Source organism: Colius striatus, chromosome 4 (assembly GCF_028858725.1).
Source record: "Colius striatus isolate bColStr4 chromosome 4, bColStr4.1.hap1, whole genome shotgun sequence".
Classification (NCBI taxonomy): domain Eukaryota; kingdom Metazoa; phylum Chordata; class Aves; order Coliiformes; family Coliidae; genus Colius; species Colius striatus.
The window spans coordinates 54,083,212-54,155,300 of record NC_084762.1 but is presented as its reverse complement, the minus strand read 5'-3'; positions in this window follow the sequence as shown (position 1 = coordinate 54,155,300).

Sequence of the window (72,089 nt, the reverse complement as noted above, 5' to 3'; positions counted from 1 at the left end):
CCTTGTGACATGCTTCAAAGTTTGACAAAACATAGAATTAATTGGTTAGATTAATTAATGCTGGAAAGGCTCCTTTCAGTAAAGGAGCCTCATGTTGATTTTAACCCAATGCAAATAGACCTTTTTACTGATAACCTTTGAGTTGGCAACAGGAATGCATGACTCCTGAGGGTCACAAGGGCCACTGAATTCTGCCCTCTGTAGTCCAAGGTGTTTCATTTAGAAAAGTCCACAGAATGGTGATACTATATCCCCTTCCCCTTACTCTACAGGCCATAAAATAACTTAATTGCCCTCTAACAAACTTAAAACCAATTGTAAAGAAGAAAAAACAATTTCTAGAATGTTTCCTGCTGTCTAGGGCCCCACAAGAGCAATGAATTTGGTAGACAAAACACTTAAGAGCTGATGGAACACACCCACCATCCAGAGGAAAGCAAAAAGAAAAAAACAGAAGCTTACCCCCACAGTTTTACCTTTATCTGGTCCATAATATTAATTAAAAAAAAAAAAAAAAAACACAAAAAAGCAAAAGCCAGACCATTCCTTAGTTTTAGCAGTCATTTTAAATAGTTTAACAACTAATTCTCTTTTAAGCAAAATTTTTAACATTGCTTGTTTACAGGTTTTTTCCAATCTCTCCTCAATAACATTCACACAGTTGTCCCTAATGCATTCATTTTAATGGTTTTCTCTTTGGCCTCTCTGCTGATCCCTTAAGAAAGCTGAAAACTAAGATCAGACTTTCAACTGTTTTGCATGAGATTTAGACACTTTGAAACAATTTTATTTCTACTTGCTTGTTACGCATGTGATAATTTTCTTATACAAGCTAGCACGAATTATACTTCACAGAAAAAGCTTATGACCTAGTGTACTGAATGCTTTAATAATAGGTGAATTTGTAACTCGTAGAGTCTTTTCATCTGTTAATAGACAGATCCGTTCTCTCTTGTGAGAACTTAAAGAGAAGAACCAGGTATTTGCTTTCTGCCGCAGACTTCCCTCCAGTGGAAACCATTCATTTGGTGGCCCTGGTCAAGTTGAAGAGACCTGATCACAGAGATTTCTTCAGATCCAAGAAAGAAAATGTCTCTCATATAGTATAGCATCTGGAAAGGGCAGGACAAAGTGCTGAGGAGACAGTGGCTTCTCTAAAGCTGGATGTGTTTCTGAGGACTAATTCTGCCCTGCAAATCAGCCACTTAAGCGGTCTTTCTTTCTCCCACAATCCCACTGATGACAGATGGTGCTCTGCAGAGAAACAAAAGGGTCTACTACATGCACTTTTGTTCTTTTTCAACTATACAAGGTGTTTGTCTCTTCCCAATTGCTCATCAAAAGCCATTTTCTAAGGAGTATTTCAAGAGCATATGCTATTTCACGTTTCTACTGCTCCAGCAGCAATGGCAATATATATACACATATGTACATATGTATAAAAATGTATTTATATATATGCACATATTTTTATGTAGCCTTCAACACTAAGATATCTTATTCAATAAAAAAAGATGTCACAGAGTTTTGCCCATGATAATAGGAATGAGACTGATAGTTCCAAAGGGTAGGCCAGAAATAAAGTCTTTGCTTGGGGCCACTGCCAGCCCCTTGAGACGCCTTCACTAGCATCATGTGTTTGAACTTTGACCAAAGAATTAAAATATTTGTAGTTGGGTCTGGTGCTAAAGATCATGTTCTTTTTCTTTGTAAAAATAATGTTTAAAATCAATAAATCAATTAACTCATGTCTTGGGGGAAAATCATATCTGCAAAGTAAAAAATCTAATTTAATTAAATAAAAATTGTTTAGAGGTAGTCCTGGGAACTGTTCCATCTTTCAGTAAAAAATATCACTGGAAAGAAATTATTTGGGGTCTTTGATTATTTTATTTGTGGTCTTGTAAAGCAGTTATAACTAAAAAAAATCAGATTCCTGATTGTGCATGTTTTCATACTCCACTAATAACGTTCCCTAAACTGACAAAGCTGTTATGACACACAAACTAAACTCATTAATTATTTCTTAAGTCATTAATTTAGACTCCCTCTGCATGCTTCACACTAACGTACATGCAGAAAATCAGTTTTGTGTTTAGAAAATGGAGCATTCAGAAGATTGTATGGTCACAAGAAATGAAAGAGCTATAATACGTTAACGTCTCCATAGGAAAAGGGGAAAAAAATAGCAATTTCTACAGCTTTCAGTTTCAGAGCAAAAAAAATCACAGCAGAGTCAAAGCTTTATCAGACATTTAGACATTCATATTTTCTGTCATCAGTTCTGTTTTCTAAGCTGTGATTAGCATATATTTTTTAACTTGTTTAAAAATGGAATATGCACTGCTACCAGTGAGAACTGCAATGTAATAGTCAGTAACAGTGTAACAAAAAATAAATTCTAGTGTTTGCAGCATTGTATAGCTGATCATATGCCTAAATGGGATATTTTTCCTCCTCTAAAGTGTACACATTTCAGGCAAAACATGCAAACACTTTCAGGAAACAATCAAGGTTTTGTGCTCTATACTGAACTTATTAAAAGTATTTCAGGTAAAAAGTTAATACTTTATAGTAATCATAAAAGATAAAAGATGTCAGTCATAAGATTGGCTTCAGTCATTCTCAGCTATACCAGCTAAATACAGATAAAAAACGAGAAATGAAACATGATTTGACTGACTATGTTGCTCTCCAAACCTCAAATGGAGATAAAAGTGCAACATTCATATGTTCAACATAGGAAGAAGAGAAAAATTCTTGATGCCCAAATGCCAACTCTCCAGCGGCAATAATGTAGTATTAAGCTAAACTACAAGATTCTTGTGCCTTGGCACATAAGTTAAACACAGGTTTCTGTCAATAGTAGTAGTCAATAGTCTAACAGGTAAAAAATACACATTTCTGCAGGTATATGCAGTGCTACTGTCCTGAGAGGCATCTAGACTGGAATGTAGCTTCAGGATGGCAATTCCTGCAATTACAATTCAAATTAAGGTGAAAAAAATTAAACCAGATATCATACAAATGATATTTTTCTTGGAAAAGAGGTATGATAAACCACAGATCTTTCCTTACACTGGAGCTGAACATAAGCTTGTGCTATATTACAGCAATAATAGCGATGGTGTGATGTGATGTGATGTGATGTGATGTGATGTGATGTGATGTGATGTGATGTGATGTGATGTGATGTGCATAATAGTAGTAACTGATTTTCCTTAGTAAATCTTAAGATATTGTTATTATCTCTAAAAGGCAAGTGTTGTTGCATCAGATTGCAATGCAGAAGAGCAAAGACAGAAAGAGTTAATTGGGAAGTACCTCCTGTGCCCATAGGTACTGTCCACTCTGATGGCAAAGGCTTTGCAGTGAAAGCCAGAGTAATCTACTGGAGCAGGAAGAGACTGGTAGCAATTAATGGGGAAGTTTGTTTCTGCTCTGCAGAAGGGCAATTGTCTAGTTAATCCCTTTCCTGCAGGGACTAACAATGACCTGCACCCAGCAACACTGGGCTGTTGTGTGATACTTTGTTTTCTGTGGATTGAGAGCCAGTGAAGAATCTTGTACAGCTCAGCTCACAACCATACTATTTTAAGGCTTCTTTCTCCATGGAATTCTTTTGGTCCTGCTCATTAGATGTCCACTTAAAATATATTTAGGGCAAAGGCAGTTTCACATTTGTTACTATATACTATAGCTTTCCCTTCTCCTATTAGAAAAAATGCAGTGCTGCCACTGCACTGGATCAGGGCAAGGGCTTAATTTCTACCTTTATTAAATAAGCAACAGGTACTAGAAACACTGTTTTGTTACACAATAAAGAATACTGACTACAAACTACAGGGGAGACTGAAAAGTCACTTTTGATTTTGTAGCTCAACAAGTACTTGGGCTTCTTTTGACAGTTTTCTTGATTTCATAGTTAGCCATTCATGCCACCAACTTTAAATTATATGAATTAAAAACTGCTTGGCAATCTTCCATTTTGTGGAACTCTGTGGCAGGGCATCATTTAAGAAGCTTACAGTCGGACCAGTGCCATGATATGCAGACATGCCTGAGAGCTCAATTCAGGCTTTTTCATGTTGTGGCTTATATTTTAATTACTTTGAAGAGTACTGTACTAAAAAGGAAATGCCAGACAGACTGTATCATGGAAGCCAGGGGAATATTGCAAATCATCAGAACCTTCTGAGGTGAAACAACAATTAATGAGGGGAATGTTGGGTGGAGGAAAGATTCAGGGATTATAACAAATTCGACAATAAAAAAAAGTGTAAACAAACCCTACTGCATGATCATTACCTAAGAAAATATTGTTTTACTTGAAATCCAAAGGCAAAACTTATATCTTAATTTCCCAAGCATAGATGGATGGAAAATTATTAGTAATTTCCTCAAAGATCAAAAGTTTAAAATTCATCATAAAATATTAAAATCTTTATGACTGTCCTTTCTTAAATGCTAACATGTCAGGAATACAATGGAACTAATCTATTTTGTTAAAAATCTGTATTTTTTTACACTTTCCAAAACACTGAGTATTTTTATTTTTTTTTATTTCTTTTTTTAAAGCAGTGAGGAAAAACTTGATCCACCCTGTGTAGTGAAAAACATGAAGAAAGAATGAAGAACTGACTGTATGTTTCATGGTGAAAACAGATGATACAGGAAGCCACCAATGTTTAGAAAGCTGAAAGCAAGCAAGAATAATCATGACATTTTTACTCAGCTAATACCTGCACAAATGAACCATGTCTGGTCCTCTACCAGATGCTTTGCTCCGAGCTAGAATGGGAATAATACTCTATTATTTCCACCACTTATACAAGCCAACATCATACAAAATACAATTGAGTATGAGTTTCACAAGCTATGAGCTATTCACTGCCCTTGATCTGTGTGAGGAACTCCCATTGATCTCAGGGAGAAATGTGAGTACTAGAAAGCCCTCAAAAATAAACTGCAGACCAATCCTGCAGCAACAGGAAACGGACTAGATGAATGAATATGTCTGTTCCATCTCTAATTTCTATGATTAAAGTGTGTGATCAAAGGCAACACAAGACTCTAAGTATTACCACATTCAAAGAAGGAACCACGTCCAAAGACTAACACATTTCAGCAAGTGAGAGGCAAATGCCTTAGAAATTCCTCCATTCAGTGGCGGCATTTCCCTTGAATTTTGCCCCGTTATTGCTCTACATAGAGGAAATCAAAGTTTATATAGAACTTATAATACTAGACTGAGTCTATATCAGGTCTGCCTCCACCAATACTCTTCTTAGAAAAGGAGAATGTAATTTGTATCTCTTTGAAAAGAATTATATTAAATGCAGACAAAGGTACTGTTCCAATTACATCTTGGAAAAAAACAAATCTGATATAATGAAAGCTCAAAGAAAACTAAAGGGTCTTACAGAACAGAAGGAGATACGCTATTGGTGTAAGAAACACATATGATTAGATCCTGGTCATCCAGTGAGAACTGTGAATCAACGAGCAATGTGGGAATCACTATCCAACTGCATCTTCTCCAACAACTTTTCAAAACCTCTGAAGATCAAGGCCTGGCTTGACCTCTTAGGCAACAAACAGTGGTCTCTTTGGTATCACGTGCACAGAATTGAGAAAGCAAAGAGTGATTCAGACCACCTGCTTCCAGGTCTTCCATCCCTGTGCAATTCCTGAAGAGAAGGTTGTATGCAAGCCACATTGCAGAGGAATAGAATTTTGTTGGTGCACTTATCTATCTCATTTTTGGAGATGGATTCTAAGTAATGGATTTTCTTCAAGACTGAACATGGTCTTGAAACCAGATGCCAGAATGGACATTTAAGTCCATTCAGGGATATTAGTAGGTCTGAAGACATCTTTGAAGACTGTAGTTTTGACTCTGTGGAATTTGCAGGTAGTTTGTGTTCCTAGTGGTTCCTCATACTGCCACAGATTATCACTTGGAGTGTTCAAAGAAAGGGAAAGGATCAGTGAAAGGAAGGGTTGGTGTTGTTTGGATGTCTTCCTTCTTCTTTCAGAAGTAACTGTAAAGTTTACCTCCCCAGTAGCCCACCAAATATTTGTTCTTTCTTGTCTCAAGGATCTAAATGCCTATTTAAATCCACGGGTTTCTCTCAGTGCATGCAGCAATATAGAATTGCTGACATTAAAATCTCACTCATGCTGGGAGAAGAATAAATTCCTACAAGGATGTACATTTTTTCCATGCCTAGAATTTTTGTCTGTGTTTCCAAGAGTGCACAATTTCTTTTACCTTTCTAAGTCTTTAAGTTTGAAGAGAACATGTGGTACAGTCTACTCTTTTGCGAGGAAGAGGGAAACAATAGTATATGCAGTACTGCTGTTAAGAAAAAGTTAAAGTCCGCTAATGACATGAATATGTTACCAATTTTTGATCTGATGTCCAGAAGATTAAGCATATAGTAATGAAATTTCTGCTTTGGGACTCATTCTACAACTATTAAGACGTATAAATGATTATTTCTATAGAAAATTGGTGGAAGAATAAATGTCTCCATTCCATTAACCATTTGCAAAAGGTAGGGTCATTGTTGGGCTCTTGTTTAAGGGTCTTGGCTGTTGGCTATCAAAACAGTGTCTGTGATAGAATTCATGTAAACTTTGTACAAAAATCCTGCCTCCTTGTAAAGTCTGAGATCATCACCCAACTAGCTAACATAAATTATGCAAAAGCCACACTCAAACTGAATGAATAGCAAGATAGCTCACTGCTTCCCATTTTTTCTCTGCTCCCCTTCCTTTTCTCCCTCCCTCTCCTCCCATCTTCCAGTCTCCACACACTTTTCTGCAAATCACTGAATTGTCTCCACTGGCTTTCCTACTACCACGGGTTTATGCTTACAACCTTTTGGTGTTCTAGTGCTTGATTAGACACAGACACTCAGATTAAATCCATTGATAACCATCACCCTTGAAGGTATAACTAGGCACAAAGCAAATTGTTTTTTCATGCACATTTTAATAGTTTCTTCATTTTGTGTGGCACATTCTTGGCTCCAGAAAGCTATCAGAAAAGAGCTCTTTCACTGAGGAGGGAGCACATACTGTAGCATTATGCAGCACACTTCAGTAGGTGAACAAGTTCTAACAATAGCACTGCAGAGAGAGAGCTGTTAAAAAAGACTTCTAATTTTACTCAACTGGAACAATACTGTTCTGATCTTTATTTTTATCCTTCTTTACTCTGGGGACAAGGTGTTAACTCATTGGAAGGGTATGGCCCTTCAAGTCCACACTGCAAAACAACCACAAGACAATTGTTCTTTGTGTTTGCCTCCATGAGTTACTAAAATCTTCAATTAACTAAACAGAGAAGCAGCAATCACATCGCTGTGAGACGCTGGACACTCACAGTCAATAATCCCCAGGAGGCAGCTAGGCAACTTGGGACAATTAAAAGCCTAACACAAGATTGTATGTAATTTTCGAAACATATTTCAGATTCTTCAGGACACTGTTTCTGGATATATTTTGGCTTTAACTTCATTCATTTTTCCCAGTCTTCATAGTTTCTATTCACTTACCTTTATTTATTTTCACTTTAATTTCACTTCCATTTGTTCTAACAGATACTGACTGATCCTTTTCAAATGTATTGTGCAGACTCAGAGTGAGCATTTTGATCTATTTATAAAGAAAGTAATTAGAAATTCTAGAAATGTAGGAGTACACTCTCTACAAAATACGACAATTTACAAAACCAAGAATTATCCTGCAAGAGAAGAATATTTCTCTAACCTCTGCTGTCAGTTCTATGGCAAGGCTTGTGATAGAAAAGCATTGATGATACAGAAAGACATAATGATAGACAGTAAAGAAACCCTGCAGTTCAACTATGGAAAGAATTGTGACAAAGAAAGTGAAAGTAACTTCATGGTGAAGACATTTTTAGAGAAGCAAATTTTAGTTAATTGAATTTTTATTTTTAAATTAATTTTATAATTTAATTTTAAATTTAAAATTTAGTTGGAAAATTTTGAAATTATGACAAATTTTTATTAAAAATAATTAAAATACTAAAACTGAGCACTTCTTTTATGCAAACATTTTTCTAATTGTCAGCTCTGACATTTCTAAAATTTCAAGTTTTTGGCCTTAGGTCATCTGGGAAGTAATCCCTTTTTCCTAAAGAAATTTACTAACTGAAATAGCTATTCAGAAAATAAATGTTAGAAAAAAATAATTATGAGAACTTTTGAAAAATTTATTTTTATTCCCTTTTCCAACCCTTTCCACATGAATATCATAGTCTCATTTTAATGCTTTAAAATTTACCAATATCTACCAGTATAAAAGAGAATTGGAGAAAAGGTTGAATTTTAAGAATAATAAAAACCTTCAGTGGATGAATACTCAAGTTCATCTTTTGCAGGCAAAAGGTATGAGACTGACTAGAAATGATTGAATGACATTCTGATGAAGAGCACAAGTCATGCAATATGTACTGAATGGCATCACAGCTACTTGCTGTAATGATTTTCCAACTACGACAAGTCAAAGTTCAGAAGAGGAAAAGCATTTACTACCAGCATCCAGAATAATGGAAAGCTCATACTTATCTGTCTCCATTTTCCTAAGCCAATATCACCCCTGTGCTTCTGCTTTCTCAGTTAAGATAACTGTCATGAGATGAAAGTATTTCATGTATTGGTGATGTAAATCAGTAGGACTGCAATCAGCAGAGGGGTGAAGAGATAAGATGGTTACTAGTTTTGAGCTACTTTTGAGATAGTTTGATGAAGTCCATTTACAAGGTCAGCACAGTGGATTATGGGGGAATATGTTTTTTAAATCAGTGCAATATGCTTGCTTTTAATTTCTAAGACTAACTGAAAACTTATACTCTGAGTTAATTCATAAAATCCCAGACTTATTGACTTCTGAGCATCTCCAAAGGTACACTTCCCTAACAAGAGATTTTAAATATTGTAGAATTGAGGGACAGACAGATGAACTCCAAGAGTCTGATTTTTTTTATCCACTAGTGTTTTTTATTCTATGGTTGTTTTTCTTAACCCAGTAATTCAAATAGTCTAAGGATTTATCTTTATATTATTATTTATTTATGAGAAGACGGTATTTGATGGCTAACGTTTTAGTCACAAAAAACAACAAAATCTCACAGAGCAGAACCAGGTTCTGCTCATTTTTCATAAGTCGATTCTCTCCGTAAGCATATTTTTTTCTCTTTTTTCTCTCAATATAATTTTTACTTTTCACACCCAGGCAGATTACTTTCCATGGCCCAGAATGACATTACTTCTTCCAGGAAAATGTCGTCTTGGAAAACGATACATTGTCATTAGAAAATTATCAAGAACTATGTTCCAGGGAGCATCTGCAAATTTGATACAGGGTAAAATGGTAATTTCCTCTCATAAACAGAGAAGAAATGGCAATACCTTTAATATGTTCTCCTGCGAAAATTCACTCCTTTTTCACTGGTGTTTTCTAGGTACTAAAATTAGATCTCATTTTGCAAAAGTCAGGATGTATCATTGCATCTGTCAATGGCATTATAAGGCAATAAGAATATCCAGAACAGTCAGTAGAAAAGAATATGAAACTCAATAGCAGAAGCACAACAAAAAATGAGGAATCGTGTCCAGACTCAAAAAACATTATTAGTAAAATCCCAGTTGTCTCCATTAGACATCTTGTATTTTCTCCTTTCTACTTTACACTTCGCTTTGAAGCAGTAGTTACTCCAACAAATGCAGTAAAACAATACTGGTCTCAAAGTCAGTCTGAGAGGAGAATCAGACTTTAGTCTCCAAAGTAGGTCAAGGACTCTGTTTGTAAATACAGGAAAATGTTAGAGCTGGCAGATCAGAAGCAGTAAATGGACACAACCAGCCAATGATACCAGACAGTGGCATACAGCCATTTGGCAAAAGAAAAGTACTTTCAAAGTCTGGGCCCCATAAGAGAAAATTAGCAGTCATATCTCTGGACACTCAAAATAAATCTTCTTCATTAGATTGCACTTAAATGCACTTGATTGTTCACTAGAGTTAATTTTCCATTACCTTTTCTCCTTGAAGGCCAAGGAAGAAAATACAAATTGAGTATTTTGGCACTTTAGGAGAAAAAGTAGTGAATATACAGCCTGGAGGGGCTGAGGAGTTTGGTTCCTGCTCCCTTCCACAGATATAAGAAAAAAAAAAATAATGGAAGCTTGACTCAAGTAAGTGAACAAATGAATTTACAAGGGATAATCTAATTTGTGCCTTGGACTGCCTGCAATTATGAATGTTTATTGAACTGGCTGGCTGGCTGGCTTTTGGAGGGAAAGAGTACAGGAATCTCTGAAGCAATTATCAGTCAAAATTTAAAAAAAAAAAAAAACTAACTAAAAAAAAAAGTCCAAACAGAATGCTAAACAGTATGAAACTTCCAGTGTTACTGGTGGGCTTAACATGGTCTGAATTGAGCAAGCCTTATGTACACAATGGTCCTATTGACTGCTCAGGAACCCCTAGCAGGAGTAAGGGAATATCAGTACTGACTGGATGCTCTATCCTACTGAGATAAAAAACAGGTGGCCAAAGCCCTATCCGCAGCAGACGAAAGCATGTGAGTACACTTACTGACTTCAAAGGCACAGCCCACATGTTTAATGTTAAGGATGTGCTAAAGTTTTTTGCTGAAATGGAGCCCATGAGATTTTTGAGGTCTTCCCTCCCAATGACTTTGAGGTTAGTTGAAGTAGCACGTTCAGTCTGTATTTCCCCAAAGGACAGCATCAAGATTTTCTCCTGCTGTCTTGTTAAAAAAATGACAATAACTTAGAAAATGTTTCCTTTTAAAAAATCATGCATTCAGTCTTAGGAGACGACTTTTAAAAGACAAAATTTTAAAACTCTAAACAAACAAAAAGAAAATCACTGAAGTTTGGGAGGTTTTTTGGTGCCTTTATGTTACAAATAGGTTCATTAATGCCCATATCTCACATGATAATGCTTAGAGATGCTGGATTCAGCAATGACACAAATAGATATAGCAGGCACAGCTTTTTAATCTATTCACTGCAAGATATTTTCAAGTAGCTAGCAACTCAAATAGACACCATACACGCAGCACTGTCTATGTTTATTTAAGTGAACAATCACTTCTGTATGTGCAAGCTGCCTGGTTGAAGAAACCAGAAGACAGCTCTGCAAGTGGTCATTTGTACATATAAATATCCCAATTACAGGCCAGTCTTGGCAGGAATACCTACAACTGTAGATAGTTACAATTAGTATATTTGAATGTAGACCTTGGACTTCCCTTTGTTGAAAATATAGTAATGTAGGATGAGAAGGGAACTCCTGGAGCTGTAAATCTATCTCCTGTGATAGGAGATCTTAGATGATGTAGTCCCTTCCTGAGTTCACTGAGCTTCTTACTGAACTACACTAGGCCCCTTTTCTGACCACTGCTTTTCTTTGTTATTGGGAAATTCCAGTTTCTTATTTCTGGTTTGGATGTATTCATGTCCAGTTTACAAACAATTACTCCCATGACAGTATTGTCCTTTACATTAACCTGCTCTTCTGTCTTCTAGGGCTTCCCTCTTTCGTGTATATATATCCTGAGAAAAATTCATTCATCTCCCTTTTCAATCTTTTTCTCTTTATGAAATAGTTGGATTCATCTTTCTTCATCTGTGCAGGCACAGCCCTTAGACAGGTGTGGTGCTCAGACTGCATCACCCAAGGAACAATTTCAGGCTGGCAGAGTGATTTCGTGACACATCTGTGAGTCAACATTTCTACCCAGCTTTCCCTGTGCTGAAAGTCAGTAGTCATCTGTCTCATGCTCTTTCCAGCAGTCACTGGCTCCTGGCTGTTTAAAATACTACATTGTAACTACTGCGAAAAAAAATAGCCCTTTCAAGACAAAGATTTACTCTAAAAAGAGAATCTATCTTTTAGAAATTGGATTATAATTTATTCTAACAATGAAATTTCTGCTCTTCAGTATGAACAGAGCACTTCACAGTCTTCACCTGGGATGTTGTTAGTCAGCAGTTAGTTAGACTATCCTAAGTCCAGCAACATGATTGCTTGGGCCCATGCACTCAAGAACGTGTGTTGTGCACCAAAGTCACTACTTGCCAGACACTAAGAAGTAACATCCTGTAGTCTTTTATTATGAAGCAATTAATGCTGGAGTATGAGTCATTTCACTGTTTCTAGCACATTCATTTCGGCTGCCTGAGTGTCTCATGAGGGATGGAAAGGTACTGTAACGTCCTCAGGGATTTTATCTCCCATTCCAGAGTCCCAGTTGATTTATATACACAATAGGATATACTGCATATGTGTATGTCAGCTCCAGAAATGCTTGTAAACATTACTATTTCCTTCATGATCAATGCAGTTTTAACTATATAGGTTAGTTATTTTGATGTATTTAGTATCAACTTATTCATAGTGTTTTCTGATGGACTGTGGTGAGATCACATGTTCATGTTTGTCTCAAAGGTGCAGGAATTTCAAAGAATCATAGAATGGTAGGGATTGGAAGGACCTTTAGAGATCATCTAGTCCAATCATCCTGCCAAAGCAGGTCCACCTAGATCAGATCACACAGGAAGGCATCTAGGCAGGTTTTGAAGACCTCCAGAGAAGGAGACTTGACAACATCCCTGGGTAGTCTGTGCCTGGGCTCCCTCACCCTCACAATAAAATAGTTTTCCCTTATGTTTAAATGGAACTATTTGTGTTTGAGCTTCATCCCATTACCCCTTGTCCTGTCACCAGATACAACAGAAAAAAAGTGATGTCCCAATATCCTGACAGCCACCATTTAGATATTTGTAAATATTAATGAGATCCTCTCTTGACTAAACAGCCCCAGTTCCCGCAGCCTTTCTTCGTAAGGAAGATGCTCCAGTCCCCTGATCATCTTGGTGGCCCTGCGCTGGACTCTCTCCAGAGGTTCTCTGTTCCTCTTGAGCTGGGGAGCCCAGAACTGGACACAGTACTCTGGATGAGGCCTCATCAGGGCAGAGTAGAGGGAGAGCAGAACCTCACGAGGTTCCTCTCTGCCCAACTCTCAAGTCAGTCAAGATCCCGCTCAATGGCAGCACAGACTTCTTGGGAACCAGCCAGTCCTCCCAGTTTGGTGTCACGGGGGAACCTGCTGAGAGTACACTCTGTCCTGTCATCCAGGTCGTTGATGAAGATGTTGAACAAGACTGGCCCCAGAACTGACCCCCATGGAACCCCAGTATTTCCATATTCCAAAATCTCAGCCATTTCATCTTTTCCAGTACAAATATACCTCTTTCTCTGTGTATCAGATCTTGGGTCATGATTGCTGTGGCCTACTGCCTTCACTTTTTCTCATAGCTCATCTTCTAAGACCCCACATGAGCCGTGTCCAGACAATACTTTACCTTGTTTTTCAATTTCAAAATGTGTCTAAATTCATCCTATGTCCACATACACAAAGACCCTTGTTTCTGCAGTGTTAGAGAGAAGCATTTGAAAATCTAGCCTTTGAGGAATACTCTGCAGCCTGCAATAACAGAGTCCAAACCTTCCCTCCCTCTAGTGCTAGATACACTTAAATAATAACCAAGATATGTATCTTGAAAAAGGGCATCACCATGCCTCATGTGAAAGACAGTCGGATATATCTGTTTTTCACTTACACCTGCCCAGTCTACCTTATCCCCAGTCTGGGCTGGCATAGAATTTAAAAAACAAACAAAAAAAAATCAGCTTCACATTAGCTGAAAAATCTTGTTGACTCTATTTTTTTCCTAAAGACTTGTTATTTTTATGGGCTTGTGATATATACTTGATCTTCCCTAAACTTCAAAAGCAGGGGACATAGTAATTTACTGCATTCATTTAAGTAGAGGGAAGCAGACTGCTGACACTAGACTATCACTTCTGCTTTCGGCATACATTTGTGGTGTTTGGTCCCAAGGAACAATCTCAGTTGTTTAAAGGTGTGTCTATGTAGACATAGTCACCATAGTTCCAGGGCTGCTCTGCTTGATAGTACTTAAAGTCTGATATATCATTTACATTTTTCTTTACTCCTTCAAATGCCTGTTTGTTGGTATCTCACCATACGCCCAGTATGTGTTAACTGTCTCAAGAGTTCACAGGCTTCTGATAAGCATGTGCAGAATCTAGAAAGATAAGCTAGGCATCCCTATAAATCACTGAACTTCTTCCCACCCTTTAGTTCCTAAACACTCTACATTTTTAGGAGTGCAGCTGGAGTCTCTCAAAAGTCAACAGATGTCTAGCATAAGAAGCACAAGCATCAGTTCTCTGTGCTTGTTTCAACAGGTGTATTGTTACCTCTTCCGTGCAGGACTGACAGTTCTTTCTGACTAGTCTTCAATGTAATTAAAGAAATTCTGTATTCTCACTGTCTACATGTCCAGTATGTTTATTTCTTCAGTTCATGGTGAAGCATCCTCCTCAACCTCCTCTAATGCATGCTTTCCTTGGATTTATGTATTGGGTGAAAGCCAGGGTTGCTGTTGTCCTTCCTTTTTCATATTGAGGATATTTTCGTGCTGGACTGGAACGCAGTCCAACAAAGTCCACAAAGACTGGCAATTCCCTAGCTTTCTATAGGCAAAGGCACACATGTCATTCTTGTGTGACAGCTAATTGAAACTATTTTTCTAATTGTGATTATTGCCTAAGATCAAGTCACAAGCATTCGCACATGCAAAGTACTAGAGAATAATGCCCCAAGAATCCTTTTTCTTAGAGAAAGAGGTAAGAAAGACAAACACATTCAGTTCAACATCACAGAGAACAGGAAGTACCAGCAGTTCCAGTTCCTTTCTTTTTCTCAGAATAAAAGTCCACACTACCTGGTCACATCTTTACCACCTGACAGTGGTCTTTCACACTGCTGCTCAGTGAGGCTATGCTGACTGAAAAGATAAGAGATGAGTAAGAAGAATAGAGCAAGACTATCCTTGTGAAGCTCAGATGAAGAAGTTGGAGAAAGGAGAACAGAAAAGTTTTGACCTAACAGCCTCTTTGTACAGAGAGGAATCCAGTCAAAAGTTCATTCATCTGCAATTATTTGGTGACATCTTGGCATGTTTTTTTTTTTTTCCATTGCCACATGATCAACAGTGAGGAGAGGACCCAGACTAATAGCAATGTTCACAAGTGGAAAGGTAGGAGCAAGAGGATTTTTTTTCCAATTGTTATTGTGAAGCAAGCGCTGAAGAATGTTTTTACAGCCAGATTCCATCATTTCTTTTAGCACAGAGTCCCTGTTCTAGCTCAGTGCTTATAACAGCTTCAGACTCTTGTTTCACGAGTTTCTTATTGATAGCCTATGCTTGCCGTTGGACTCATGGTATTTTTATCGTGCGCCACTTGCACTTGATCACATTTCCCCAATATAATATGGCCATTTACCATAGCCATTGGAATTATATTGAGTCTGGCTATATGATATAGATGAAAACAAAAAATATTTCTATTCATCCAAGGAAAAAGAGAAGAATCTATATAGTATTAGACCAGGCATCAATGAAATTAGGAGCAGGATCACATGTAGTTGTCAGCAGTATTAGGGGTCTCAGGATATGGTCTGAGTTGGATATTAGTCTAACAGTATGGTTGCAAGACTCATTTTTCCCAATGAAGCAGGGTGTCTGCCTCCAGACTACTTATTCAGAAAGATCCCTGCTTTTGCTGTCCTGTAACTCATATGCAGAGACTATCTGGAAAACATTTGTTGATACTGCTAGAGCAATAGCAGAGACCATGCAAACACCTGAACAGTGAACAATCATCAGACACTGGCCAAGACTTGACCTTGTTTTGGTTGCTGATATAGATGTAGACAACACCACCCAGAGAATTCTGTTCATTTTGTCATGTAGCCCTGTTCTCAGAATAAGCACTTGTCTTTTTCACATATTACTTTTTTGTTGTTGTGGTTCAGGTTGCAGCTAGGTTTCTCTCCATCTCACCAAGTTTGAGGACACAGTGTTTTTCATCCATCACTTTAAGGTGGCTCTGAATTCTGGGTATCAATTATAGCATCTATGTGTGACATTTTATTCCACTGTTTGATTTTTAACTCCTCTCCTTGACTCTTTACAGAGACTATGAAACTCTTCCATTGATGCAAAGGAAAGTTTTATTAGGAAACTCATCAGTCTCAACCTCTGTCTTCCTGATATGTTTTCTATAAGTAGGTGCTTCTTTGTTTGATTTCCAGATCTCTTGTCTTCTTTCTTACCAACCTCAAGACACTACAGTAAGCAAAATTACAAAAAAAGTCCATGCTCTTTAATTGTCTCTTTATCAACAGAGCTAGTTTCTGAGATTCTGTATTTGCAGCTCACCAGTTGCGCAAAGGCTGGCTTGCTTATGTTTCTCTCAAAGTCTTCTTCTTTATAACCTGTATCCCACAGACTTGATAGTAGGAAGCATTTCTTTGCAGAGAGAGTGGTCAAACACTGGAACAGGCTTCCTTGAGAAGTGTTCAATGCCTCAAGCCACTCAGTGTTTAAGAGGCATTTGGACAGTGATCTTAATAATATGCTTTAACTTTTTGTTGTCCCCAACTGTTGTAGGTTCTTTCCAATGGAAATATTCTATTCTATTCTATTCTATTCTATTCTATTCTATTCTATTCTATTCTATTCTATTCTATTCTATTCTATTCTATTCTATTCTATTCTATTCTATTCTATTCTTCCTTCAGGTTCTGTGTAGGATGTTGCAGGAACAAAGCCACCACTTAAGATATTCTCCATCCACTTCCCTTTGGTGTAGGAGTAATCAGGAACAAAGTCCTAGCTATTCTTTCACTCCAGGACCAAAGCTGCCTCAAGTAATGTGCAAAGAGGAAAGAGATCCTTGCTCCACTCCTCTCAGGCATGCATAGTCCAGGTCATAACCTACAGAAAGTTCCTTAGGTACCATCCTTTAAAGAATATCGCAGAACATCTGTTGCTGAAGAAAGACATCTGTATCCTCTGGATTATGTAAAACAAACATCTGGCAGCCATGGCTTCCTCTTAGCTTTGCTGTTGTATGTAGTAAATGGAAGTCCCAGCTCCCACAACTGTCATTTGGCTCCAACAAGCACCATGACTCCCTTTTTGTGAGAAATGAAGAATAATCTGGCTAAATCCCAGTTTCAGAACTAGCAAACACCAAAGGTTCAGTCCCTCCTGCTGTTGTTAAAAGCTGGCTCCCCACTTCCAGGGATTAGCAAACTATGTGGACATTCTTAGGAACTGAAAAATCAGCAGACTTCTGCTTTTCAAGCTTCCCAGAAGAAGTGAGTAGAGCTGCTCTCTATTTCACTGCCATTACCAGCAATTTTCAAAGCCCTGGAGCAAAAATTATATCAATAACAAACAAACTTTTTGAATGTCATGAATCTTGCTGCATCTCAAGTGAACACATGGAATCTTCAGCAAACTCTGGATTAAATTATTTCTAGGCAAATAAATACACAAACATCCTATAATAACAAGCTAAATCCACAGACCTAACACCCAATAAAAGCAATGAAAAAAGGCATCAGTGTCTACAATAGCTTTCTGGAGTCCAAGAGAAGGATAAGGCCCTGCCTCACTGTGTATCCCGATAATCAGTCCCATACAAGATGTCCCCACTGAGCCTATGACAATGCCAACTGCATATACTGCTCTTCTATTGTCTCTTTTGTCTTTGCCTAGGGAAAATACATTGATTATATTGACAGTCAAGGCTCTGTAGCTGCAGCATTGAAAACTAGATTTTTCTCTAACTCAAACAAAACTAGTTGAAAAGGAAAGAAAATTTACAGGGAAATTGTGTGTATATCAGCAGAGCTGTATCCTTTCTGAACCTAACTGCACTCAGCAAGATGAAAACAGGAGTAACACAGGCAATTACTTCAGAGTCCCTTCTAAAATGGGGGCTACGGAGTCCCTCTGAAAGTTTCTTTCCTGCTCTATGTGTAAATCTCCCAAATAAAACATGTGTCTTGAATTTCCAAAAGAGAAATAAAGTCTTGCCTACCTTATTACCTCAGGTTCTCTCAAACCTCAGGAGGAAATGTTGTTTTCTCCTGTTAATTTTCAGATATAGTACTATTCAGGCCAAAAGAGCACATGCTACACATCTGAGTGTGTACACACGGACTGCTACACATGGAGTGACACGTGGTTCACATGCAGTCATTTTTACCAATAATTCTCTCAATAATTGGGTTTTGTTTTCAATAACTCATCTTCTACTATCTACTATCTTCTATTACCGGCTATCACTGCCGATATCTCAATTTTATATCTAAAATCAGTCTGTCTGTATCTTTCCTGTAAATCCAGGTACCCATTGGAAGTAGTTTATAAGAGGCTACACAGATGAAGCTTACAGCAAAAGGAAGAATAACAAGATTTGGGGTTTTTACCTTTCTCAGTGTACATATCTACATTCCCTCAATACACTTCTTGAAAATTTTAATCATGTTCACTATTTGGTCACATTTATATGTATACAGGGTTAATGATACTAGTAGAATGAACAGAAATGCATCAGTGATATCTGTTATTAACAAAGAGCAGATAAAGTCAAATGCACTAGCTGGGGTAGTTAATAGAGTGATCAGTGGAGACAGAGTTAGTTTTGCTTGTTCTGCTAATTTGCTTTTGACATTTCTTAGTGCACAGTCTGTCTTTTAAGATCAAATTCCATGATTTACTGCAACAATGACAATAAAGACCTTGTTACCACTGTTAAATCAATGGGTTTTGCACTGTACATGCAGTACAAAATACATGCGTAAGTCTGGCAGCTGCTAAACTCATTGATACATAACACTAGTCCCAAAATACTGATATTTCACTTCTGGAGCTTTATAAATTGTTAAAGAAATAAAATCTGCCTTTGGGAAATAATGTTTCTTTATGTATCATCATACCTATTCCTTTCTTCCTCCTCTCCCTTCAAGATTAAAACAAATAGTGTTGAAGCTATAAATCATATCTATTGGCACGGGAAAGTCCTCAGAGATCTTTCTGTGCCATTTCAGTAGACAGAAAGTCTAATGTACAGAGAGGTGGTGTTGCTTTTGATTTTTTTAAATAGAGTCAGAAAAACATGTCCGTCCTTGATCTCTTCAATGTACATCAATATTTCTTCAGTCATATTAAAGTCATTGCACTTGCTCCAAGTGGTTTCAAGAAAAGTCACTGGAAAATTAAGCATGCCTGAGAATTTTAGCTATCATTGTCTTATGTGGAGAGGCACATCTTGAAACACCATTTAAACACTGTAGGCAATGCCAGTAATAGGACTGGACTAGTCACTTTGCCCTGAAATGTATGAGATCTTGAAAGGACATTTGCAGAAATTCAACCTTCATTGCTTTCTTTTTTTTTTCACTGAGCACAGAGATGCCCAATCTAGAACTGGATAAGTGATAATTCAAGAATTTGTTTTGCACCATGAAAATTGAAGGCGACAATTTCAGTAGTTCATTTTAAATTGTTTTTCTGCTATTATTCCTGAGATTAAACTTCTTTCCTAGAAATTGCTCCTGTTTCTTGTAAACATTGATCAAGCATTTCAGAAACATCCACCCACTTTCATTTTTCAGTAAAATGAACTGTCTCTTTTTCACCCACCCACCCATCATTTCTTAGCCTCATTTCCTTTACCTTCACTCCAAAAATACTGGGAAAAAAATAAAGGTCTTCTCAGAGCTTCTGAGCTTGTTAAACATTAGCTTTACATTAAAATTTCCATCAGTTACAAAAAATTCATAACCAAAAAGAGACAACTTTCTCTCTTCTCTCTTTTTTTTCCTTATTACACGGGGAAAAAAACTAACCAAAACCAAACCCCGAAACAAAAAACCCTAAGACAGAGCTAACACTTTCTAATAAGAGATCAGGAAGGTACTCTACTCATAAAAGCAAATAAGTAAATAATGGTTTATAAGCTGCATTTTTTTTTTCACTTGTAATGCTGCACAGTACAATCAAAGTAGACTTATTCCCAGCTATGCTGTCTTCCTTTCCACTACAACTGCTCTCCTCCATGAAGGGTCACTGTTAGAGGAAACACTAAAGCACAAATGGTACAAAGCCACCTCACTGTCCGTCACTGCAGCATTTGAAACATACCTAGGCAGTCCAAGGTACAGATATAAGCTCATAGGAGTCTGAGTCCTTGGATCTTACTTGCTTAACTGAGCTCGTCAGTACCTATGACATTACTGAATGTGTGTATTTAAAAGCATGGAAGTAGTTTTGCAGCATTGAGACTTATGAGGGGAAAAGATATCCTGCTTTGTAATAGCAAATTATAGCTCTTTGATCTTAGGCATACTTAGGCAATTTGTAGGCTTTCTCTAGTAATCTCCAGTTTAATAGGAATGAGCTGGATTCCCATTCCTTGATCAGCTAGGGCAAGCACAGTTTCTGCAGAGTGAAACTGAGAGCCTGTGGGACCCCAGGAAGGGGTTTGAGAGCACTGCTGTTGAATACACGTTTTAGTCTCCAATTGAGCATCTTTCGAAAGTGCTCAATTCACATACAGATACCTCACAAGCCTGTTCTGCCTCTTAACAACATCTTTCCCATCTGCTGACACAGGTATCTGTAAATAATTTTTGCTGGACCATTTGAGCTCTAGTTTACTCTATACTTGCCCCCATATTGAATCAGCATCTGCTGCCATCATATAATACAGGTACAGACCTCATCCAAACAAGGCTGATTGTATCACATTGTCTGGCCTGGCATTTGTCTGTCACACTGGGTCAGGGAATGTGATACCAAGCTGACAAAAAGCAGCACAGGGCCCTGCCTGGAGAGCCCCTTTGTTCATCTAAGCCTCCCCTGCTGCTTTTGTAACTCCAAATGGATTTTTGATTCCGTATCTCTTGGCCTTTTCAAGCCAAATGGTTTGGTCAGATCACAAGACAGCAGGTGCTGCTTCGCTCAACATTTGCACCTTCCAGTCCAAACACACCTCTCCCTATGACCCTTAAAATCAATCAAAGGGACTTATCAGTTTGTTTTAAGCTTTGATGTTTGTCTGGGGTTTGTTTATCTAACAGTTTATTCCTGGGAGTATGTTCTTGACATCTTGGAGTAGGTGGTAATTAGCAACAAGGAAGAAGGGCTAAGATAAGAAGTGGAATTTGAAAGTGGTGATACTTGGGGAGGCAGCTGCGCCAGGTCTCCTCCTGCTTTTGTCTCAGCCATTGAGGCGAGCTACAGACAGCAAAGGGATGAAGAGCGGCCAACCTGCAAACAAGGTCCTGCCATGCTGTGCTACCTGTCCCAGTTCTCTGTGGAGGAGCCTACAAAGAGCTTGCTTCACCTACCCTACCCCCTCCCTGGCCTTGTCACCACCTCTTCCACTTCATGGGCACTCATTAGATCTGCCTCTAAGAGTTCTTTTGTCTGAATGAACTTCCTACCTGTTAGTTTTGTCACAATTCACTTAAAGGAAGGACTGAGGATCAGGTCTTGCCTTCACATGACATCCCGTGTATCTGCTGTCTTCTACTAAACAACATATAAAAGAGCGGAGATGTCTCAATTCCTTTAGAATTAGGAAAAATAAATGCTGCTGTGTCCCTGCATTTAAAGCATTCACTACACAAACACACAGAGAGGCTTATGAGTGGAATTGTTGTAAATAAGCACATACATTCCCACACACGTTATGGGCTGTCTGGTGTTTTCATGCATGCACATGTACAGAGAGATGTAAAGAGCACTCAGAGAGCAGAGCAAAAAAATTTTTCTCCAAACAGCCTTGGCCTTTGCACATGTTTGAAATATGAAACCATGCCTGGTCCTAAATTTTGCAGATGGCTACTATCTTTATAACCTTCCCAACAAAATTCCATACAATAATGTAAACCTTTAATTGCATTTTTGAGTACATAACACGGAAGCAAAAGCACACTAACCTACTCCCACATTGTGCAGCCTGCAAAAGGACCTAGATAAGTACACATTGCATGCTCAGGGGAGGAAGAGGCTCTTGCAATCGGATTGCTTCTGAAATGCCCTAAATGGCACAGAAAGACCATTCTCTGAGCTAGCTTATGGAGCAAAATCAGAGTACAGAGAACAGTGTAAAGCAGGAATTTTTCAGAGGCTAGCTGAAATAAAAAAATTGGGCCACAAATTTCTCAGTTCAAGAAGTGAACCTTAATAGCTAAAAAGAAGCCCAACATGTTTCAGATCAATCCAATTCATGATTTATCTTATAAATAGGCAAGGCCAGGATTTTATTTAGATACCAGATCATGATCAAGTCCCACTTCTACTCCTCTTTTCCCAGGGTGGAGGCTATCCATATTTTTGTTATGATTATTACATTTCTCAAGATTCAAAAACACTGGTTTGGTTTTTTTTTCGTTTTTTGGGTTTTTTTTAAATGAAGAAGTCTTTATCAGAAAGGTTTGTGTGTTTGTTTTGGTGTGTTTTGTTTTAGTTTTTTTTGTGGTATTGTTTTCTTCTTTTTTTCCCAGGGGAAGATGATCCATTAAAATCAACCTATCTACATGAGTAAAAATCCCCTGCCTTTCTGAAGTACAGGCTCTGGACAAACTATTTCACTCAGCTGTACTCCAGAGGATCTCTGTGGGAGGGTGCAAGCTCACTTGGCAAGGCATTCTCTGTTCAAGTAGTGGATGACTTCACTCTCATTACCCACATAATCTTTTCCTACACAGTGTATATCAAACCAAAATTATATTGCATGTGTTAAGCTTGTAAGTACACCATTTTATAATGATCACATTGCTTGTATCCCAAGGACATTTTAAAGGGGGTATTCCTGCCACTGCCTATAATTCTGTATATTGCCAATAAGCAGCAGGGTTTTAGCTGCATACAGGGCAGGTCTGTAGCTGCACACATTAAGAAGCTTCAACTTGGAGGTTGCCCTTAAATTAAATGTCTTCTTTGCCAATTGTTGCTCAACACCAGTATCTCCATTTAAAAGTGACAAGTCACTATTGCTAAATATCACATATAATCACAGTTTGGGTTGAAATGGTGGCTCCGAAGCACTGAAAATAGCTGCCACTATACAGCATGACAATGCAGAGTTCATGATCTTGAGACTGTTAAGCCAATTTTTTTACTCTATTAGACACCAAATACTGTAAAAAATAAACAAAGTAAAGCAATATCAGGCACTTGTATTCTGTATATTCTTTATAGTATATGAACACACAGTTTGAGTTCTGTTTTGTTCTATACAAAACTCAGCAACATTGTCTGCTTTCTGTTCCAGTGTTTGGTGTCAACAGAAGTTTAGGATCTAATTCTGGTCCCCACTGGAGTCATGTGAATCTTTTACTTTATATTAATGGGAATTGGATCCGACCAGTAATTGGAGACGCTGAAAAGAATCACAGATGCTGCATAACAAATGAACTATCCACTGAGGTACTCCCTCTGCTCTGGGAAGCTGCCACTGGGAATTGCTGCTACCTTTTTGTGGAAATGCTGCAGAAAAAAAAAAAATAGATGTTAGATGTCAAAGCTGCTAGTCCCACAGAGAGCTTTACTGTCACAGAAAATTCTTTAAAATCTGAACAAAGAACCCCACCAAAAAAAAAAAAAAAAGAGCTAACTATTTGGGCTTTTACTGGGGAATAGAGACACTTGAAAACAGCAAATCGTGCTGCTAATGTTTGGGAATCTGCCTCTCAATAGAGCAGATTAGCATGGTTTTAATCTGGTTCCCTGAATTATGGCATGAGACAGAATTCTTCAGCTCTTCACTTGTCAGATTTAAAACAAAACAAAGCAGGTTAGTAGTTTTGATTTTGTTTCTTTATACATTACGGAGACCCATATTCTTTGCCTAGCAGTTTCCACATCCAAATAATTTTGGCAGTTGCAAGTGTGTTTTCTATGTCCTTCTGCTCTCTTCCACAAAGGCTGCAAAGGGGCCAGACATTCTGTTGTTGTCTGTGGCATTCACCTCCTGTTAGCGTTAAAAAAGAACATCCACCTCAGATCCAGTCATGACATTGATGTTCAGAGGCAGAACCACAGTCACAGAAGAGGATGTAGTGATTCATCCTCTCTTGAAAGATGACTCAAAGAGGAAATTGCATGCTTTGAAATGACATACCTCACTGTAACCTGTTGTGACCATGCTTGCCTTTCCCTTGGAAATTGGACAGACATACCAGGCACACTTCAGGTATAAACCACTACAAAGGCAGCAAGCTTCCTATTTGTCTACCATTCTTTACACAGCTGACAACTCCCAAAATCTTGCTGTCATGATGATCCAATTCAATGTCACTGGAGACATCCAAGGTGAGTTCAAGCAAGTAAGAAGGGGTGTGGAAAGCCAACATAAAATGCACATAAGAGCAGAAACTGAAAAAGGATTATAAAAAAGTAAAAAAAAAAAAAAAAAAAAAAAAAAAGATGTGACTAGTGTAAACTATTTGTGAATTATTAAAATGACAATGAAAACCACACTTGCAAGTTTCCTGTTCCCCTTCTTCTCACTGCAAAAGAAAATTCATTATGACCAGAATCAGAATTTTGCTTCACTGACTTGGATAAATCCATGTTTGCTTACAATATCAAGACTTTCAATATGTATTCAGCAAGGTTTAATACAGACTTTGAGGTTAGGTAAAAAAATAATTAAAATCTTAATTAAGAATAAATCTCATTTCCAGCTTCTCATAAATCTCCACAAATCTGCTTCTCAAGATGCATATCAGGAGTTTTCTTAGACTGCTGGTAACTTAATCTGAAAGGCTTGAGAAAAACACATTGGGCCTGTGGTGGTTTAGCCCTGGCTGGGTGCCAGGTGCCCACCAGTTCTATTACTTCCCGTCCTAAACTGGACAGAGGAGAGAGAAATATAATGAGAGGTTTGTGTGTCGAGATAGGGACAGGGAGATCACTCAGCAATCAGCATCATGGGCAAAACAGACTCAACTTGGGGAGAAAAGAGTTTGATTTATTAATAAAATATCAGAGCAGGGAGATAAGAAATAAAACTGAATCTTAAAACATCTCTACCCACCCCTCCCTCTTCCCAGGACTCTCCTTCCTTCCCCCTCAGCAGAGCAGGGCATGGGGGATGGGAGTTGCAGTCAGTTCCTTACAGATGGACTTCAGGAGGTTGGGGCTCCCTTTTTTTCTACTGTAGCTAGCAACAGGGCAAGGGGTAATGAGATGAAGCTGGAACACAAAAAGTTCCATTTAAATATAAGAAAGAACTATTTCACTGTGAGGGTGAGGGAGCCCTGGCACAGGCTGCCCAGGGAGGGTGTGGAGTCTCCTTCCTTGGAGGTCTTCAAGACCCACCTGGACATGTTCCTATGCGACCTGATCTAGGTTAACCTGCTTCTGCAGGGAGGTTGGACTAGATGATCTCCAAAGGTCCCTTCCAACTCCTACCATTCTATGATTCTATCATTCTATGACTTTGTCGCTACTTTTTCTCAGGGGGAGGCCTCCTCACACTTCCCCCTTGCTGCAGTTTAGCAACTGCCTAGCAACAACTTCCCCTTCTCCAATACATTATTCACAGAGGCATTACCTCACTCACTGATTGGCCAGGCCTTGGTCAGCTGTGGGGTCCATCTTAGAATTGACTGGCACTGGCCCTATCAGCTACAGGGGAAGCTTCTGGTAGATTTTTTTTTAAAGAAGCCACCCTTGTAGGCTCCCTGCTACCAAAAACTTGGCCCGGGCAAAACTACTACAGGATGCTTGGCCATGAAATAAGGACCACCTTTGCTCCTACATTTTGCACATGTTGTGTCTATGTAAACTACAGTTTCTTTTGAATGCGTATTTTTTTCATACTCGTCAGCATGTTAGGGCTCACATTGAGTGATAGATTCACATGCTCTAGTAACAGTAACAACACTAATGAATCCTGTAGCATGCTGATGAAGGGTCTGGAGAACAAGTCTTATGAGGAGTGGCTGAGAGAGCTAGGGTTATCTAGTCTGAAGAACAGGAGGCTGAGGGGAAACATAATCACTCTGGTTGGTCTCTTCTCCGAGCTAATGATAGGACACAAGGAAATGGCCTCCAGTTACACCAGGGGAGGTTTAGATTGGAGATTAGGAAGAACTTTTTCACTGAGAGAATTGTTAAACACTGCAAGAGACTGCCCAGGGAGTCACCATCCCTGGAAATATTTAAAAGACACAAAGATGAGATGCTGAGGGACATGGTTTAGTGATGGGCTTGGCAGTGTTACATTACTGGTTTGTCTTTTCCAACCACAATGATTCTATGATTCCTCAGGTGTGTTTTTTTAAAGAGCCTTCAAGATACGCTTTTAGCTAAAGTGAAGGCTGTTAGTTTTTTCTCTACAAGAAAAGGTAAATGCCTACCCTGAAACTGCCCTAGTAGCTCTGAGTGAATCTTCTCTCTTAGCTAAGTTTAGGATGAACTGGTTCGTTGCATAAGCAGCAAACATCTCTCAAGGACTTTGTGAAGTCTTAGTATCTCTGACAAATCATTAGAAAGCTGAAGCAATATGCTTTCTTAGCAAAGACCTAGTACAAACTGTGGCAGAGAAAACTGATATAAGGGCTCTTGTAAATGTCTCATGAAAGTCTTATACAAAAAGCCTTTCGGAAATATGCCCTATCAAAGTGGACAATAACCATGAAAGGACAGGGGAGCTTATGATTTTATGTTTTCTTCATAGTTTTGCAGCATTATGGTGTTTTATAGCACTAACAAAATATGACATTTGGCTTTCTCATGAGACTTTGTTTCCCAGATTGTGGGAATACCACAAATGTACCAGATGACATGATATCTGGCAACATATATGCCTCACTTAGGCATTAAAAAAAGCCTATAAAAATCATAAAGCGACTCACAGACTGGGTTACTCAATTATATATCTGGTTCATCCAAATTTCATTTTTTTCCCCTCTTTCCTCTCTGTCTCCCTTTTTGATCTCATGGGGCTATCCACAGAGCCCTAGTAAGATTTCAATGAGAAGGCCTTGCACATACAGGAAATCTGATTTGGGGATCAGTTTTAGTTAAATAGCTTTGAGGATGGCCAATAGCCATTAGCAAGGTAATACCAATGAACTGATAACCTAATTGCCACAAAGAAAAGGTTAACCAATCTACACTATTCCTCTCTCTCTTTTACTCTTCAGTCTGGAACTAGAGTCTCTAGCCACAGACACAGAAATTGTTCTGTAATGACAGGCATCACCAAATATATACAGCTAGTAACTTTAAAATTAGACCCATTGGCTCTCTCTTGGTCTGGGGATATGTTACCTTCCAACTGGCAAGCAAACTTTAAGGTTAATTTAACCCATTACAAGACCCTTTTATCTAATGTTTGGGGCTGTTACTTTATGTTGCTTATCAGGAGTTCTGCCAGCATAGAAACAAAATTTAGCTAAAGCTAGTTGAAAATTTTCCATTTAAAATACGTTTTGGCAGATAACTAGAGTTCTTGATAGAGCAACACTATTACATCTGAAGTTTCTTCCGTCTTCAGAAAATCTCAGCTAGGTGACTCCCTTCCAACCCCTACCATTCTATGATTTTATGATTCTACAATTCTATGATTCTATGACTAGACAGAAGAACCATTCAGCAACAAAATTAACTGGGAATAATTTTCAGTTTTCAGCTGCAAGGCTTCCTGGCCAGGGACTCATACAACATACTGTACGAGACAAGGAGGAAGAGATACTATGATTCCAATCCTGGGATGCATGATAGTGAAGAAATATAGAAAAACACCCAGGAGAAAAACACCCTAACTATAAATATTACAATGCATCAAAATTAATTTTCTATTTCTCAGTCTAAAATTTTCAGTTGTTAAATTGTCATTAAGTTTTGAAATGTTTTCTGAGGAATAATCAATAAAAGGAAACACAAAAATATTTTGTGCCAGCCTAGAGACAGACTGATATCTTCGAAGTTGGATATGCACATTTGAACCCTGACAAGTCATCTGTAATAATTATACATTTAGGGTCTGAGGTTTTTAAACCCATGATTGACTTTTTTTTTTTATCTCAGAGTTTGAAATTAGTTGTAATAGTTATAGTTGAATAACAAATTTATGTGTATTATTTATTTAATTTTATGCAAACACTACCTCTTTGACAAGACAAATTTACACTGTCTTCTCATATGACTGCTATTGATGAAGGCATATGACAATCTTAGCAGTACTGCCAGATTCTGTTCACATGTTTCATTTATTTTTCTAGCGTAGACTGTTTGGACAGAAAGTTGAATCTCTACTACAAGAATTGATCAAAATGAGATTTTCTGAGACCCTTCATTTTTTCCTCACTCTATATTTAGTTTAAATGCTAACAATGACTGAGGGTCAAGATGTTTTCTCTGACATTCACAAACGGGTGGAACTGCCGACACTCTATTAAAACTGCTAATTAGGGAAAAATTTAGGTGGGAATCACACTTGTACTTTGGTCACAGGGAAAGCTGGCAGGCTCAGAGAACCTTGCACCAAGTATGGAACGAAACAGCACCTTGTGAGTCATGCACTGAAATTGCTTCTAACTGGAAGCAGCATACATCTGGCAGCAATGAATGGCAGATGATGAGATACCTTTCTGTCCTCTCTCCTCCAAGTCCCTCAGAAATCCCATGACTGGCTTCTGGTTCTCATGACTGTTAGCAATAACAGTCCACAGGCAGGAAGAGTATTTCTTCAGATTTCAATCCAGCAGCTTTTCCAAGGTGGCAAATGGCCAAGCCCACTCTGTAGAGCTGCAGGAACATCACATAGGATCTTGCTTGAGGACTTCCATCATCTTTTCTTCACAGACATTCATCTGATTTTTACCTCAAGTTTTCAGGGAAGAAAGCTCCTGTTCCTTGTCACCACAAAAGGTGGAAAATGGAATGTTTCATGACTCTGTCAGAGTCTGTTAACATACCTTAATAAAGTTGAAAGTATAATTTAATAGTGATAGCATATAATATCATTAAAGACATCAGAGTTCTTTTTTTTTTTTTTAACTAGAGCTTCAAGAGCTTCTTTGCCTATTTGAGTTTGTAGCTAAAGAACCCACCAGTATTCCTTAGAAATTTTTATGTCTCCAAGGCCACTATCTCTATAAAATGTTAAAGTACTTTGTTTTGGGAGCACAATGGGAATAATGAAACAGTTTACAAACATGTTACTGATTTGGCATTCATACTTGTGTAATCTTCTTCAAAACGGAGCCATGTGTGAAAACTTTCTGGTCATTTTATCAGTTTCTCTTTCTCAGCTTCCTAAAATAAAAGGCAAATATACTACTTAGTGCACTGCTACAGAAGCAAATGAGGGCAAAATTGTTCTTTATACAGAAGACTTCATAGTAGTTCGGTGAGCCCTAATATATTTGAGGCATATGAACTGTTGTGCAAAACTTAGTAAAGTGAAATTCATGCATGTATTGCAGTCACACAGACTACTTTTCCTATTTCATGTTGCCCCTGAATAGTCTAGTCCCAGAACACCGAAGTAGAGTCTGTTGGAAACATATCAGTCAATGTTCAGGAATTTCGTAGGTTGGTGGTTTTTAATTTTAAAAAGCCACAGATCTACTGAAACAAAAATTATTTGTGTAAGTTTTCACTAAATTTGTTTTAGGATAAGTTTCTTAGGGTGATGATCAGTTTTTGGTCAAACTATAAGAGGGAACAGGGCAAGGTGGGAGAAGCGTGCAGAAAGAGAGACTGGAACTATTGTTAAACTCTATCCTAAGCTGGTCTTTTAGTTAGGTCACCTACCAGAGTGTGGGGAAAACTTGAGTTCATGTTTCAGTTCTACCTGCTTCAGAATAGGGACCTAGACAAACAATTCTTACATTTCAGGAAAATGTTATGTCCATCAGGTGAACTATGCCACAGGAGCACTCTCTGAAGTGCTAACAGCTGTTTCAACCTGCATATAAAACGCTTTCATTGGAATAGAGGCCTGAAGCTGGGTCTCCTACATCATCATTTTTTTTATTGACTCTCAACTAGCCTGGAGGAGGATTCTGTAGCATACAAAACTTTTAAGGACTAGGTTACATGCTCATGCAGAAAAAGGACACGTGACAAATGTTTTAAAGGGAATAACAGAACCACCACCCATCTAACTTTACCTTGGAATGTAAGGTCTAATGTCCAGGTGCAAGATACTTCAGAAAAGGGATTAGCTTGGTTATGGAAGACTTTTGAACACAGTTCTTCAATTCAATAAATAGGTCCAGGTCACCAGCACCACTATTTGCTGCCTGGGTACATTCAGTACTGTTTTTTGTTTACTTTTACAATATATGCAAAATATTGCTGAAATTTGAGATGCAAGAGGAATTCAGGCCAAGTTTCTCCTGCAGTAACATCAACTTACAAGAGTATTTGCTTCTCAGTCTAATTATACCTAACTTCCACATGAAGGCTTGGACTTTCTACTACTACTCTGTATTTCTACCCTCTTTTGTTATGCAAACTACAGAAATAAATATTTCTTTCCCATCCCTTTGCAGGGATCTTAGAGCTATGGATGGCCAGGTCTATTAAAGGGCTCATAAGAACATTAGGATCAGTTAATGGCCAAAACAAATAGTAGTTTTGCTCCTCTCAGAGGTACTGATGAAATATTCTGGTAGCTGTATCCCATAAATGTAGTGTAGTGCTCTTACCACACACATCCATAGAAAAAAATTAACATAGAAAAATTCACCTAACACAGCAAGTACAAAGCTTGAAAGAAACATCTTATTTAACTGTCACTTTCATATCTTTGTCTGCAACAGTGACATTAACTCCAAATATGGACAAAAATTCAAGCTAGCTCTACTGAGAAAGAAATGGACTCTTGCTTCTGTCTACAGGGTCATGGGCAATTTTGGCTAGAGATACTTTACTTTGAAAGAGATCTTCTTCAGGCAAGGAATTCTCTCTCCCTTATCTAACGTATTCAATAGTAATGGCTAATTCAATTTTTTTTCTTCCTTTTATTGATGTGCTGTCACCATAATGGGGAGATTTCATTTGTTTTGTCCAGATTTATCTTGAACATGTTAGGTCAAATGGAGACACTGGAAAGAACTGGAATTAATTACTAAATATTACTAGATGATTTTATTCTATATAAGAAAATCAGGAATAATTATGTATACACTTACATGTACAAATACCTCAACACTCCAGCAATTGATCACGACTGCAGTAAAAAGGAATGCTACAACAGCTTACTCTCTCCCAACACAACAGCCTGTGAGAAGGGAAGGAAAAGGACTTTTGAAATGTATCTTTTACCAAGTACAATAATGCTATTTAGAAATAGACATGACAGCCAGTGTAGTGTAGCAAAAAAGAAGGTAAAGGCCCTCAAGCAACAAGTGCAATTGATTAGAAAATGAGAACATTGCAAGTACTCTGCACAGGAGATGAAAAGCCAGAGGAGTTCAGTGCACATTCACAGACTTTGTACAAGAATATACATGTAACTCACAGACAGGCTATACTGCACAAGGAGCAGCAAGTGCTGACTGCAAAGTAGATCATGATATCAGACCCCCGAAGACAACAGGACCTCACTCATGGATAGATCACATCTTGCTTTCATCCCTCTGTTCTGCACTACTTTTGCTGGCTTTTGTTCTCTTGGTCCTCCCAGAGTAGTTATCAGAGGTAGAGGGGAATGTGGTCTTCTTTGAGATAGTTAAGGCTGTAATGTCATACTTGGACTGTGTTCTTCTTGCCCTTCCTTCCTCTCATTTTCTGTGCCATTCAAGAATAAATCTTGTTCTATTCAACTGGGTTGATCTACTCTGGTCATCCGATTGCAGGAGTTTGGACCATAACTTAAGCTGATGGTGTCAAACTAATTCCAGTCTGGGAAGGTTTAGTGAAAAGGTTCTATGTCCCATTATGTCCTATATTTATACAGCACTACTTTATTAAGAATTATGGACTTCAAAACCTTTAAGGCAAGGACCTAATGTCCTCTTACATTAGCCAGCAGGAGTGACCTGGTAGTGCATCCACAGGCATTTCCTTGTTCGTTACCGCACCAGGCAGGTCCAAGCCAATGGGCACCAGAGACCCTAGCATTGCTCATGTGAAATGCACTTGCTGCTTTACCTCCCCTGCGAGCATACATAGCCAACAGCCCCTTGCTTCACTGCCACGACAGAGGCTGTAGCTGACTTCCTTGGGAGCTACTTATGTTCCAAAAGACACAGGTCAGTTATGTTCTCACATGCACATTATTATTCCCTGCACAACCTTCAACCTGTATCTGGTAGTGGAGTTGACCCCACTTGACATAATAGTATGCAAAATCAGAGCATCTACACAGCCAGCCTTAAGGTTAGGCATATGAAAATATCTGATTTATTTTTATTGTTTTTTTTCAAAGGGATTTTCACATTTTTAAAACTGCAGACACATAGGTAGATGCAGGTCCAGATACCTCTAGTGCATTAAGTGATGCCTTCAGCCAGCTGAAAACTTTTTGATCTCTCTGATAATACCAAGCAAGCACTGATCTGAAAAGGCAGATTACCACCAAGGATTAGGCTGTACAATAGCATGCTGAGAATGCAAGAGGATGATGAGGTTTAGCAAACAAGCTTGAAATACATTTGAACTCAATATCGAACCCCAAACCAAGCTATGAGAATATTAGAAGATAACTGAGATGGTAGGAAATTGCTTTGAAAAATGTTTTATAAGAGACAATGAAATTGTCTAGTTTCTAGGTTTTAACTTAAAACAGGACACAGTGAATCAAGAGAGCACATTCTGCACAGAAGACTCTTCTCATGCTGAATGGGCACAGAGACTCAGCTACACTCTAATTTTCTTGAGACAATCCTTTAAGGCATGTGGCTGGAGCAGGTCACGGTGCTGTTACTGCTGTCCTCAGGCATTATGACACAGGGAAGACAGGACTTTACAAAGCCCTTTTTTTTTAAGCCCTTTTTTTTTAAGAGCTGTTTTTTTTCAGGACTAGCCACAGTAAATAGAGTGGTTATTTGGTATGTGAGATAAGTATTGGCCAATATCATTTGAACACACTAGTTTTCTTTCAGCATTTTGTCACTTGACCAGTTTAATGCTGAGGTTAAAACGCTGTTACACAACATGTATCCACCCTACTGTGTGTCAGAAATGTGAGGAATGTCTGCAAGAAACAGCAGCTTGCATACAATTCCTGTCACCAAACCCCGAAGTCTAAATGGCTAACATTTCCTGGATCTGCTGAGCTTACCTACAGAAAAAGAGTTTGCAGTGCGTGTGTGCAAACAGGAGCAGAATCATTAAAACTGGAGCAGCTCTTGGGCAAGATCCAGTTTGCATGTTACATATTCATAAATCGCTGTGTTAGAATGGCTTCCAACAGCACAAACGTCAATGGAGCCTGCTGGAGCAAGCCTTAGGTATGCCACCTATGTGTCTGATTGCCTGGAGTTCAGAGGAACTCACTGAATGTGTTACCAAAGGGAATGAAAAACCTTGCAACAGGGTAATTGGCCAGGTCCAATTGCTGCGTGCTTAAAAGGACGTGTTGGTGTCGAAGGGTTTCAACGGCTTTCATTTTTTTAAGTCATTGTTTGTATAATCCTTCAGAATCTCAAACAAGAATATTTCATTTTGTTGTTCTTTCAAAGAACACAATTTATGTTATAACAAAAAAATGTTCATTAGGGCTTGGGTAATAGCACTGATTACTTGTTTATTTTCACTCTGTGCAGCCCATTTAGTTGTGTGTACACATATCTATAATTACCACTTTGAAATGCAAATATACAGTTACTAAGGATAACCCTTTTTAAGCAGCTAACATTTCTTTTTTTATAAATGCTAACCATATCCTAAGTTGTCTTGGAAAACAGCACCTTTTCAGCTCTCCCCACGCTGCAATGGCTGTCCCCTGCTCCAAAATATTCTCTCTGCCACTGTCACTGCTTCCTTTGACTGAGGTATCAGCTACCTTACAGCTGACCTTGCACTGGGACTCCTCTAAGTGATGGGAACAGTGTCTCATTAAGTCTCCAGCTCCACTTGTAACTTGTCCATGGAAACACCTGGGCTGGTACAGAATGATTTGTTACTGTTGATTATTCATCAGATATTTTATTGCTACTACTTTCCACTCACACATTACTCTCACACTTTCGCTGGGACAGGATTTGCTCCCTAAATGAAGGGATTTGACTAAGCAACGTGAACAGCAGAAGATATAACTTAACAATAGTTTTGCTTCCTGTCAAACCCACAAAGTGTTTCAAAGTGACCATACCAACTCACCTTCCCTTCTCCATCTCTTCCCCCACAAGCTTCAGTCCTTATGCAGTTACAGACATCAGTGGTTACCCATGGAAGTTTCTCTTTTAGCAATATTTTTGTGAATAAACATTTGCTTGTCCCCGTTCACAGAAAACACATTAAAGAGGCATGTCAGTTAGACTGTGGGCTGTCTTTTAACAGATGTTATGAATACTGTTTTGCAGAATTTGCCCAGCAGTAGATGAGAACAAGTAATGAGGAAACTAAGAACATGGGTAACAAGGCCAGAAGGTGTGGAAGCTTTCCAGGAGCAGGGGGAGCTGGGTGGAGAAAAAACTTGGTGTACCAATATATAGCCACAAATCTTTCTTAGACTTTATTTGTACTTCTTACTGGTCACTCTCTAGAAGAAGTATTCACCAGGGCCTGTTCTCTTGAGAATTAATTTCCCTGTGGCTTAAAGTTGAACATGGGAACATACCCTTCCATATAACACTTGTAATACCATAAACATGGCACATAATTTCCCACTCTTATTTGGGATTGATCTATCTTATTTATTTAAATGAATGGGGGAAAAAGGATGAACTGTGTCCTCATAGTCAGATTGAACACTTGTAAGTGAAATCTCCTCGTAGAGCCACAAAGAGCTCCTTCACCTGTGTGCTTTTCAACCAGTTTTTTATTTGTTCTGTATAAAACACGTAAAGCTAATTAATGGGCTGAATTTTAAAAGGGTTCTCCTTATCTCTTAGTGAGCGGCATGGGGAGAGGTAAAATAATCCAAATAATAATTTCAGTTGGTGAATGAACAGATGATATCTCAGTTCGGCTTCAAGCCCTGTCCAACAGTACTTTAGTAGAAATGTCAGTAAAACAGCACACAAATAACATACATATCTAGTAGATTACATAATTTATTTGGAAATGTTTTCATACAGTTAAATAAACTTCAGAAAACTACAGTGGGGCCTTCTTGTAAATTAGCTCTAGTGCCTAAAATCCCATGAGCTATGAAATGTTAAAAAAGAAAAAAAATTAAATACATAGTGTTGCTGAGCAACATAGCTCACTCTTAAACAACTTTCCCTTGTATTAAATGCTTCAGAAAGAGACTACTGTGGAGTCTGTGTAAGTACTTGCCCTATGGGTAGTGAGATTTTGTTACAATCCTTCAAAAAACAGCTACACAGACTGTTACTGAATTCAATTATAAGGAGTCTCCAGGGTTATTCCATTACCTCTGCCTTTAGCTCATAGCCTCAAATAAAAACTTCAGCTATTCTTTTTTCATTTCATTCATTAAAAAAAGCACGATATGAACTTTTAACGTGGAAATGGCTCAAAAACTATTCTGCAGTTTCAACAGAGTAGGAGTGCATTAGGGAAGTCTCTATCTTTACAAGTTTTTGCTAAGGAGTGCATGCCAGATGCCAGAGGTCTTGGAAAGTGTGAGCAGAAGGGCAGTACCTGATGAGCCGTACACCAGAGTGGGCCTGTGCTGATGCCAGATCTCTAGCCCTTGGTTGCTGAGTGAGCATCAACCTCAGGAGAACTATTCCTGATGCTTTATGAGGTCTCTCCTAGCGAGCTCAGAATCTCAAAGCTGTCCCATACCATTGAAAAACAGTTTTTTTCCACAGATAAGAAATCTCACTTTTTTCTGACTTCAGGGTGCTTAGTAAGGTTACGTTACATTGCTCAGCGCTGACTTCAGCTTCCATACATCTGTGTTTATCTGCATGTATCTGCATGCATCTACAGTGAGGTTTAGAATGCCAAGGAAGGGGTTAACCCAGGGAGCAGGTGGAAAGCAACCCAGCTGCAAAAAGATTAAAAAAGTGGTAGGAGAACCCAGCCTGAAAGGGCAAACTGTAAGCAGGCAGGCCAGAAGAGGAGGGTATGATCCCGGTAGGGAGGCTGCCAGGGCTACCCTGGGGCGCAGGGAGCTGGCAGGCTGTTGCCTTGACTGAGGCAGGTGTCTCCTGGCAGCAGCAGATGTGGCTTTGATCTGTGGGCATAGCCGTCTGGGGAGAGGTCTCCACAGGGTGAGGATGCTCTTTGGGGAGCTGATCTGTGAGTAGAGTTTGATTTAGCTCAGCTTTAGCTCTCCTCAGCTTCTCTGGGAGCTTGCAGAAGGGATACTTTACCTGATTGGAGCAATGTAATTACTTACAGATTGATTTTTAAAGGTATTTAGGCCTCTCCTACCCGTAAAAAAGAGAACTGAGTGCTTAGATACCTCTTTAAAAATTGAGTCTTGCTGAAATTCTTCCCTCAAACCAGATCAGAGCCAAGCTTTCTGCTGAGGTTTGAAACGCTATAAATGAACCTTTTCTATATTGTTGCCTTATGCTTTCAACTTCAGGCACCTCATCCAGGCAGAAAAGTAATGAAAGACCTGAAGAAAGTCAAGGGTTGGAAAGCAACAAAGCAGTCCTGTGGCTCTAGGTCTCGTTCCCAAAGCTATCGCTCACTCACTGTGTGGCCTTGAGCAATGTGCTAACAGGCCAATCCAGCTCTTGGTAAAGTCACTGGGAATTTTCCCATAGATTCCAGTGAATGCTGGATCAAGTCCCCTCATTACCCATCTCTGCAATATCCTTGTCTCACAGACTAGTAAGGGGACTAACTCGTTAATGTTCATAAAGCTCTTTCAGGTCTACAAACGGAAGGCATTATCTCAGCACAGATATTTCTTAGTTATTATCATTCTCATGTTGTCTCTGCTCACCACAGTCAAGTCATTCAAAAAAATCTTGTGATAAAGTTTCTTCTCTGAAGATCAAACCCAATCTCTGGCCCAAAGATACTTGGAAGCAGATATATTCAGAACACCCTGGAATGTAGGAATATTTACTAAAATAAGCCTTTGAATCTTCGGGGGTTTTGCATGAATTCTGAAAGCTGAGAAGGGCACAGTGCTATAGAAAAGATAGTCCTTGGATTGTATAAAAAACACTTAGAACCATAGTCTAGCAAGTGACTCTCAAAGCTTACTGCCAGGGAAAATTCTTTAAGCTCCGGTCCCTGGTATGTCAGAGCACTTTAAGAAGAAAGCTGGGCTCTGGTTAATATTAATTGTCAAGAGACGGAAAGCAGTCCTTTCCCTCCCTATAACCCTATTGCCTGCTAGCAGTTAGTCAGGCATCAGGTCCAGGCATGGAAAAGCAATAAGGTCAGTAAGATGCAGATAAGGGATTTCACTGGGGAGAGGTCAGCATGAATGAATAGTAATGTATCATTTGGGAAAAGAAAGAACCATGCTGCAAATCTCACATACACACACACTCACATGCACATATGTGTGTATATTTTTATGTATTCCATAACACTCCTTGCGGCTATTCTGCTTCATGTTCCCTGTCCTGACTTTGAGATATGTACAGCTTTGTATATACTTTAACTGTCTGATATTGGCCCTCCTCACTACTAAAGATGAACACTGGAGAAACTGTTGGTATAGTGGTCTGCAGAGTCTGTGACAGGTGCTGCCCAGAGCATGGTACTGTGCTGTAGAAACCAGTATCACAAATACTTGTATCTCACTGCCCACACATAACCACCCGCTTTCAGGTAAAAAGCTTGCTATACTGCTTTGGGAAAGCAGGTAAATGTTAATGTTCTGATCCATCCAACTCTTTTAGCTCATACATTATGTCAAAACTGGTCAAAGACAGGAAATTAACCACCTTCCCTCCCCCGACCGTGCACACACGCACAGACACACGCATGCACAGCCACAGCCAAGGCCTTCGGCAAGCCATCTGATAGCAATCAGTATTTTGAGAAGTGATAGCTCATCTGTAGATTCAGCATTCTTTTGCAGCAGAAGGTATTATGCAAACTAGCCCCATTAGAAAAGCAAACATCAAAGCAAAACATGTTTTCGAAGAGGCAAATGCAAAAACCATGTGGTACCTGACACTGAAACAGAAATAGAATAATTACCCTTGCTCTCAACGGAAAGCATAGCTCCAGAGGATAATAAAGGCGCCTCATACACTGTACCCATAGCTTCCTGTACTGTTCATGAAAAGGAGAATAAGCAGCTAGGGAGATGCAGGTGGAGGGAGCCTGAAAGGGCTGATGCTGTCCTCCTCAGTGAAGGACAGGAGAATACAAGCTAGACTGCAGCTGACTGTGGAGCAGTGCAGCTACACCATGTTCTCAGCACCAGCTGGAATGCAAGGTGCCACTCCAGCCTTATGGGAAAGGGGAAAAAAAATAAGAGTGCATCTAAGGTTACACAATTACCTGTCTTGAAAGTGCACAACTTTTAAAAAATATGCATACCTCTCTGACCATAAGTAGCCGCAAAGTATGCTACGTGGGTCCTTTGACTAAAGTCTAAACAGAGGAAGCTCTCTGTAAGCAGCCTTTTACCTACCACTGGATGCTGATGCTCAGTCACTGCTACTGCAAGAAAAAAAAAAAAAAAAAGAGCCCTCATGGGTAGGATGGAAGATGAAAGGTGTGAAATGAGGCTTGGATGATGCTTGTCACAGTGCTGGTAAAACATGGCCAGGTACCACTAATTCATTCAAATTAAAAGCAGAATAAATCGGAGACTACCAGGACTTCTGCAAAAGTTGAACAAACTTCCTTTAGGGAGGAAATGTTTGCCAAAGTTCCCAGGACAAGTTGGAAGTACATATATGTGCTCTCTCTTTCCTTCACCTCAGCCCCCCTCTTTTTGTCTTTCAGAGCTTATTTCTCCAGCACACAGATCAGCTATCAGGCCAAGAGAAAGAGAGAATGTGAGATGGCCAACCTTGTCCTGCAGTGCCGAGGGCCTGTGGGTTTGGGCCAGGAACAGGAATTCCCTGTACAGACACTGAGTCTACTAGAGGAGACAGGAGAGCCTACTCCACAGAAGAGTACTTTGTTCACTGCCACCAAGGAAAACTTACACAACTGACACACACAACCATGGAAATAGGAATATTTTTAAAGTGTGGTTTTTTTCCTAGAATACACAGTACTCTTATTTCCTTAGGGGGGCAGTAAAAATTGGGTACGAGCATATTGCCAAATGCATAAGAGTTAGTGAGGATATTAATCTTGTATGCTGCAGTTACAGGGAGCAGGGCACCAGACCGAGGTCTGAGTACATCAGCAATTGAGAATGAATTACTGACAAATGAAATGCCCACCAATCATGTCTAGCAGAGAAGGCTGAGGTGTTTTAAGTCCTCTGGTTTAAATCCAGCCAGCACTGAAGCACCACACAGTTAAAACTTGTGTATGGAGACAGTAACAGTGGAATAACTAAGAAAATATAAAATCTAACAGTAATAACAATAACAATTGTAAGAAAACCTGATATAACAGCAAGAGAGAGAAATAAGAAAGACAAGTGATACACAATGTGATTGCTCACCACTCATTAACCAATGCTCAAACCATCCCCAAGCAGTGATGGCCCCTCCCTGACAACTCCCCCCAGTTTATATACCAGGCATTACATCATATGGTATGAAATAGCCCTTTGGCAGGTTCAGGTCAGCTGCCCTGGCTGTGCTTCCTCCCAGCTTCTTGTGCACCTGCTTTCTGACAGAGCATGGGAAACTGGAAACTCCTTGACTTAGGATAAGTGCTACTTAGCAACAACTAAAATATGAGTGTGTTATCGACATCATTCTGGCACTAAATCCAAAACACAGCACTGTACCAGCTACTAGGAAGGAAATTAATTCTGTCCCAGCAGAAACCAGGATAGTTCTCTGCTTTTTAGAGTCTTTTCTGACAATTCGGCACTTCTTGGAAACAGCAAAGAATTAAAATACTTTTCCCTTTGTGCCTGAAAAGTATGTTCACATCTGTGTTTGTGTGTGTACATAATTTTTATGTGCAAAAACTGAAGTAGATGTTGATACCAGATAGTACTGTTGTGCAGCTTTTTTTTTAATGCTGCAACACTAGCACAAAGGGGCCCTTAAAGTGGCCTGAGAAGGCACAAGAAAATATAGATAAGATAGAGAATTAAGATTCTAAATTTCTAAGGTACCTTATTAAACTATTTGAAAATTAATTCCTCTTGCTTCAATCATTTAAAAGGTAGCTGCCACACTAAACACCCAGGCTTCCTATAGATGCAGCCAGGTGGTGATACACCTTATGTTCACAGTTACTCCATTTGTCTTCAGAGTTACTCCATATATCTTTCTATGTCCTTCTTAAAGAATGAGCCCATATGGATAGTTTAGACTTTTAGATGGCTAACGTTAACTGATACTTCTTTTCCTAGTCCATACTTCCTTATTTCACAAGGATCATATGAGATATCATTCACAATTATGATTGCTATTCTATTAAGAAGAAAAATAAGGAGAACTTAAATGATATATTGTCAACTGTGAATACACTAATGCTATTTTCCATGCAGTCAAGGTTATAGCTCTAAATATCAGAAAAACATGATCCAGTTCTCACAAGAGTATATGACTGGATGTGGAAGCCGTGCAAATGCCTCAGGGCCCATGGGCTTGAGGGGCCCAGCACACAAAGCTATGGAAATGGAAGATGGCTGGAGAAAGCTCTGATGGGGATGCTAGGCAGGTATTCCTATTTCATTCCTAGCACCAGGGCTCTGCCAAATAGACTGTACCACTGTTTACTTGTGGTTTTCCAACTTAAATTGGAGAACTGGCCCAGCAAATAGTCACCACAGGAAACAGAGTCAGCTTTATATCAGCTTCCCAAACCCCACCTCCTAGACCCAGTCAGGAGCTTCTTGGTGAGTACCTCAGCTGTGGTTAGTAGGGTACATGGATATATTACCCAGGGGTTACCATAAAAAAAGTTAATTTCTAAGAATCTCTTCAGCTCTGTGTATGCATGTATATGCACATATACAGAGACTCTGTATATGGAACACAGAATCATGATTTCATCTGATTTAAATCTATCAGTGACATATCTGCTCAAAAAAGAAAAATAAACAAACTCATCTGAAGTCCTGTACAGTACTTTTTAAAATTTTGTAACTAGATGCTATTTAGAGAAACTATATGTTGATAGGAGACAAAAATCCTCCAATCATATGAAGAGTGTTGCTTTGGAGATGTCCTTTGCTTAAGTTACAGGAATCTTATAATTATTTTTGTGCCATATCAGATTGTGGCAATATCTCCACTATACAATATAAATAATGCCACAACAGAGTTGCATGCCCTATAGTAGAAAAAAATAACTTTGTAGATCTCAGACTTCTTAACTTCTAAGAAGTGTTGGTATGATATTCATCGACTCATTTTACTCTTGCTTTTCTTGTCCTGAGGATTTCAGTATAGTTTTAAAAACATTACTTATTTCCTCCTGCCCACCACTCACCTGTCAAATGAGACACAAATGAGAGAGAAATCAGTGCATTTCTGAAAGGCAGGGTAAAAGTGGATGCCTGGGGTCAGGAAGACCAAGTCAAAGGCTGGAGGAAACAAATTGTGTGGTTCAAACCTTTTTGAACCTAACAAATATTAATTTTGGTTCAAGGAAAACGCTTAGGTTCCAAATCAGTTCCTATTTTAATTGGATCAATTCACATGTTTATAACTAAATAATTTGAAGGTATGAGATTTGTAAACATCAAGTAAGATGAAATCTAGTATACTACACTTTTTGCCTGTTAATAATATCAGCCAAGTTTATTGGCTGTTGCATACAGTTTCCATTTCAGATGTATACATAAAATTGTCTTTCTTTCATAGATTAATATAATCACAAAATATTACAGACGTTTCATCCTAACATAAATTATATCATGATGGTCAAGATACAGTTGTAACAGTCACACACTGAACAGTGAAGGGATACACACAGCTTTTTATCAAAATTAGGCAAGTTCCAAAGACCTGTGGAGCCCTGTGCCCTCAGATGAGTTAGCACATATTTGGGAGTCTGGAGGAATGTTTAATATATGTAAAAAGTTATGCTTTCATTTCTGTTAATGACAAAGCTTAAAATGTGAGTTTCAAATTCTGCAAATGTACCGAGTACTGGGAGATCATATCCTACTGTTTTGCCTTAGTAGATGAATTTTGCATGCACCACTAATGCAGTTGGATCACAACCAGAAAAACAAAAACAGAGAAGTGGGGGAAAAAAAATAAATCACTTTCTAATTTAGAAGTGGCTGAAGTACAAGTACAACTGCTGAGAGAATATCATGTAGTGTTACGTTGTGCATGACTTCAAAACCATTCACACAGTAGCACTTCTGGTGGCAAACTGCTACTGAATAGCATTTTCCTGAGCATTTCTAGGATATGCAATTATTCTTGTTTGCTGGGCACCATTCCTTCACTTTGGGTAGCAAGCAGAAGGCCCTAATGTGCAGTTATAGAAAATACTCTTTCAGCAATTTTTCCTTGGCACACATACAGCAAATTCAACTACTGGCTCTGGAGGAATCTCAAGTCTGCCACATAGGTGGTCTGCTGCCTGCTGAAGAAGCCTGGATACCTTTATATTTGGGCCATTTTTTCTGTCACACTACACTCGCTGCTCAGAAATTCCAAGCTTGCTCCTTAAAAGAAGCTCAAGGTTTCTCAAATACATCATTTGAAAAAGTCTTATTTTTAGCACTGCCACAGAAAGGGTCAGAGAGTCCCCATAGAGGTGAGATGTAGATTACAGATATGCTAGGCACCAAATTCCTAGCTGACTGTAGGTGACATTTTTCTTGTAGATTCTTACAGAAAATCTCATTTCTTCCAATCTGAACTCTGCTTTGGTCATTGCAGAGCTAAACGTTATGTCTTTGATACCATTGCCCAAATGTAGTCCTGACTGGAGAAGAGCCAGTCATGCTGCTAGTTGGCATAGATGACAAATTTATTCTGAGACAAAGAAACCAGTCCTTCCTGTTCACTCCTGGAAAAATGGAATCCTTAGCTGAGCGTCAATCTGTTCTTGGATGCTATCGAAGTGACTTCAACAGACTCAGCTCACCAAACACAGAAGTCTTAATTGCCTAGGATGATTGTTAGAATATACAAATATTCTGCATTTATATTCTGTAAATTTTTTCAATATTTATATTCTGTAAAAAAATACTTACAGTGCCAAAACTACTGCTGATTCTCTAATTCTGCATAAGATGGAATTTGTTGGCTCTGAACTAATGAACAGCAGAAGTTAGTTCAAAAAACCTGATGCATTTCATTTAACAATGCCATTGTTCCTTAAGACAGTTATTGAACTCTTCTTCAAGTCAAAGAATATATATACCCTATATATAGAGCAGAAGATCAGTTTTCTTTTATTTGCTCTGCTCTCTTCAAATGTCTGTGACAGCTTTTAAAGGTATTATCCACATGAGAACAGATTGTTTGTTCAAGACTTGTATCATGGTGTAGGTACAGACTGTGTTTATGTTATATGATAAGCTTGAAACCAAGGAACGTTGTATTCAGTTGAAGATGGAGTAATCCAGAGCTACCAGAATTGTGGCAGCATTTCAACCAAGCTGCACTCAAATATAAGCCAGAAAGGAAGACACATACAGAGAAAGCATTCCAGTGTGGAAAGTAAGACATCTTTTATTAACCTTGAGAAAGGTTAATTTGCTATGAATTGTGCTGTAAGTTTTGTTTCTACTAGATGATTTAATCGTTACATGAAGGATAAGAGAAGATATTGTCGTTGAAAGAAAAAATAGTGTGTAAAACAAGCCTGTATTCAAGATCCCAAAGGAAGGATCAACCAAGGAAAAAGATCCAGGTGTAGAACAACACTTCTCAAACTCATCACCAAAGCATCCAGAAAGGGAATATGAAAAAAGACTCTCAGAAGCAGCCGATTAACCAAATACACAGCTAACTATTTGTTCTGGTTGCATGTTGTTTACAGATAAATCAAGTCCATAGTAGACTTGATGATGAGTACAGCAGAAGAAGAACAATAGACTGTGGTCACACAAAGGAAAGCTGAGGCTCTCTTACCGTTTCTATTATTCAATTCCTTACTTATTTCTATTCCAGAATATGTAGATGGACAGCATCTCTCTGTCTATGTATTTTAGGTAACAATATTTAGGTAAAGACATGACATTGATAAAATTCAGACAATTCCACAAATGTTTCCCCAAGAGAAGCCATTTGATGGGTAGTGGTTTTAGGAATTTACCTCCTTTTAGTTCAGGATTGCTTCAGGGGACCCAGGAGAATATAAACACAATGCACACTAAGGAATAGATATTTGACTTGAATTACTAAAGTTTTGTGAAGCGAAGTCTGTTAGTCTCCTAAAAGAAGGTGCAAGACCCCACTTGAGTAGAACCAATCTCAGAAATCATAATATGACATCCAGTAGAAATAAACAAATTATTTCAAGGACCAGGTATTCAGATTTGTTTTAAAAGTAGGTCTGTAAAAATGAATCATGGCTAAAGTACCTGCATTTGCATTTATGTAGATCGAACAGATATTCCATGGAGAAAATTACATTGTGGCCTGTATTAGTTAAACCACCATGGTGCTCATTTTATTTTCTAGTCTACCAAATAGAGATAGGGCATATAACTTACCAATTTCAGTATTATATCTCTTGTTCATGATTTTTTTTAAAAGGGAGGAATCAATTATATATGAGTATGGATTTAGCTGTCTCTGTCAGATGCCTTAGATTTTTTTTTATATGTCCATTTTTCCTATAGCATTCAAAAGCACAGACATGGACATCGTCCAGTGAAATTATAGCATGAAAAATCTTATGGATTGTATATGAGAAAGAGATCTAACATCATTCATCTTAATAATCTCACTCAGTTAAAGGATCTGATTAAAAGAAATCCTTTAGTGACCACCGAAAGGCACATTCAAGCCCATTCACTTTGTCCATCTAGTAACAGTATACTTAGTGCTAAGTATGAGCATAACCACTTTATGTTTGCTGAACATAAATTGTGGAGAAAAAAAAAAAAGAAAGGTTTTATGTTATTAAGAAATGATTTTATATGAAAATAATAATCACCTAAGAATCCTCTACATGGATATTTAAAGTCTGTTTTCTCGAGGTTTACTTCTGCAAGGTTCTCAAGGTAACCACTAATAAGCATATGTTACAAATCCTCTGCTTTTGTTAATCCACTCTGGATATATGTTGCTGAAGCCCCCAGCTGCAGCGCCTTGGCTCCTAACTCAGGAGCTAAAACTTATGCTATTCACTTTGGGTCCCTCATATGTCAACTAAGAGGGAAGCTGACACATAAACTGGGACTAGTCCCAGACTCAGGCTGCTGTGATTCCACATTCTTGGATGAGCTGATTTGGAGCACATAACCCTCTGGTTAGTGTGCGTTTCAAACCCTCCCAGTCTCAGGAGCCTGATCCACAGAGGTTATGAGTTTTGAAAACAGCCAGCTAAAGAGCTTTGGCTTCAAGTTTTATTGCAGTTTATGCTTAGTAGCTGCATTCAAACCCTTTGTGTCAGCCTAAAGGAGGTTGTCACCTTGAGTGCTCTCCACTCCTGTCAATGACTGTCATAGGCACTTAAGGATTCCTAGCTGCAAATCAAAGTGATGCTTTAGCAATCAGAACTGTATTGAAGCAACATATATTTTTCTTCTGGAAGTAAAATTTAGGTTGTAGATCACACTATTTTGTCTTTCAAATTGGCTTAAATTAGTGAAAATATTGTAAGTTATTTTTTTATTTATTTGGTGCAACCCTGCACATTAGAACACTGAGTGAATAATTACAAATTGCAGAACTGTACTCCCATTAGCCTCATGCTACTAAGATTCCTTTACAACACACGTTTGACAACTTGTATTCTGTGCGCTAAGCCAGGATCAAGTCATTGACAGGCTAAGTTTCTTTATTACTATAATTTGCCCCATAATCACTTTATGGGAAAAAAAATGTGGAGAAAATCTTCAGGGCAGTATTTTCACTTGAAATGATAGAATGTCTTGGCTACTACTACAGCAACACCTGGATTACTCTATCAGTAAGTTGCTGGTAGAATCTTCAACTTGAATAAAGAAACAGAGAAGCTGCATTACTTTCAAAAGTTTCAGCACATCCATGGTATACAGGAGTGTAAGATCTGTAAAGGAAAATGAGACAGGAATTCCACAAACAGGAATTTAAAATGCCCTTCTAGATGAGAAAAGACATATTGATTATTGTTGCCCATATCTTGAGTTTTTAAGCTAAAATGAAACCTATTTAATTACATTTAAAATATTTTTAATGGAGGGAAACAAAGGACAAAGAAAAAAGAAAAAGAATAGTAAACTGGAATAAATATTTCCTTTATGAAAAACTGAGGTTTTGATTTCCCTCTGGAGTCTTCTTCTTAAATGACAGTATCAGTAGCTGTTAGAGGAACACAAACCCTCCCAAAAAACAGTGCTTTGAAAGTATTTCTATTTAGTCTGAAATATTCAAATTTTTGTTCTAAAAAGTTCACCTCTCTTTTTGAAATAATGTCAAAAGAGCCTCCAAAAAAAAAGAAGCAGCATTACTGTAATTTATTTTTTTCTCACTGGCATCTATGAGATCTTTTTATTTCCCACCAGCTATGTGTTGTATTGAGTTTGTCAGTTCTCTAGAACGTTGCCTTAAAGTGCAGTATTTCCTAAAAAAATACAAGTCAAAAATAGTATTAAAAAAAAAAAAGTTGCCATTTGGAGAAAGAGCAGAACTCATTTAAACAGATAAAGCTTGTCTGGTAACAATTATATTGAATAAATTAAAATGTAGCTACTTCATCAGCCCTAGTTAAAGAAAACTGAGGACTGCATTTCTTAACATATTTGATGTGAACACTTTGTACAGCTCTTGTCTATAGCTGCAGAATTTAAAATTTCTTAGGCAGGGAAACATCTCCATTGCTTGCTCCCCTATGGATGCTCCTTCTCCTCCCAGTAGTTTGTGGGACCAGGCCAAGCCAAGCGAAACACCTAGTTAGCTTTTACAATTTCAACTGTGGTTTCATCACATATTTAGTAAGTCACAACTGTTGATGTTCATGCAAGAAATTGGATGCCACAGGCCCACATACTAACACAGAAGCTACAGAGGTTTCAGTCCCAAAATACCTGCTGGGACTATCAACACCTCTGCTCCTCAGTAACATGCTCCTGTGTCTAAAGACCATCCTTATTTGGAGCAATTAAACGTATTTTGGATATTCACATATGCTGTGGTTACCCCGTAACATCAACATATTGGAGTATGAAGAGATTTAACTTTTCTGAGCTACCATCATCTTGACACATATTCCATTTTTTAAAAAACAGTAGCCGTTACACATCAGTTCATGGGTGTATGGATCCAAGTTTACCAAGATTCCCTAGAGGACCCTAAAAAGGCACATCAAGAGTGAAGCTTCAGGGACACAGAACGAAGGTTGATAAATATTTTCCACATGCTGGGTGCACTGGGGAAACGAAGAAAAAACAACAGCAGCCTTTCTATCCTTGACCCTTTGCCTACTGTGCATTTTTGACAATCATATGTGTGCAATCAGAGTCTAATGAGAGCCTGCGTGACTTGCCAAAGTGAAAGTTTGACCTCAATAAAAAAGTGATTTCTGCAGAGATGAAGGAGGATTAGGAAAAATGTATTCCAATTTCTCATCAGGCCAATGTTAACTAAGCTGAGGAAGTTATCTTGCCCCTGTAGAACCAACATTTTATTTAAAGAAGCCCTGTGCTGAAGTTCTGAATTACGCAACCCAACACTGTGCCAAAAAAGCTCTCAGTGGCAAAGTTACATCAGATTCTTACCCACTATAATAAGGGATACTGCAGCTGCTTCCATCTGCACCAAACTACCACTATAGTTGATTTTTTGGCTGAATCTCAGGGGAGATTCTGAAAGCCTGATAACAAAAGTTTTGGTTGTTTGGGGCTTTTTAAAAGGAAAAAAAAAAAAAAAGAGCAAAAGCCCAATTTCAACAGATTTCAACTGTCTAAAAGTGTCATGTGACTCAAAACCTCTCAAGGCTTTATCTCCAGGTATTCCACAGTGCAATCTCCACACTTAATTTAAATAAACACTTTCAGTTAGGAATCTAATCCTGCTTTCATATAAGCAGTGTTGTATAGAAGATGCTAAATGTTTATCTCAGTACTGTAACATTGTAAATAAAATAACATGCCTAATATCCATTCTACTAGATAAATTAACAAGATTACAAGGAGATGCTTGGAAAGGAAGCAAATTATATTGCATTTCTCTTCATAGAACAGATGCTTGCATCTGCAGAAACTCTTTGCCTAAGAGCTGAGGCAGAATAACTCAGCTAAACAGTAAATGAAGAGCTGTATAACTTTTCAGGTGTACAGTGAGACTGCCGATCTGCACTTCCATGCTCTACTTCTGCCCACCAAGAAAGTTGGTCTGTGCTACAGAAATAAGAACAAGATGTTTATGGCATGAACTCAGCTAACTTGTGGAGTGCTGAGACATTGTGTACATTCAGGGGTTGGGCACCATTAACATTAATGAAAGGCTAAGATGCACATCCACAAGTTTTTACAGATGATGTGTTAATGGATATGTATCATACTTCCTAAGGGCACTAAATCAGCAAACCCAGAATTAGACAGCTCTCACTAGAACACAACACATTGAACAGCCTGTTTCTTTGAGCAAACGGTTTTGTGTGAAGAAAATAAAAACTTAGGACAATACATATGTGGAAAAAATATAAAGATATGTAAAACAAAGAGCTCTGCTTGTGACACTATGTAATGAAATTTTATATCTAATATTCACAGTGTTTGCATCTTACTGATGCTTCTCTTTCTTTCTTTCTTTCTTCCTTCCTTTCTTTCTTCCTTTCCTTCTTTCTTTCCTTCTTTCTTTCTTTTTTGGGGAGCAGGGAGCAGTTACAGTATAAAAGCCAGAGGAAAATAATCAAAACAAAAAGCAAATAGAAAAAAAATCATAAAAGCATTTTAAGAGGAAAATATGGCACTCAAACATAGCACACCCAACAAAAGAAATACCATACAGTGTATTCATATACCAGCATTAAATGATTCAAGAGTGCCCCTCCTGACTGTTACTGTCACTCTGTTGTAACAATGGGTTGGCATGAGGGAAGAGAAGAATACATTTTAATGCCTAATTCCCTTTTAGTGGGCAATGAGTCTATCTCCAGTTGCACATGTGCAATGCTGCAGGTCCTCCACAGGGTTTTGGTTGCATAGTCACCTGTAAATAATACTTCTGCTGAGGCAGCTAAACTGATAAAAAAGAACAGCACAAGTAGCTTACTTACATTTTATTATTCAAAACAACATGCTTGGACTTAAAAGACAGCAAAGCAATGGAATTTATTTGATTTCTGATGTGAGGTAGGGTGCTTGGCAGCAGGTGGTTCAAACAACACCCTGAGGACCCTCAGCCTTTCATCCTTTCCATCTGAGCTGCCACTTTTCCTTCAGAAGAGAATCTCTGCTTCCCACAGAGCGGGAAAGGGGATAAGGACTGTAAGTGTGCAGCTGCCTACCAGGCTCACTACGGACCTGATGCAGGAGATGAGAGACAGATTAAGAAAAGAGGATTCTCTCAGAACTGTAGCTGATCCACCCTAAGTTGTGACATTTCAGTCCATCCCTAAGATCCTCACTTAGTAGCTACCCAGGTCAGAGCATGAGAGGTTCAGAGGGACATTATAGGCATGCACCATGAAGCAGGAACTGACAGCACTAATTTTTTAGATACTAGGTTAGTCATCTGAGCACTCACCCTAGCAGTGATCATGAGCAGATTTGGATCCACCCAGGTCAAGGGAACTCCCTTATATGGACTTCACACCTAGACGGTGTCTAGAAAACCTTCCTGGCTTGTAGTCTCTACTCTTAGAGTTATTACTTTTTTTTTTCCTTAAATGACTGTTTAAGGTAAAATATGTAAAAACATGGAAGAGGGGACCAACACTGAGAACCAAATGAAATAGTAGATGATTTCTAAAGGTCCCTTCCAACCCTAGCATTCTATGATTCTAAGCCCTGTACAGTTCTTTGGAAAGGGTGCCATGTATCAGTGTTCCTTTAAAAAACCCTCTGCAAGTGGAAAAATAATAATTCAAGAAGCTGATGGGTTCAAGGTGATGGAAATGCATTAATTTGGGTATTCAGTCTCCAGTCAGAGAGATTGTGGTTTCAGTATTCCCTATTGAGACACTGTAAAGGAGCTACACTCTGTCTATCACTGAGAATCTTTATCTCCCTCCTGAAGTCTCAGCAATTAACTTACAGATCCAGGTTTCACTCTAGAGGCCAAACTTGTACAAATTAGGGAGTACACTGTATAATTCAGAGACATTTTTGTCCTCCTCATCCCATCTCCCACAATGCTAGCAAAATTTGGGTTGTTATTCAAGCTTTTCCCTAAGATCTGACTTTACTGAGAGTTTTCTTGCTGTACATTTCAACTGCATTGCTACTGTTCTAGCTTGTTTATGACAGGATTACTCAATAAGATCTCTCCATTCCTGTAACCCTAGCACAAAGAAAGAATCCATTTTCCCACCTTAGATTACATACCTGTTGGTACTACTTAGAGTGACTTGATAGAAGTTAGAACAAAATGCAATGGATGTTTTAACTCAGAATATAAGTAGACTGAATAGAAATGTGTTGAGACATTGAGAAATTGAGACACTGAGAAATGTATTGAGACATAGAGACAGGGAACTTCTAGAGAGAGTCTAGCACAGGGCTACTAAGATGATCAGGAGACTGGAGGTTCTCTCTTATGAAGAAAGGCTCTGAGACCTGTATTGTTCAGCATAAGGAAGATTGAGGGGGCACCTCATCAACACTTATAAGTACTTCTTTAGGTAGATGTCAAGAGGATAGGACAACAATTTTTTTTTTCTCTAGTGTCCAACAACAGGACAAATTTCCACCAGAATACAAGGGAAAACTTCTTTCCTGTGAGGGTGAGGGAGTCCTGGCACAAGCTGCCCAGAGAGATTGTGGAGTCTCCTTCTCTCAAGGTTTGCCAAACCTACCTGGATACATTCCTGTGTGACCTGATTGAGGTGAACTTGCTTTAGCAGATGGTTGGACTGGAGGACTTCTAGAGGTCCAGTCCAGTCCCTACCATTCTGTGATTCTGTATTTCTCCACAACATCATAGACACTATCAACTTATTATATTTCCTGTATACGGATATAAATACTGGATGACTCTTATCCCTGAGAAAATTTTATGCAAACATATGTATATAAGATTTCTGTAGCTCCATCAAAACTGCATCAAGGCTACAACATGTCACAATGTGTCCTGTCTCACTTTCATTGGAATATCTGTAGGGAGAGGATTGTGATTGTCTCAGTTCTTTTAAGGGAATTAAAATCCATAGCTTCCAAATAGAAAACAGTATCATCTTGATATCCCTTGTGATAATTATTTTATATAGTAAAAGGAAAGTATTATTAGTAGTACCACTGTTATTAAATGAAAAAATTGCCTCAGATGATTTTCTGCCTTGGAGGACAACAAAGAAGCAGAGTGGTCAGATAGGAGTTTGAAACAGATGTGTGTTTATGTCCTTACTTTGGGCTTAACTGAACCCTGGTATTTAGCATGTATGGTTCTGTCCAACAGGAAGAGCTGTGCATCATCATGAGCAGCCAAATTTACTTCAAGGGGTTAACAGCTGCACTCTGTCAGAGACTTTCCAGTTCCATTAATTAAAAGGGGCTTTGTAAGCAAATAGCTATTGTTTTAAAATGTCAGATTACCCTTGTAGTCGACAAGGAGATAAGATAGTCATAGACCAGACCTAGTTTTCATTTTCATTTCCTCATTTTATTAGGTTTGAAACAGTGAGAGTGGGCTGCAGTGATTAGTACAAACAGGAGAGCCACACTTAAAAGCTGTTAGGGTTTTTGTGTATCTGTGTAAGCACCTCAGGCTAAGAAGCAAGTCTATCCTTGCATGTTTACAATGCCTGCTAAGCATAACTGACAAGGATTTCCAGGCCCAAGTCTAAAGGCAGAGCTCTTGTCCAAGCCTTGGACCGTTTACATCATATTCTTTTGTAATCTGCTCTGCACTGCTATACGCAGCCACAAAAAGGGTCTCCCTCAACATAATTCAAAATGCTTCTGCCAAACTCTTCTTTCCTATTTGTGGCTATGTGCTACCTTTGTTGTAAGCCCTTCCCCTTTTTCACCTTATCCAACACAAATTTCTTGGCCTTATCTTCAAAGCCCATCACAATTTTGCCCCACCCTACCTCTCCTGCTGTGTCCCGAACAAACAGAGGTTAACTCCCACCTCCCTTCACAACTCTATGCTTTGTGCTCTGTCCCACTCACGAGCCCTCCTCCACAAATTTTCAAGTCAAATGTATCTCATGACATATATCCTTCACCTTTGTAGGCCTGCAGCTCACAGGACTGAGCCATAATTAATGGTCCTAGCTACTGTTTGCAGGGCACCTTCAAAACTTCGGTGCTATGCCTTGGACCTTGCTCAAGGGGTTGCAGAATCACAGAATCTTAAGGACTGGAAGAGACCTTGAAAGACTATCTAGTCCAGGCCCCTTCCAGAGCAGGACCACCTAGAGTAGGTCACACAGGAACTCATCCAGGTGGGTTTTGAATGTCTCCAGAGAAGGAGACTCCACAATGCATCTGGGAAACTTGTTCCAGTGCTCTGTCACCCTCACAGTGAAGGAGTTTCTTCTATATGTTTCTTTGGAACCTCTTATGTTCTGGCTTGTACTCAGTGCCCCTTAAAGCTGACTTCTGCTTGCATGAAATGTTTGTGCAACTGCAGCCTCTCATTCAACAGGTAACAGGATCTTCAGTAATGTTGGTATTATCAAGTCAAGTTTATTATAGTGCAATGAGGTCTGGGGATTTAGAGATTAGTGTGTGCAAGAATGCGGTCTCTTACTTTTCTATCATTTAGGTCAGAGTGTAACCTCAGTTATCCAGGGAGATTTCTCAACATGTACATTCATTATTGTTTGGCATCAGACTCAGTAGTCTGATTCTTAGCTGTCAGAGATCCTCCATCTATATCACTTTTTCCATTGCTGGGCAATGCAGTTGATTGACGCTCAACTTGCAGCTTGTAAAATAAGAGCACATTACTTCACACTGTGCATGTGCTCCCAAGCAAACTCCCAGCAAGATACCACGTACAATGTTTGCAGAAATTTGTTGACACTTCCCCTAAATGTGCTGGCTGCTAGTGTGGGCTTGCATATCTATCCACCTAATACTCAGGTTTGACAGTAATGTGCGTTCAGCATGTTGGGGGGGTGGTACTTAAAGATACTGGCACAAGCAAGGCAAGTGAAGCCTAGGAGGCTTTTCCGTTGCCAACAACAGCTGCCCTTTTTACACAGTCTATCCCTTTTTTTCCTCTGTATGTGTGTACACTGGAGATTTACTTTACTGCAAATGCTTCCAGGAAAGTAACACTTCTGTCTGCAATCCAAGTGACTTGTATAAGAGTTGGCCATTGGCGTTTCAAACCTGATTACACTTTTAATCAAGTTCATATGAACACCCAGCCAGCCAGATCAGTGGGCTATCCAAAGTCTTGTTAAGGAGACATCTTTATTGCCACATCAAACAGAAGCAGGATGCCAAGGCTGGATGGAGATCTTCCACCTGAGTCTGCATTGTTAAGAATTAAAATTGGGATTAAAATTTTAAGCACAAATTGCACTCATGTACTGTGTTTGTCTTTTTATTATAACAAAAATAATTTAGCTTTCAGGTTTCCTATACATGTCATTCATACATGATGACTAATTTGGCCAAAGAAAGAACTAGGTCTGGCAATAAAGCCATGTGAAAAATAACTACTCTTTTTGGACTCCTTTATGTCAGTAAATAGAAGCAAATAATCTATTAATTCACTTCCTGATCGTATTTGTTATGTTTTCATGGCAAGGACACGTGTAAGTTCAGTGATTAAGGGAAGGAAAAACTGATTCATCTTGTCAGAGGACTTATACGAGGGCATCTGGATTTGCCATGGCTTTTCTTCTCAATTTTTGTTTTCTTCCTTTGTTTTTCTACTTTGTCAACAGATATTTGCCCTGAATCTATTTGGATTGTAAATACCCAGTGAGCTAAGGCCTAAAAAGGAAAGTTGGTGCTACAAGATACCATCAAAATTAATCTCACCAAAAGCGAACATGACAGATCTCTAGTCCCAAAGTGAGACAATTTAATTGTACTTTTTAATCACTTTCACAACTAAAACACAGCCTTGCTGCTTGACATTTTTCCTACTAAAACTCAGACAGACCCACTCTACTTTTAGCATTTTTAACACTGATGTCCCTCAGCTGCACCAATGTTACTCATGTTCTGGAATTCACAGAGAGCAGATGTATACTTGAAGGTGTAGTCTGACAGAGGTACCTGAAGCAAAGGACTAGTCATTAAGCTGCATCTTATTGGCTCTGCTCATGAAGCTGAAGGAGCTAGATAAATCTTGATTTCTGGGCTGGTATTCTCAACAGTACTTCTGCACTGCTAGATGCATTCATACTGCTAGGAGACGGGTTTTGCCCATACTTAAGGGTTCATAACTGATCCTCTAAGCTCCACAGTGAGGTATACTGCTTTGTGTGCTGCCCAGCAGCACGTCCATGAATTTAAGCTAGTTACAGTGATCCAAAAAGTAATAACGTATATATATATATATGTGCATGCATGTGCTGTGTGAGCGAGGAAGATGTAAATACCTAAGCACTCCTAAAGTTACCTTGTGTATTTGCTACTAAAATGAATCAGGATTTACTTTAAATTCTGGGTAGTGCAGTGGCAGACAAATCATACCAAATAGCACAATACTTTCCATTATACACTAATCACCACATTTAAAATTGTTATCATCAGATTATGTGGATGTATGATTCACAGCCCACTCCCTGTCTCCAAAGGATCGGTTTTTAAGCAGGCTGCCACGCGCCTACTGCACCTGATTGTTTCATCGGCACATTCCAGCTAACAAAGGCAGACGAGCTGGGGCAGAGCCCAGGACACTGATACACTTGTTCTATCCCCACAGGTGTAGCAGCCCTCTGTTTTGAAAGCTTCTGGGTGTAGGCGTTAGGGCTGCATTCTTTCTTTAATTTGTAGTTGCTTCTTTCAGAGTCAGATGGAATGGCAGCCAAGTGAGGAGTGCACAGAAGGAGAGAAAAATCTGTGTTCAAAAAGCTTTGCTACGATATGGACCGTTAAGAAGGACACTAAGCACTTGCTCTTGGCCAGAGGAAGAAGAAGGGAAAAAGAAGGGAATGATAAGCGGGGTTTTAACACTAAAAGCTCCTTCCTATCCTCATGATTTTTGGTCAATATTGGTGGCAGAAAATATATTCTGTATAACATACTACAACAAGTAGTTCCATGTGACCGTATGTTTTATGTATAATTAATACAAGACATTATTTACATGGTAGCCCAAGAGTACATTCCATATATTTTACATATAATTATTAGAATCAGCCATTGTTTATATGGGACTGCAGATGTACATACTATTTTATTGTCAAACAAGCAGAGGGGAGACCGCATTCACCTCCCAGTTTACACCATCTTAGGCCAGAACACACCATTATACTAATCCAGTTTGACCTTTCCCACTCTCTCACACTAATTTCCTTACTTGCACCAATTACAACTCTAAAGTATCAGTCTCCAAAAGCCAATGGTCTTCTAGATCAATGCCTGGGAAGGTTTTGAATTGTCATCATTAAAAGCTGAAGTCACTTATGTAGCTGTTGGAGAACAGTTTTGTTAAAGGCACCCTGTCATGTTCTAAAGGGAGGGAAAAAGTCAATCTATATGCCACAGCCACTGTCATCTCTACTAAGGTGGCATACAAGGTTTCTTGTAATGAGTCTTGTGACAACCACCTGTTTACTAGGACTTTTATGGGATTTTGCCATTTTCTTGTAGATTAGGTTACTCTGTCTGCATTGCATTAGAGACCTTAGCTAGCCAATTAGGAGATTATATTAGCTCACTGATGCTTACAAAACATCTGAGAGCAAACTGAGGTTTGTATGAAAATTCAATTTGAACAGGAACAATTTTTCATGGTCCATAAAAGGCAGTGTAAGATGCACAAAGCTGACATTCATGACTCCTGCTCATAGCTCAGTGCTCTCTGTTTAATTCCCCACAGATGGAGCTAAGAAATTACCCTCACAATTATTAGAGAAAATATTCAGGAAGGCAGATTTCTTGTGGGTCCACCTGTTTTTAAAACCAACTTTGGCTAAATGCAGAATTCTGCATTTTTCCCTTTTTTTTCCTTTCTTTTTCCTTTTCTTTTTGCTTTTTGGGTTGTTTTGTTTGGTTGTGTTTTTTTTTTTTTTTTTCACCAATGCAGAGTTCTGTTATCTTGTACTCATTTTGATAAGCTACTTTCAGCTTTTCTGTCTGCACATGCAAGGAAACAAATCCAGCCCCACTTCCAATGCAAGTTTAGACAACGTGGTTAAATTAACAGCTTGAACATTAGAAAAGAGATTAGGATAATTAATGCCAAGATGATAGAACTAGGAATGTTTTGTACTGTAGGTAGGGCCACTATTTGGGAGGCCAAAAGAGGAGTTTTACCACCGGCTTGCAACAGGTTCTAACAGCGGAGCTTAAAAACTGGAATTGCATTCCCCTGAAATGCTAATGTCACGCTTTCAAAAACACGTGCCACAACCTGGTCATCCAAACTCAAGTGGAAGAATCTGAAAGATGTTCTATTTTCCCCATTTTAGCAAGAAGAGTTATTAACAAGAGAAATTACTAAATGATCATGCTATTTCAGAAAATTAAGCATTTCCTTGGATTACTCTGTGTGCTTCAGCTGAGAATTGGCCAAAGTTACACAGGTCTGACACCTTAAAGAGCAGCGTGGCTGCTATCTATCAAAATCCCAGAAATTTATTCAGGGTTTTTTGGAATTAAAGAAAGATTTTATTTCCTTGCTCCAGGGCCTGATCAATGCTCTCCCTAAAGACACTGAGATCACAAAATAATTAAGACCACATTTCTTGACATTGGATTATTATTCACGGTCAAACTGCCAAGATCTTTGCACAAAACGCACTACATAAAATTACACTGGGAATTAATGGCACTGGTTATACAGACCCAGTCAAATTTCAGGATGAGAGCTTCAAAGCCAAGGGGAAGGGAAGATGCTTTGTTCATGTACGAACCATTTACAGTGTGCTAACTCCAGTGAAATAAGATGGACAAGAATTATAATATTTTAAGATGTATCTTTACAAGGAACAAATAAAAGCTTTGCAAAGTCCAGTTTCAGATTTTTTCAGCCTTTCCATATCGTGTAGCTGTAAAGGCCACTTCCCAAACATAAATGAAATCACAATTCCCAGTCTCATGATTGCCTGATTTGTACAGAGATGCACTGATGCTTACCCAGAAGGTCCTCAAGGAGTTCTGAGTAGGCCCACAAGAGAAGTCAAATTTCTCCAGAAAGACCCTCAAATTCCCTAAAGAGGAACTAAAAGATTGGAATTTTTATTTCATAAAAATAATGAGTGTAGTTGTCCCTTGATTTAAGGTGCTGTTACTGTCTGCAACCTTCTTTGATAGACTGAAGAAAAATGGATTTTAGAGAGAAGCACATGAAAAAGAGAAGGAAGAATACTGAAATTTAGATCCATGGTTAAACCGGTAAGTAGAAATGGTCTGATTTTGAGAAGTGCTGAGAACTTAAGGTCCTGTTAGTTCCCATTCAAATTAATGGAAATTCGATATGCTAAAAACATTTCCATTACTGTCTTACTTTGGCACCAGAATACAGGTTATCAATATCTTCCGTTCTTCTGTTGTGATGCTCAATCTGAGAGGACCATAAAAAGACTCATGTTCAGGTGATATAGGCTCAACAGTCCCGCAACTCCAGTTCTCTTAATGTTGGGAGTTTGAGTTGCTTGCCCTGAACTGGGATACCCAGAAGCATTAGTTTAATTTGAAAACCCAGACTTTCAGTTCCCTAGTCTCTGCACCCAAGTGTGAACCTAGAGTAGAAAACAAGATAGTGGCTGAATTGTCACAACTGAGACCACTAGGAACATAATCAGAGCTATTCCCCTGTCCCTCTCAGGAGAAGGTGCTGGAAAATCACTTAATCAGGGCCAATACATCCCAGAACAACATTAGCTTCCTTTGATCTGCAAACTGCACTGTCCTCAGCAATTTGTGGTTTTCTCTGTACTCTTACACCTCCAGCCTGAATCCATCAAAAAATATTCTTCCCACAAAACACTTACCCTTTTGTTTATTTTTACCTATTCTCCTGCCTGTTTAGATGCATACTGCTCTATTATGTGGTCTCTGTGTTTTCCAGGCAGATTTTCCTCATTTAAGGGATCTCTCAAGTGAAGGCTATTTGAATAAGTGAGGACGATACAGCCCACCCACCCTAAGCTCCCTGTTTGTTTCTGCCCTTTGCCAAGAGATTGTCTTTGGACTGCAAAAGTTTAGAGAAGTTTCTTTACTAACATGACTAGTTATAGAGGTTTGCAAAGTCATAATTTAGATACAGAAGAAAATAAAGCAGAGATCTTAGAAAAAATAGACTTTTGAAGAATTTATTTCTTGCCACAGAACATGAGCTAACCCCAGGACCAATTTTATCACCTCTGCAAATTTGAAATATAGGGAGCTGCATGTCTTTAGCTTAGAGAAGAGGAGACTTGGAGAAGAGGGGTGATCTTATGAGTTTTTACAAATACATAAAGGGCAGGTATCAGGAGGATGGAGCCAGGCTCTTCTCAATGGTGGTCAATGATAGGACAAGAGGCAACGAGTACAAGCTGGAACATATGAGGTTCTAAAGAAATATAAGGAAAAACTTTTTCACTATGAGGGTGACAGGTCCCTGGAATGGGCTGCTCAGATGAGTTGTGGAGTTTCCTTCTCTGGAGACACTCAAAATCCACCTGGACGAGTTCCTGTGTAACCTACTCTAGGTGGTCCTGCTTTGGTAGGGGGCTTGGACTAGATGATCTTTCAAGGTCCCTTCCAAGATTCAGAGAATTCTAAGAGTCTCTAAGTCCAACCTGAACAAAATACAACATTTTTGTTTGTGTATATGCACAGAGAAAATGTCTCAGGCCCTGTGACTAATGTCTGTCCAAACAAGTACTTCCCTGCGATGCCCTAATGATCATAGTAAACTTATATTTCACTGGACAGTATATTTTTATTTCTCTATCAAACTCACTCATGTCAGTGTTGCAAAGTTTATACTTCCAAATATAAGACCAGGTAGTTGCTGAAAGAAACATTGACAGGGAAACGTTTTACCTATTGATACAGTGAACAGTTACAAGCAGGATCATGTTAAGTGACGCTTGGAGATGGGGGCTGGGAGATGGAGGGACTCTTTTTGTACTGAAGGCATTGCTGAATATCGAATAGCAAGGATCAGAGTGACAGCTTTTGTTTTCATAGCCTATTGAAAAGTTAACGAAGTAAAGATATAATCATTCAGGTAAAGCAGGATACGGAGCAGGCCAGGGCTTGCACTAAAAATGCATCAAGTTATTTCACTAAAGACAGAGGCACTTGCCCATGGCAGGTGCAAAACTTAGGCAGTGCTCTGATTGCCTCAAGAAAGGAAAAAACCTGCAGAAAATGTTGGGACATGTTCTAAGCCTCCTCAACAGCCTTCCTTCTTTCTTCCCCCCCTCCCCTTTCTTTCTTTTTTTTTTTTCCCCTTGTTGAATACTTTAGGTCGTATCTTTATTGTCTGACAGCAAAGGCTGTGGTTTTCAGGGCTCTGAGCAGCTGGGAAGGAGAGCACACACAAAAATCTTGAGTGGTTTAGAGAAGTCTCTGAATCAGGAGATTTCTTTTCATGACAAAGATGACATGTCAGACCTTTGAACTATGTATCTGCTGTAAACCAGAGAAAGGACAACATATGAGGCTGACTTGTGTCTGTCTGACTCTGCTCAGAGACTGAAGGAAAAATGTCAACCTCACCTTGGCTGCCCCTTGAAAACTTGAAGTGTTTGGTTCCATTGGTTTCTCCTTGCTATTAGGTGTCCAGATACTCCTGCTTTTGAGTCATACTTGCCTCCATTGCTCTCAGCATGTCTCCATATTACCATCTCACAGCATGTCTTGGTTTGCACTAGCTTCCTGAACTACTCATCTTCCAGGGAGTAAGTAAACCCCTTTGCTTGGGGAAGCCAGAGCTTCCTGCGGTACAGATGTGACCCTCGAAGTCACCATGGTGCCCATGGCATAAATCAAGCCGCTGCAGCAAAGCCTTCCCATCAGCTTAGTTCCGCCCAGCTCCCATGGGGATTAAAGGGCCTGACACGTCTAGCAGGACCCTCTCATCATTTTGGCTTTACAAAGAAAGGGCTCAAAGTTCAGGCCCAAAGTTCATGACCAAGTGTCATCAAATAACATGCTGTTCACTCACCCCCACCCAGCTCTCAGGTGCACCCAGTAGACACCCGAGCCAGCACTAAGTGGGCATTTTTTGTTAGGGTCACTGTCTGTAAAAAAAGGGCTGAAGGACACCCTGGAAGTAGTGGAAGCTCTTTCAAGGCAAAACCCTTTAGATTCAATGAATCAACAAGTCAAGAACCTCTAAAAGCTGACAGAAAACACAGAAACAGACAAAGGAACTCATTTGATATCAGAGTAGTGGAGAGATGCCAATTTGTTCAACCAAACCCATCACTGTGTGATAGCACATTGAGATCTATTTTGCTAGTTGCCCTCTTTCAAAATGGTTAGAGACTCCCACTGAAAGCAAGAAGCAGTGGAGATCAAGTTTAAAGGAAATTACTAATTTAGACTGGAAATTGAAAGTACTTAAAAACAAGTTCAACTCCTCACTATGGTTGGGAGAAAAAAAAATGGAAGCAGCCAAATTTATGTTATACCTTATTGCTCAAGCTCGACAGTACCTGGAAGACTCAGAAGCAGGCACTGACCTGCACACATTTTTCCAGTCCCAGCCCTTGATTATATGAGTAAGAGACAGGAAAACAGAGGAAGCTTTGAAAAACACAGGCTCAAAGGACAGAACTGCCTGAGTGAGTCGTTTTCAACAGCAGCTGCCACACGCCAAGGACCATACAATCTGGCAAACTTCTTTCCAAAGCAGATGGCAGAAGCACTTCATCCAGGAAGAAAATTCCTTCCTGGATGTAGTTTTGTATGTTTGTTTGTGTGACTGACCCTCATACAGGCAAACACACACCTGTCTCTCTCCCTTCCTCCCTCATGCACACAGCTGGGAGCAGATTTGTATCTGAGAGCCCTTTAGTAACACAGTTCCTTCTGTCCCAGCAGCTCCTCAATCTCCCCGGCATCCACTGAAGCAAATGGATCACCAAGTGCTTCCCCAGAGAGAGGAATTTTAGTGCCTACAGGTAGACAGTGAGCAGGGGAGAGGCACGGTTATTGCAGTGGTTTCCTGTTAGCCTGCTGTTCACCAGCCTTCCAGGCATGCTCCTTTCCTCGTGGGGCAGGCCACAGCACACTTGATCTTTCCACATCAAACCCAAACGTTTCTTGACTTCTACCCCCCTGCCATCCTTTTCTCCTCATTTCCCATCCTGAGTTCCTCTCTGCTCCAGGTGTGTGTTTTGAAATAATTCACCAATCAGAGTCTCTCTCTATAAGCCAGATAAGCCATAGGGCCAAGGGAGAAGGAGATCAAAAATACCACAGCCTGCAAGCTTGGAGCTACCAGCCAGCTAGAAAGCAATTGTGGTGACTGCTTGGACTTGGGCTGTCTGTCATAAGCCAAGGGCTGTAGGTGAGAACTGATCTTCAGCATAATGCAAGGAGCAGGTCGTGGACGGAAAGAGCTCAGGCGAGTAAAATGAGAATAAAGGTATATGACCTACAGTTGTGTCTATTTGAGGCAATGGAGTTGCTGCATTAGTGTAGGTCTACTCTATGAAAGACTCAGTGCTGTTAAAGGCATGTAGATATGACCTTCAGTCTACATGGGGTTTCAAATTCCAACATTTTCAGCTTCAAATTTAAAGAGCTACAAATCCAGAGAACTACAACTTCATCTCTCCATCTTCATTGGTAAAAGAAACAAGAAAATGCCTAAAAATTTTGTTCATCTCTATCTTCACAGACATAGTATGAACAAAGCAATAATTAACTACCAAAAAAAGAGATATATAATAAATAACAACATGGAAGAAACCAGTGGGAATGGCAGAAGAATTTGGAAATTAAAGAAATAGACTGGCTAAGAACAGGCCATCAGTGAAAATCCTATTGGCAGAAGAAAGACAAATATGTCCATAACTCTAAAAGTCTCCTATCACCTTTGTACAGAAGTCTATATAGAGTTTACACTCCAAGCACAATTGAGATGATGCGTCAGTGAGGCCTGCTCCAAGTGAGGAAGATGTGAATCCTCACTGATAGGAGGGGATTTTTCCAGCACAAAGGAGGACAGCTTGGCAGCAGAGACATGAGAAAATACTGGAGTCAGAATTACAATGTGATCCAAGATCTTCTCAGAGCAGGATTTCAGTCCAGATTCCCAGCCTGCCTGTCCATGCTCAGTCACTTGGGCCAAGGATTATTTTATGTCAATAAGCTCAGCCCTTTTCCAGGGAATAGAAAATTCATCCAATGTGGATTAATTGGCTAATATATGAAAGGAACAACTCCAGTGAAAATAATTCTAATTACACTGTAGTAGAGACAGTTCAGGCAAACAGTGGAAAGTAAAAAACTCAAGGGAAAAGGAAAAGCTGATTCCAAAAGAATAAATCCAAAAGAGGAATGTGTATCTGATGTGTCATCAGTCTATTTTGCACTTCTCTAAGATGGAGGGATAAAGATGTGGCATATTAACATGTTGTTGCTTTCCTCTGGGATAAAGGGCATACCACACATCAGGATTCTCCCATTCTCTAGCAAAGGACTGATACAGATAGACTACAAATTTCACCTAACTATAGGTAAAAACAGAGTATCTGATCATATATTTTATCAGAAACCATGATCCTGGCTTTTTTTTTTTTAAAAAAAAAAAAAAGGCATCAGCCAGTTGTGCCTATTATCTAGTGAGAAGGAAGTTCCAGATAAAAGCAAAGAAAAAATATGTTCCCTGTGTTAATTTGTGGCCCTCAGAACACCCAGATCCCAAGCCAGTAGGAAGTGATGAATATTCTAGGCTGTATTTAAAATGAAAAACGGACATTCTCAAGCTATGTTTAAAACAAATCTGAGAGGACTGAATTTTTCTATGAAGAGCTGCTCTGACAAGGTTTTTACTCCTGAAAGAGGCAGGTTACTCCTGAAATTTCCCCTGCTTAGTGCTCACATCTGAGGAAAGGTTTTTGCAAGAAGTCTCTATTCTGCTGAGTAAACAGTCTTAGCACTGGTTTGGCCTTGAAGCCACACTTTAATCAAAGTGGCATTTGAAGACTGCTCCTCTGATTTGTTCATCTCTGACTGCCATATTTCAGGGGAAAAATGCCACTAAATGGACTAAAAAAGAAAATATTTTAAAACATTTTCTAGTCATCTTGGCAGACCATTTACTGCAATTATGAGGAAACGGCATTAATCAGGTTTTATAGGTTCAATTTTATGTTCAATTAATGCAATTGTTTTGCAATTTTTAATTCTTAACTTTAGCTCAACTATTTAACACTGTGGGAGAACAATTTTTTTAAAAAAAGCCTTATAGAACTGATTTGTTGTGTATATAATAATGAGACCAGGTTGTTATAAAATGAAGGAATTCCTTATTAAATAGTCAGCTTTACTGATCTTAATTGCAAGCTGCATGCATCTCTACGTGGCACCTGTACATTCTGATGTGTTGTCATAACCCTCAGAGCTATGTAAACAAGCAAGTCCTGTCGTGTTACTGGCTGACTCCAGCAATCACAGAGACAGACAAAGTGATCTCAAAGGAGTCGGGTATACATATGTATGTTAAAAAAAAAAAGAGAAAAAAGAAAGTGAAGAAGTCAGGAGCAATGGGACAATTAAAAAATATATGTAAGTTTAATGGGGAAGAATGTGAATCTCTTCAAAAGAGAAAAGGAATACAAGATGATCCCATCCTAACAGCTAAATTCCTTATTCCAAACCTGCTATTCACAGGTGCTGGCAGATTCTGGTTTCCAGTAATATTAGCAACTCTGGGGGAAAGTCCACTTCAGTGTCTACATTGGATTGAAACTAAGGCTCTCAGATTTTCCTGAAGCCAATTTTGAAAGATGCAGCACTCAGCAACAGTTCCTCTCGTTCATCCAAAGGTTTTCAAAGGAAAGATTTATAAGTCAATGCAGCACTGATAGGAGTACAAGCAGCCAGATTCTTAGCTGGCATAAATCAGCATCATTCCACCAAGGTATATTGTGCAACGTTGATTTACACCAGCTACGAAATTAGCCCACAGTGCTCTGCCATAAAAAAAAATATAACTCCCGGCAGCAAAGAGGTGAAAACCTTCAAGCTAGTCTGATATTTATCTGTCTGGACCAGACAGATTTTGATCACTGTCACATTCTCCCTTCATTTACCCATCTAGTACTGAGGTGAAATTTACCTATCTAGTGCAGAGGTTAAATTTCCAGAAAATACTAATGTTAGACTAAACTACTTACACAGTAGAGTCAATGGGAAGCTGAAATTAAGCAGTTTACAAAATCTCAGCAAAGTCTACTCATTACCAAGTCACGATATGCGCTTGGATGTTCCTGAAACAACATGATGCACCCAGAAGAAAACTGGACTTCCAGGAAAAAAGTGGACTTTCATGAAAGTGACTGAAGGTGGTGATATATCTGTAAGGGGATTACTAAAAAAAAAGAAATTTTGCCTGTCAATCTCTGCCAGAGTTTCAGTTGCATTGACCATGTTTTTGTCCTTTGACCATTTGCATATGAGAAGTTGGTAACATCTGCATGTGACATTTCCTCAAGCTCTTTTCATATCAGGTTTAAACTTCAGAAAGGCACATTTTGCACTTTGCATTTTGCACTTCCTTTATCTGCAGCATTTAAAAACCCAAAAGCACCTCCAAAAACCAATTAAAATATTGAAGCAAGTATCAAAGTTCTGACTCCTCTGGCTCTAATTTATGCATTGCTGTGCATGCTTTCGTTTGATCAAACTATCTGCAGCAACAACAGAAACAACTTGATTGTAAGTTCAGACTTTACTTTGAAACAGCCAAAGATTTGCCAGAAAGCGTTTTTTTGAATCAGGCATAGTTTTTTCAGACACTTTTAGAATCACTGGCAGATGAACCCTTTCAAACAGTGATTATTCAAGCCTTGCCAACAATATCTGTCTGCAGCTCACTTTACTGCACTGTGTCATCAGAGAGGTGTTTTCATAAGTTGTTTTCTTGTTCATAGAATCATAGAACGGTAGGGGTTGGAAGGGACTTTTAGAGATCATCTAATCCAATCCCCCTGCTAAAGTAGGTCCACCTAGATCAGGTCGCATAGGAATGCGTCCAGGTGGGTTTTGAAAAACCTCCAGAGGAGACTCCACACCCTTCCTGGGCAGCCTGTGCCAGTGCTCCCTCACCCTCACAGTAAAATAGTTTTTCCTTATGTTTAAATAGAACTTTTTGTGTTGAAGCTTCATCCCATTACCCCTTGTCCTATCACTAGATATAACAGAAAAAAGTGATGCCCCAACCTCCTGACACCCACCATTTATCAATCAAATCAGAAATATTACCTGTACCACTCTTCTCAGAATTTCTAAATACCTTTTTCCCAGGGCCTAAACCCTTTAGCAGATGAACAAAAAACACATAGTTCTAGCAGACACTTGGAAATGGGTTTTTTTCATCTTTTTCCAGCTTTTACTTAGTCTTTACCCAAAAGACAAAGAGAAGTGCACACCAACAATTTGCCACGTGGCAACGTGGGTGACAAAAGGTAGCTTCATGACAGGTTTACAAGGCTGTGCCTCTGTGCAGGCCCTGTGTGAGGTGTGCTGCACAGCTGTGCACACCTGACAGGTGGTGTGCAGTTTGGGGAGGTGTACACGTTAATGTGAGTGCCCCCCCGTGGCAACATACCGCCAGGTAAGGCTTCAGAAACAAAAGCCACTTGTTACCCTGCAATAACCTGTTCCTGCAGAAAGCATCAGGTTTCACAGCAGGTTAGCTTTCCTGTACCATGCGAGTGAAACAATTAGAATAAGCTGTTGAGTTCACCCTTGGTAAAGCCAATCTGGAAGTGCTCCTAGGAGCATGGGAACGAAGCGATGCAGCTCTTCACAGTGATGAAGTTGTATTGAACAATGTCATTAAGGGCTGGGTTCAGCCGCAGTTGTGAGTTATTATGGTTTGTTTATTGTTAGCATTGCCTGGCAAGGCCTCTGGGGTGGAGGAGCTTAGCGTGTGACTGGCAGCACCTGAGTGAGAGTCACCCACTGCTGTTCACTTCTGATTTCAGCAAAGCTGTTGCTTTTCCACACTAGATGACAGGGAAAAGGGCCCCAAATGTGAAAACAGCTTCTAAGCAAGGGAGGCATCAGAATTCCTCAGTGATACCGTCAGTTAAGACTGGACAACTTTGTAGCTGTTTCTCTAATGGCAGCAGAAGCAATCTGGGATGAATCAGGGGAGAACTGGGCTATGTGGTTGAACAACTCTTCTCTTTCCCCAGCACGATAGGGAGCCGCTACACCGTCTTCCCAAATGACGGTCTACTTTAGCCCATGGGCAAACTCCACCAGAGTCCTTCCCCTGACTCTGAATGGAGTAGGAAAGGAGGAAACGTGAACACTTACAAGGCCTGGCTGTGATCATTTGCCTTTCCTTCTGTTACCTACTTCAGAAATCAAGACACTCAGTTCCTCTTCTTTCAGAAAAATGAAATTGCTCAAGTCTGGATCAACACTTTTCCTTCCTGATCTTTCCAGTCACCTTTGTTGAGGGTAGCTCTAGGTTCTGGTTCACATCTTGGGAAGCTGCAGAGGAAGACTTCTTTCCTGGGACCTCTTTGTCACATGGGTGACAATGTTCCTAACATCATGTGTTCAACCGTTGACTTTTGTCTTTACTACCAAGAGTCCTTTAATCCATGTCTCCAGTCAGGGATTCCAACAAATTATTTGGATGTTCTCAGTCAACCATGAAATAACTGTTTTCTTTTCCTTTGATAATACGGGGGCAGGGGGGAGGTGGTGTTTGCACAACACAATGCAGTAAAGAATAGGGGGCTTTTAGGCAATTTATTTTTAGTTATTAATCTAAATTATTCTCTGAGAATGAGGGCTGAGACCTTGAGCTTTCAATACTCTAAATGACAGTCCATGTGAAAACCACCCCGCCTTTTTTACATCTTCCTTTGGATATTGTGTCAAACTTTCAGAATTCAGTTTTTTAAATGTTGCCAATACCTATTTACTCATCCTTGTAATTAGATAACAGTTATGGGAGGAGTTCATCTTTCTTTCACATAATTCAAGTAAGGGCATGTCCACTACCTTTCTCTGGAAATTACTCAGCCTTGCTTTTCAAATGCTTTTCTTGACAATCAGATGACTTAAACAGCTTGCTCACTTTTCAATTCAAAAGATATTTCATTCTATTTTCTTAGCCTTTGTGAGAAGAATATCAGCATTTGAAGGAAATATTAGTCCAAAATGTCTGTATTATGAACTCCACAGAGCAAACTTCCTGACATTACCTTGCCAAAGTATCACAAACATGATTTTTAGAGATTGCTTTAAAACTGTTGTCTATTGTGTCAGGTCTTGCTCTACCACTTCTTAGCACTTTATCTTTCCATGAAAAGGCCTGTGAAAGGGAGGGCAGTTACCGGCTATTTTGATGAGTATCTAAGAATATGGAGATTTTCTTGGGACCTGACTGCACCTAGTTTGTTAATGGCTTCACTGCTAGAAAGCTCCCAGATGTCAAGTGATGTATTTTCAGTCACTACCAAACTAACATCACCTTGAACAAGTGACCTAGAGTGGTGTCTCATCATCAGTTCACCGAGCCATCCCATCCCCATAAATACAGTTTCACTAAAGAAAATTTTATTTGACGAGCAATTAATCCAGTTTACGCTTTAATCCCTTTTGGTATTTCAAGGTCAAAAAAAATAAAAGCTACTGAGGAGTTAAAAATCACAACTGAGTACAAAGTAGTATTCTCCGGTCAAAGACTTCACAAAAAACTACATTTTGGTAAGGAGTGAAGAGGAGAGGAGATGGAAGGAGAACTAAATTTCTTTTGATTTAGGACCCTAGGATACAACATCCTTATTTCTGTTTTTTACATAATTTGTTCGTACATATATTAACATTCTTATGTCAGACGATTCCACATGTCTTTAGCCAAATCCTGTCTTATATAACAAAGAAGATTACAATCAAAGAAGATATCTCACTGTAAAAACAGATATAGACTGGCCCTTTTTAAGGTGCTATCCCTATATATTTCTATACAAATCAGAGGGTCTGAGTGTCCTTTCAGATCTAAGTATAAACAGCTTTCCCAGAAAACTGAACAAGGTTTGCAAAGTCCCAGAAAAAACACTTGAATCAACTTTCTGCCTTGTTGATGATTACGTTGTTTTGAAGAACCATAGAGAGGATTGATGCACCCAAACACTGTAGCTCCAGATTGTTGGACTGAGGGTATTTGGAACAGTGGGGGAAGATGTAATTATTCAATAAGATGTGCAAGAGAGAAACCAGAAAATAAATCTTTAGGGATTTTACGCACAATGAAGGTATTAATAGGGCAAAACAAGATCAATTTACAGCTCAAACACATGCAAAAATATGTGATACATTTTGATAAACAAGTAAAAATGAAAACAAGATTTTACAGCATATAAGGAAGAAGGCACAGGAGGCAAGATATCTCTTTGAGCCATCCACCTGCCGTAACAAGTCCCCTTCAGAGAATTGCTTTATAGCATGATGATAAGAAGCCCTCCAAAAGCAATTCTGGACCTCTCAGGAAAAGAGAAGTCATGCTTGCCATTACTCAACCCTATCCATCTCTTTTTCATTTCTGATTCAGAAGTGTTTGTGGTATTTATTCTGCTACTATGCTACATGTACATCTGTGAAAAAAAACTGCCCTGCCTTTAATCAGAGGAGGTTCAAAATATTCTTGAGCAACACTAGCTCTTTAGGATTGCAGAATGGAACCATTAAATTCCAGCCAGTTGTGTGCTAGAGGACAGTGTTGTAAATAGTATCTTAGAAATGTGGGTTGGAAGGAAAACCTCTGGAGGTTGTCTAGGTCAGACAGAGACTTGTAGCTAATACTAGGTCAGGTCAGCCATTGCTTTGCTAGATGAGTCTTAAAAATGTTCTCATATTATGATTTTACCACCGGTTCAGATATGCTGAACAGATATATAGTGTTTCAGGGACACACTACATACTGATCAATAAACTTCTCAAAATTTTCAATCTGAACCTCTCTGTTCACAACTTGCAATTATCTTCCGTTAAAAGTCTATTTGCTCGTGTAACTAGCCTAGTTGATTAGTAACTAACAACTAATTGTTTGAGAAGAGTTTGCCTCATATCTTTATAATTTTCTTTTCAGATATTGTAAGCTATGTTTGATCATCTCTTTTTCTTCTTATATGAAACAAGCCCATATCTCTCAGGTCACGTGCTCCACATCCATAAGTGTCTTTGTAGCTTGCCACTGGACCTTATCCAGTTTCTCAGTATCTCTCTTTAACTGGAGAAACCAAATCAGGCATAGTATATCAGATGCAGTGTCACCAATACCAAGTAGAGATGGTTCCCTCAGTCTTTGTCCAAGCTCTACTACATAATGTATTATGTGGTTTCCCTTATTTACAGAGAGCACATTGACAGGTTATATGCATTTGGCATCTGTCATAAGCCCCAGGTCCTTTTCAATAGCATTGTTTCTCAGCCAGTCAGTTTCCAGCCTGCACTGATGCAGAGGGTTACCCCACCCCAGGCACACAACTTTGCACTTCAAGTAGCTTTTGTTAGCCAGACCTAAAGTTTCTCTTGGCACTTGCAGGTCTGATGAAGTGAATGTCAACCACTCCATCTGACATACTACCATTCACAAATCTCCAGAAGGTGCATTTTGTCAAATCATCCAGGTCACTGATAAAGATACTAAAGAAGTAGTCCTAGTACCAGAGCTTAGGCTACTATGCTTGTTGGTGGCCACCAAGATGACCACAAAGGACTAATTAACTACATTAGGAGCCTGCCAATCCTGTTAATTTTCAACTCTTCTAATAATCCACCCATCCCACATTGCCTCAAGCTACTATTGAAAGTGCTGTGGGAAACAGTCTCAAAAGCATTGCAAGATATGTTTTTCGTCCTTCATCCATAGCCATTTCATCATAGAGGGCAATGAGGTTGGTGAAGCATGTTGCCTTTGGTATTTCTAATATCTACTACTCCTGATTACAATCTTCTCCTCCATGTGTTTGGAAATGGAGTCTAGGAGGATGTAGCCCATGATTTTTTCCAGACACTGAATTAGAGCTGACCAGTAGTTCCCCAGATCATCCACTTGTCTCTGTAAAGATGAAATTTATCTTTTTCCAGTGATAAGGGACCTTCCTCAGCCACCATGATTTTTCACTTGCAATCATGTCTGCATCCTCAACACCTTCAGGTGCATCCCACCACCTTCTCCCTAACATTTTCCTCTACTACTGTTGTCTGCCCCTTTCACTGCAACTTGTACTAGTATGCATAGAGGTCTAGGAAGGGCTCTGCCTTTGAAGGATGAGACGACAAATGTGTTGAACACTTCAGCATTTCCCATGCCATGAAGTCTGGGAACCTCAACAACTGTTTACATGGTGTGGTGTTGTCACTCAACACACACATCAATCCTTATGTGGCTTCTCGGTCCTTGTTAGTTTAGAGATGAAAATCATAATGGAGATGGACTTTTAACCCTGTCTATTGCTTAGAGTGTAACATCCAGTAGCTATTATCTACAAAATAACAGAATCACAGATTTGTTTATATTGGAAAAGATCTTTAAGACCATCAAATCCAACTGTTAACCCAGCACTGCCGTATCCGACACAAAACCATCTCCCTAAGCAAAATATCTACACATCTTTCAAATATGTCCAGGGATGATGACTGTCACTTTCCTGGGCAGCCTGTTCCAGCATTTGAAATTCCCAAATTAAGGCAATAAATGTTAGATGGAGGGATCGTACAACTCTCCCATTCCACACATTGCTGAATGTATACATCTATTCTAAGAAATTTTCAAAGGAATAAAGGAACTGAGGTTGTCACTTCCCCTTTAAAAAATCAATAGGTATCACCATTTTCAGCCACTAATGTTAGGTTTTAATTTAGAAAATTAGCTTCCCATGCAGTTAAAGGAGACAAAGGCTTCCAGGAGGCAATACAGAATACCTAAAAGATAAGTCTCTACTCTGAAAAAGTCTGAGTTGTGGTTGAAAGCAAACAAGGCAAAGAAGAGGTGACAATCTTCTTAGATGTTCTTCATGTTTATTTGAAAAGGTTATCCAGTATTTGTACCAAATATGCAGTGCTCCTACTTCACTCTAGTCTCAAATGTCATACTCTCTTGTTTATGAAGTTAAGCTTCTCTTACAAAATATTAGAACACAGTCTGTTGATCCACAACTGTATCTTTTTTCCACAAGAAAGAAAATAGAAGTACATACTTAATGTGATAGTGCCTAGATATTTATTTTAAGGAGGGCTAAGTAAAGATTGATAGATAAAACCTGGATTTTCCCAGCATATAAAAGAAAAAAAATCCTTTTTATTTGTCATATTTGGAAAGGAGAACATTACAAGCAT